The 51,766-nt window shown below is 36.7% G+C and overlaps 3 protein-coding genes and 2 long non-coding RNA genes across 7 annotated transcripts; 3 read left to right on the forward strand and 2 right to left on the reverse strand.

Annotated features, from left to right (window-relative positions):
* Positions 1–2,880: 2,880 nt before the first annotated feature.
* Rab18 (RAS oncogene family member Rab18) lies at positions 2,881–6,949 on the forward strand. Its single transcript, XM_014242036.3, has 4 exons — positions 2,881–3,064; positions 3,165–3,336; positions 4,824–5,084; positions 6,714–6,949. Exons 1-4 carry the CDS (start codon positions 3,006–3,008, stop codon positions 6,807–6,809), a joined length of 588 nt encoding a protein of 195 aa, XP_014097511.1. The 5' UTR covers positions 2,881–3,005; the 3' UTR covers positions 6,810–6,949.
* On the reverse strand, positions 5,245–10,587 carry LOC138857594 (uncharacterized). 2 transcript variants are annotated; one of them, XR_011396734.1, is made up of 3 exons: positions 10,289–10,587; positions 7,603–8,068; positions 5,245–7,531 (listed from the first exon to the last, which is right to left on the reverse strand). It is a non-coding gene; the product is annotated as an uncharacterized lncRNA (long non-coding RNA). The 2 variants fall into 2 exon arrangements; XR_011396733.1 differs by lacking the exon at positions 10,289–10,587 and having other exon boundaries at positions 7,603–8,419.
* Positions 10,588–26,809: 16,222 nt separating this feature from the next.
* Positions 26,810–27,454, forward strand: LOC138857503 (uncharacterized). The gene has a single exon (XM_070110277.1). It carries the CDS (start codon positions 26,810–26,812, stop codon positions 27,452–27,454), a length of 645 nt encoding a protein of 214 aa, XP_069966378.1.
* A 5,211-nt stretch (positions 27,455–32,665) lies between these two features.
* LOC138857441 (uncharacterized) lies at positions 32,666–36,139 on the forward strand. Its single transcript, XR_011396517.1, has 2 exons — positions 32,666–35,512; positions 35,568–36,139. It is a non-coding gene; the product is annotated as an uncharacterized lncRNA (long non-coding RNA).
* A 2,265-nt stretch (positions 36,140–38,404) lies between these two features.
* Positions 38,405–42,674, reverse strand: LOC106623518 (RNA-binding protein 25). 2 transcript variants are annotated; one of them, XM_014243063.3, is made up of 10 exons: positions 42,387–42,674; positions 42,197–42,326; positions 42,035–42,143; positions 41,129–41,977; positions 40,702–40,882; positions 40,520–40,629; positions 39,774–40,453; positions 39,298–39,704; positions 39,156–39,240; positions 38,405–39,037 (listed from the first exon to the last, which is right to left on the reverse strand). In XM_014243063.3, exons 1-10 carry the CDS (start codon positions 42,447–42,449, stop codon positions 38,979–38,981), a joined length of 2,673 nt encoding a protein of 890 aa, XP_014098538.1. In that variant the 5' UTR covers positions 42,450–42,674; the 3' UTR covers positions 38,405–38,978. The 2 variants fall into 2 exon arrangements, with proteins under 2 accessions (XP_014098538.1, XP_014098539.1); XM_014243064.3 differs by lacking the exon at positions 38,405–39,037 and having other exon boundaries at positions 39,059–39,240.
* Between the last annotated feature and the right edge of the window lie 9,092 nt (positions 42,675–51,766).

Genomic DNA, 51,766 nt, shown 5'->3' on the forward strand with positions numbered 1-51,766 from the left:
ATAAATTATTGGCACACCCTAATAATATTCACCACTCCTGAGAACCCCATACAGAATGTCACCACACACGAGGACGCCTCACACCACCAACCAACAAAAATTCGCTATATATCATTCGTTTCGTCTACAGGCCTGAGCGCCAAGTCAACATTTGATACGAAAGCTCCTGTGTGCAACTTTTCGATCGACCGCCGTCATCGTAAACCTGCGAAGTGAACATCGTTTTTTCGACTCTTTCTCTGCGGAATCTTTAATTTAATTTGTTAAAGTTCAATTTACTTGTGTTAAAAGATCTTAATAAATTTGAAATTTGTAAACTTTTTTCATCACATTTTCTTTGCTTTATTCGGAAATAAGTGTTAAAGGCTTTGTGCAAATTAGTGTCAATTTAATCAGAAATATATCAAAATATGTTTAAATTATTGCTAATAACTCACAATAAAGTAAAAATGAATTAACATAAAATAATTTAAAAAATTAATAAATAATAGTTCAATAAAAGCGAATATATTTCAAATGGCATATCAATATTCCCAGTTTCGCATACATATTATATTCTCTTCAATATTCGCCGGTTGGTTATGATAAGAGAGCGTATGTGTACAGATTAACCGCTGTTATAAAAGCGGGAAATGGTATTTGTTTCTCCTGCGTGTGAGGTGATCTCCTTGATAAAATTTTACAACTGCACCTTCTCGTTCATTTACGTTCTCTGATTTCACCACAAACAAATTATAAGGGGATTTCACCAGAGTTTTACCCCTGCGGACCAAAATGAGCAAAATTGAGCATTTTGATTATTTAATTAGAAGAATTATGCTAAATTCAATGTTAAGAAATGTACGTTCACAGGTTCGTTTATTTACAATGCGCAAGCGACTTTGCATATAATTTAAAGATATTCTGCATATATTTGGTATCAAAGCATAAAAGTATGTATACATTTACAAATCTACCTTTTCATGATGAATTTCATAAAATCTAATGAAATATATGTATAATAAAGTAAGGTTTGTACTATAAGCTAAATAATTAATACATGTTTTATAAAAAATATATTTACTATATATTATATTTATTTGCTTTAGTAATTTAAAGTTTTGATAACATCTGAAACATATGTATATAATTATGTGTGCATGTAAGCAAATATGAAATAACGCATAATGTTTGTGAATTTGTCTACTTGTAACATATGTATGTAAATATGTACACTCATTGTTTTATCTCCGTTGTCACGGACTACCAGTGGCAGATACAGAATTTCTTCCTGGAGGGAATAATTTTCTTCCAACATATATTTAATATTGATATTACTTCGTATATTCTTCTGAATTTTAATAAAAATTATTTGCCACGTTCTGGTTTTGTGATAGTAGCGGACTCTGTGAATCGATCTATTTACTATATAAATTTGTCGTCAATATTTTATTATTACCGAACTATAATTTATTCCCCCCATGGATCCGACACTGCGGACAACCATGGCGAAGCTTATGTTTTTGTTTTTTATATCAAAGAGTCAATGTGTCGAGAAATTGACGACTGTTTGAGCGACGAAGAAGCGTCACAACATTGTGTTGTTGGTAGAAAATCCGAGCTGTGCCGAAAAAAAATAACGATTGTCACCGCTTCACTTGCCGCCCTAACAGCTTTGCATACAAATCATCGTAAATATGTATCTCATACATAAGCATGCTTACAAATCGACGCAGAATTGTAATATATTTTAAATCGACAATAGCTTTGTTGCCAGTTTTGTAAATTTTTTCTGTGTTTTGTGGGTTTGCGGGGTTGCAACTATTGCTTTCTAGAGGGAACATCAGAAATTTAGCTTTTGTCATCGTCGCGAAAAGACGCTTGTAGGCAAACGCATGCTCGAGGAGATGTGAGGGTGTCTGTTTTTATGAATGAAGCGAGGACGTTTGTTGATAATACGCGTGCGGTCATGAATGGAAATGTTGTTGTTGTAAAATTTACTATAAATTTAGGCTTCGGCTATTTGGCTGACATATTGACTTGTGACTATTGTTGTTTTTGTATAACAATGTTTGTAGTTTTTTAGTAGGGTGACATATTTACATGTGTACATTGGTTTGGTTGTGTAGGTTGGTTTGTGTATGCATTATTTGTTCGGCAATGTCATATTTATATATATGGGTGTACATATAAATCAATGCGCGCACATATAGAGTATTTATAAGTAATAAAATGATTTGAATTTCTGAATCCGTACACTCAAATGCAAGTATTATTATAATACAAAATATTTATTAGAAAAGTATATTATGTAAAAATTAAATAAAATGCTTAAATTCCCAAATTGACTATATATAATATTATGCAAATTACATAATTTAATTAGAATCTTATCAGTTTTGCATGCATTCATAAAAAATCGGATAATGAAACTCATATCAATAAATATGATTGCATATAAACGTATAAAAATATGACCCAGAACGCTAACATCCGGCTGTAATATCAATGCAAACCTCTGTGCATGACTTTCATACAATTCTCAGCTCCATCAGACGCCACTGTTTTTTCATTCATTTCTCCTTCCGAACTAGGTGTGGTGAAGTCCACTCATCGAATCTTGTTAAATTTTGACAATTCCAAGCTGGTCCGCAATTGAACCTCTGTAATATACGTTTCCTGCTGCGAGCCTGCTGCCTTGAAATCGTTTTGTTCTCTAAATAGCTGTGTCCATCAGAACGTGTATTTTAATAATTGACAGATGCTGCATATCGCTTGTCGTCGTCTGTGTGTTCAGCGCTTAAATCAATTTTGACAAGTAGTCTGTTTGAAAGAAAGTTCTTGACGTGTAACTGCATCGTAAAATTATCGAGACAACATATATTGCTAGTGAAGATACCTCCTTACACAGTGCCAGAATTATCGACATAAAGCTTAATAAAAATAAACTACATATATGTGCATAAATATTTCCAATTCTATATTGCATATTTTAGAAAATCGTAGCGACGTTAACGTATAATAAAATGAACGACAGAACTATTAAATTGTTGATAATTGGCGAAAGTGGAGTTGGAAAGTCTAGGTAACCAATATTCAATAAACAATTAGGACAAGTGTCATCTTTTATATTGTATTTACGAGTATTTGTGTGCTAAAAACCAAATGAGAAATTATAATTGCAGCCTCATTCGTCGGTTTACTGAAGATAAATTTGATGACAATCACGATGTAACTATTGGAATGGATTTCAAGAGTAAAGTTGTAAATATTGATGGCCTCGAATATAAATTAGCGCTTTGGGATACTGCAGGTGCTGAAAGATTTCGAAGTCTTACTCCCAGCTTTTATAGAAAGGTATACAAAAATCGTGGGTAAATTTTAGAATAGCATCCCTCAAATTCGGGGTTAAAATGGGTATGTGCGGATAGACGAAGTTCTCCAATAAAGAATATACATATATACATTTAGTTGCCGCGTAGTTAAAGTGCGTATTTTTTCGATTCATAATGAATTTTACACTTATATATGTATGTAACTTTTATATCGATGTATGTTTTATATTAAATGGTGCAAAAATAACTTTAATTAAATATTTAACTTTTGTTCAATTCTTTTTATTCACACAATAGCAAAAGGGGTCTTTCTAACAAATAATCACTGTTGCCTACATGTTTTACAAAGGAATAAATAATACCCAAATGGCAGGAAATAAGTAACATTATTAGTTTTTCGCCTAGAATTTCTAGGTTGGCTTTAGTATACCATCCCAAGATTTCAGTGTTAAAAAGGGTATTGTTGGATAGAGGAGATTCCCCAAATTAAGAATATATACAATTATTCTACATATTTAATTTATAACCCTTCGTTCGCGCAAAAAAATAACACTGGCCGATCCAACACTGGGATGGGCCTCTTTAATTTGGCGTCCTACTTCTTTCTGCATTGGCGGCCTATAGGGAACCTATAGTTTTCGAGATATTTGCATTTTCAGTTGAAAATTTGACAAATTTTATCTTGCAATTTCTCGATTTATAGTAGATTTTTCTTTTGAATTATGCACTTATTATTCACTAACACTTCACTACATTTTTTTTTACATATTTAATATATATCAATTATTTTAATATAATATTTAAATAAGCATTTTATTTATTTTTACACAATTTTCGTTGTATGCATAATAACTAATGGGTTCCAGGTTGACAAGTAATAAGTGTTGTCATATCCATGTTGACCATATGGATTGGCCAAGGTTAGTTTTTTTATTCGCGGCCGAAGGCCGCCAATGCAGAAAGAAGTAGGACGCCAAATTAAAGAGGCCCATCCCAGTGTTGGATCGGCCAGTGTTATTTTTTTGCGCGAACGAAGGGTTATAAATTAAATATGTAGAAACAATGTAGTCAAGCGTTAGTGAATAATATAAAAAAAAAATTAAATGTAAATCGAGAAATTGAAAGATCAAATTTTTGAACTTAAAATGGAAATATATCGAAAACTATAAGTATTCTTAATCTGAAAAATCTACTATATCCAACCATACCCGTTTTAACAACGAAATCTAGGGATGCTATACTAAAGTTTCCCCGAATTTCCTTTGGCCGCTCTTCAAAAGAAATAACCCTGGTCTATCCAACACCAGGGTGTTCATAATTCATTCGCGTCGAACTTCTTTTTGCACTGGCGGCCTTCGGTCGCGCTTTAAAAAAATAACGGTTGTTCCAAAATCGGGGTGTTTATAATTCATTCGCGTCGGGAGATGCTATTCTAAATTCCAGCCAAAATCCTTGATAGTTTAGTATATCAAAATATAAACTCGATAAATGTTTATTTTGTACATATAGGCGTTGGGAGCTGTATTAGTTTATGACATCACTAACCGCGAATCATTAACCAAATTAGAAGCGTGGCTTGCAGAGCTTGAAAATTATAGTGACAATCCAAATATTGCTACTATAGTAGTAGGAAATAAAGTCGATAAGGAACGAGTTATTAGCCGTGAAGAAGGTTTGAAATTCGCTCGAAAACATAGAGCTCTATTTCTGGAGGCCTCAGCAAAGGGAGATAAATTTGTTGCAGACGTTTTCAAAGAAATAGTTGAAATGGTAAATACCGAAATAAGATACGTTTTTTAATTTTAATGTTTGATTGTGATTTCGAAACCCCAGAGTTCGGGGTTAGGTTGAGTATGTGTTCTGATGAATGATTTCCTAGGTATTAATATATAGCTTTTTGCCACGTGAGGCTAAGTTTTTATTTAGTTAGAGAATAATATTTTTTAATGTATTCATTGTTAATTTTGTAATTCAACACATAAACTTTTATTAACTTTAGAATATTTACAGAATAGTAAATGGGTTGTATGCTGACAAATAAGAAGTGATACCAAATTTACATTCGTTGTAAACAAACGGAAACTTACACCGCTTTTAAATATCCATAATAGTGCGAGTATAGGACAAAAGACCAAAATGTAGATTATAAGTGGATATCAGCTACCTACCGCAAGCACTTACGTCCTCTATCACCACTTTGTGTATATTATCGTTAGGTAGAAATGTTGTTGTGGTAGCGACAGAATTCTGCCGAGTTGACAGTCCTTGGCCGGATAAAAATCCGGGTCCGTTCCGGTAACGTAGACCCAACTGTCGTAGAGACCGTCAGGAGCTGATTTTGAGCAGTGCTTACATTATTTAGCGAATTCTTGAGTGTGAATACATTGTATGTCTTTAAGGAAAATGTGCATACTGTATACTTTAAATTTATTAAATTTGATTATCGAAAAAATCAGGGTTGTCGTGGAAACCTAGTAATGAATCAGTACCAATATTCGACTCAGCTGTGTCACTAATTATTTATGAGACCAAAATTTGTTTTAACTATTAACTAAAAAGTAAAGATTTATATTTGGTTCAGCTAGTTTGGTAGGCTGAGCCACGCTTAAGACATTTTGCTGGCGTGTGCCGCCACCAGACTATGACCAGTAAGTATTCGAATCATGTTACTACATGTTCCCTTCTATGGAGAGTCAGTTGGAACTAGTATATTTCTGACCTACCGCTTTGCACATGACATTTGCATTTTGCGCTCATGTAGATCGTTCCATTGCATTTTGATCTTCTTTGTCATGCCCCAGTCCCTTGTCATCGCATAGACAATGCACGGGTTTATCAATGTCGATCACGTTTTCGGGTGACAGCCGTACACCCTTAGAAATCTCTTCCACTATCTCATTACCTTTGATCCTTTGGTGACCTGGCACCCAGTAGCTAGCTCAGCGGCTTTCCCAATAGCAAAGACCTGCTTGAAATATACTGCAGTCTTCCTGCAGCTTAAAAGGCTGCCTTGTGCCTAACTCTTGACACTTGAACTTGATGGAGGAAGAAATTAGCAAAAAAGTAAAACAAAGAAGGTTTTATGATATCCATAACGGTAAATTTAGCTTTTATGTACATATTTACATGATGGAACGTGATTTAACATCAGAACTGAATCTCCTGGTTTGTTTAACCGTTAACACCGTTTAATTATTTCGAAGTCATATTTACGACGTTCAGGGAACAAAAATTATTCCACTATGTTATCTAACGAAAATAATAAAGACAAATCTAAGGTATAAAAAGATCCTATAAAAACGTCGAAAATTATATATTTGTTTCTATTAATATTCTTATAATCTATGATCAATTGCATCTAATTGAGATATTTTATCCTAAACATTTTAAATGTTTTAGATTGTGACATCGGATTACTATAGTTTTTCTCAAAATGGTGGAATGATTGATCTAAATGCAGAGGAAGAGACGGGTGCATCAAACTGCAGATGTTGATAAATGTTTACAATAAATACTGTATGTAATTTTGTTTTAACAATATATATGTAAGTCAAGTTATCATCTATTTATAAAAAATTTGTATTTCGTTAGCTTATTAATTAAAAATAAAAAGTATATAACAAAAATATACAAAAGCTTTTGTCTTAACACTGGAATTTTGACAACCTTTTTATTCATACTGTAATGTTCTGTTTTTCTTATTGTATTTTAACTGCATAAAATATTTCCTAAATACCTACATTGTTTTCAAAATTTGATGAACTTGTATAGCCTCGATTACCTTGTGAATGTAGCACCTTTGAATTTCTTATCGAACACACTCTTCTCCCACCTTTGCTTCTTTAAACGAATTAGTGAAAAGTATGTTAAAATAAAACTACAAATATGAGGTGATCCGTATCATGTTATGATTGAGAATTGCTTATTGATAGTTTGTTTTACAACGGTAGTTGTAATGTAATTTTAAAAAACATTTTAATGAACTTAGAGAGGAGTACCAGTTTATCCTCCTGTGGATATTTTGCTAAATAATGCCAAGACGAGTCCCTTATCAGGTATAACTCCGGATCCGTTACAGTTACGCTATCTGACTCATTGGAATACTTCGATCGTTAAATTACGGAGCTGTTAAGTACTTAAATAGTAATTATAGGTATACTAGAAGCCCGACAGACGTTGTCCAGTATGATGATTAAATGTAAACTTTTTGAAATTAGCTGTAACAATTAGACCGTTTTGATGAAAATTTATATTACAAACTTATTACAATATCTAACTTCATTCATACATTGGTTGGCAACTAAGTAATTGCGGATTTCAGTCAGATGGCTTCAGTTGAATTTTTAGGGTTGCTGGCGTAGTTTTTTTGATCGGATACGTAGTTTTCGTTTGGCGTTCGTAGAAAAATGGAAGATCAAAAGGAACATTTTCGTCATATTTTATTTTCGCAAAGGGAAAAACGCATCGCAAGCTCACAAAAAGTTATGTGCTGTTTATGGCGACGAAGCCATAAAAGAACGGCAGTGTCAAAATTAGTTTGCCAAATTTCGTTCTGGTGATTCTTCACTCAAAGATGAAAAACGCTCTGGTCGTCCAGTTGAAGTTGATGACGACATAAAGCAATAATCGATTCGGATCGTCACAGTAAAACACGTCAGATTGCAGGGAAACTTCAGGTGTCACATACATGCATTGAAAATCACTTAAAACAACTTGGCTATGTTCAAAAACTCGATACATGGGTTTCTCACGAACTGAAAGAAACGCATTTAACGCAACGCATTAACAGCTGCGATTTGCTAAAGAAACGTAATGAAAGTTATCCATTTTTAAAACAAATGATAACTGGCGATGAAAAATGGGTTGTTTACAACAATATCGAGCGGAAAAGATCGTGGAGCAGGCCAGGTGAACCAGGTCAAACAACATCAAAGGCTGGTATTCATCAAAAGAAGGTTTTGTTATCAGGTTGGTGGAATTATAAAGGAATTGTCTACTTTGAACTCTCACCACCAAACCGAACGATCAATTCTGTTGTCTAGATTGAACAACTAACGAAATTAAACAATGCAGTTAAAGAAAAGCGGCCCAAATTGATAAATCGAAAGGAGTTCAGTGACATACACACAAGAAATATATATATAAAGATTGTGAAGGTAAGAAAATTTGTTAAATAGCAATATTACCGCCATATTTCAATTACACATAAAATTAACAAAAAATTATGTTCAAGTACTGCATTACCTTCAATATTCTCTTTTGGAGGTCGAGTTTACTTTGCAGCACTCCTATTACACAATATGATTCTTACTTTACACGGTAGTGTGTGTTTTTAGCGGTGAGCGGTGGCGTTCGACTCTAAGCGGCGTTAGGCTTCGAGTCTCCTCTGAACTGTTGCATCGATTTCGTTGTCACGCTGATGTTTGGGTGGTTTGCTTTGTCGTGAAATGGTTGGATTATTTTAATTCTGTGTAGTTTTTTGTATACTACTATTCAAATATAACAACAAAAAATTTAGTACACAGTGTAATAATATTCGACTATGGAAAGTTACATTGTAAAAAAATACGGAATATAAGAACGAAAGTATTTGCAAACTCGATTTTAATGGAGTTGTAGGTCCCATTCAAGCCGACAACACGAAAGTCTAATCGCATTTATATTCGACTAAAGTACGACCTCATCATTCTTTTAGAAAAAACAACGAGAAACTGTTTATTTTGAACAACAACAACAAAAGCTTTCTATTTGAATAAAAAAAATATAAGGAGCCAAACATGTTGCTACGAAGTATAATAGTTTTGTTCACCTAACGGTTGTTTGTATCACCTAAAACTAATCGAGTTAGATATAGGGTTATATATAAACTGCGCTTCGTCAGGTTAACAAAGTTCAGGATTAAATAGTTTCGGTTAATTTCTATCAAAACTAAAGAAACTATAATTCTAAAATTATTAGCGATTATTAACGAATACATTTTCTACCAAATAGTACAACAATTAGTTTTTTTTATCTGTTTTTGTAAACAATTTTTTTAAGAAATCAACCGAAAAATAACAATTTAAATTAGGTTAGCACATGTCCCTTTTTTCAGTATTTTTTAACATTTTCAGACAAGAAAATATTTTTAAACGTACATATGTATGAACTAATTAATTTAAACATTTGTGTATTATTTTAATCCCTCTTTGTTGAGAATGATCTTAAAGATTCGATTGGGTAGCGATTTTTACTATTTGACAATATAATTTAAGAAAATTAATGACCAAGCACTTTTAATACCTTTACCTAATTTCTATTTAGTGGAATATTGTCGGCCAGGCTCGACGAACTTTCCGAACCAACTATCCCCACACCTTTTCTATTATATGGATGTCTGAGGAGTAAGGCGACCACTGCATTTAATCGTCATTTTTTCTTTCAATTCCAGACTTTGACCTAACAAATTTTTAAAATGGGGAAAAACAATTTCTAGTAAGTTTTTTACGCGTTTGCGTATTAGAAGACTCCCCCACACACCGTTAAACCGCTTATACGACTATGTAGTCCTTCCAACTAATGTTCCTCTTTCCTAAGATCATCAGACTCTTCCAAATTAAATTTCTTTTCATCTAAAAAGACAACATAGCGCTAATCAGATTTTCAGGCCTTGTGCTCCGGTAGAAAATGCAATCGTGTTTCTCTTCGAGCATAGTTAGGTTGTGGTATTTTCTTTAGTTTAAATATTTTCAAATATAAACCATTTCTCATCACCCTTTTAACAGTAGACAAGCTCATTTTAACACCAGCATTTGCCGAATCTTGGCGGTCGATGTATGAGAGTTGGATGCTTTTCTCTAAATTGCTATCTTTCAACATCGAAAATCACTTGATTGTAACTTTATTATTTCGACCGTACTCCGACGCAAGAAATTGTGTATAACTTTTTGATTTCTGCCGAATTTTTTGATATTTAAATTAATAAAAGCTCTAACCTTTGATTATTGCTTTTCAGCCGAAAGCGATTCTCCTTTACCCATATTAAAGACAATATAGCACTTGAGCTATACAAAAAAGTTAGTGTCAATACGTGTTCAAACGTGTTCTAAAGATAAATGCAAAACAAATTGCGTCATCAGGTTAGCACATCCTGTGATGTCAGTCTTTTTAGTTAAGCTTAATTGGTTTTTGTTTTACTTCTCACATACATTCTTATTTAAATTCAAGAATAATTTTGTTCATCTATGTATATCAACAAAAGTTGAGACCAAAAATACAGCTGGATAATAATATTTTTAATGTATTTTATTTTAAAATAACATAATGAGATCATCCATGCTTTAAAACAAACCTAAATTAATAACAAGTAAGGACGGGCGAACAAATCTCATACGTCTTCTATTCTGAAGACGACTTAGTAATACAGATTTTCTTCTTAATCTAGGAATAATTAATAAATAATAAATGGCTTAATATATAAAATACTTATATATAATAATTATATAATTCCGTTCGTCCGGGTGTGAACAGTTGGATCCTAGGTGCTGCTCTCTTTCACTATAATTGAGTCCTTGCTATGACTCCTTACCTGTTCGGTGTATAGGTACTATGGTATACTGGTGCACATATATTATATATAAATGTGTTTGATCGCCACTGTATATAATAATAGTTTATACACTAGATTAGATTAGAATATGAGGTTTTGCACTGCGACCTAGGGTCTATTGTGCCCTCTCCTCCATCACATGCATTCCCAGAGTCCCAGTACCCTGAAAAACTCCAAATACTTGCTGGGTGCTATTGAGGCAATGTGATCCCTGTTCACATAAATGAAACTGAGGGCCTTGAGCCTGCATCACTATTTGCGGTGCAATCTAGAATCAGGTGTTGTGATGTTCCCGGCCCCATGTCGCAGAACCGGCAGTTGCCACAAGAAGCTGTGCCCATGTTTGACAGATGTTTCTTGAGCCTGCAGTGCCCAGTGTAGAGCGCGACAAGGAGCCGGAGTCTGTCTCTGGGGAGGTTTATCATTGCTCTGAACCTGGCTAGATTGAACCCTCCCAGTAGCAGATCAGGTGTACACGGTTGCAAGCTGCTAGGCGGTTCAGCCTTCCTATGCACTCCTCCACTAGTAGCGATTGAATCTCATAGGCCCATATCGCTTTTAGCGCCGCTTGGCTATCGCTGAGTATTGTGATACTCTATAACGGTAGTTGCGTTGGAGATTAATTACTGCACACTGACTTATGGCAAATACTTCTGCCTGAAAAATGCTTGGAAAACAGCCCATGGGAATGGAAAGCTTGGTATGCGGTCCCGCAATGCCAGCTCCAATTCCTTCCGGTGTTTTCGAGCCGTTAGTGTACCACTGAATAGTGCTGCCTCTCAGCAGTTGGTCGAGTGTGGAATCGCTCCAGTCCGCCTTACTGCCAGGAGTAACTTTAAACTTTTTCGTAATGTTTACTCTTTTCGTTACGCCGTCTCTTGGAAGAAGGGCCAGTGGCGTATTATCCTCTAAGGCCCTCATTTGTTGAGACGAGATTAACTTCTCTTTTCCATACCCTTCTGCTGTCATAAGCAGCATGCATTGCGAGTTCTGGATCTCAGCCGTTAGTTGGTACAGAGCAGTGTTAGTAGACCTACCTGCTCTGTACGCATGCTGATTTGCATGCAGAGGTGCGACTTTTAGCGCTTTCGATCTTGTGTGGTTGTCTATAATCTTTTCCATACCTTTTAGCATGAACGAGGTGAGACTAATAGGCCTGAAGGAGGTATGAAGATTACCTTTGCTATTCTCCACGGTGATGGGATGTACGACAACGCAAGGCTATCTCTCATCAGCCCAACAAGGTACGGCAATAGAGCTTGCCCTCCTTGCTGCAGAAGTGCTGGGAAGATGCCGTCAGCCCCTGGTATTACTTATATTTCGAGTGCCCACTTGATTGAGTCTGCATTGAATAGACTCTTTGCAGCTGACCAATCTGAGCGATCTGGCTTATGTGCGACCACTGGTGGAATTCGGTCGTCCCGAATAGTCTCTCGGAAGTACTCAAGCAAGAACGCCAATGGCCTTTCATCTGCGGTGGTCGTATAGGTCCCATCAGGTCTTTTTATGGCTAATGCTGTGTCAGGCTTACCTCTGGCCAGAGCCTTGTGCAGTCTGGCTGCCTCGGTTTTTGCAGACCTAATTTCCTTATTGTAAGTTGTTAGGTGCCGCCTATATTCCTCCCAGTTGCCGGTTCTTTTGGCTTTGTTAAAAAGCCTGCGAACCGATTTTCTGAGCATCGAGAGTTTACTCTTGCCTTTTGGTGGTTGTCTTTAGATGGCAACCGCAATGGTACGCGTCTATTATGAACTGGTTAGTCGCAGCCAGCCTGCTCTCTAGTTCTAGCGGCGTAGCATCGCTTCCTTCCCGCCTCACTCTACTGATGTTTGACTCTACGGTCTCTCTGAACACATCCCAGTTTGTATTTCTGGGAATACGGACTGGCAGAAGGTCCCTGACCTCCACTTTCAGTGCGAACCGGCTCTTTCGATACCCTCCACTGTGAGATCAGACCAGACATTAGTTCATTGCACAAAGTTATGTCAAGGACCTCCCTTCTGGTACTGGTAATGAAGGTGGGTTCATAACCCACATTCTCAATGCTTAATTATTACTTATAATGAATTCAAGGAGAGCCTCAATGCTTCCTCCGGGGATTTGTCATCTTGCAAGTGCCTGAGGTACATTTTAAGGTGGCACCGCTCATGCCTCTCCTGCGTGGATCGTCTGGGCCACCCGGGCATCCCGCTGCTGGTGCTGGGGCATTCTCCCCCCCCCGCTTCCTCTTCCTCTTGCGCACCCCATCAGACCCATCCCGTTTGGGTTCGTCCGTCTCCGAGCAGCTGTGCCTGCTTGAAGAGGTTGCTGTGGGGTCCACAACCGCCTTACCTGCACTCGTCGCAGTAGACGCCTTTCAAGCGCCGCTGTAAGAGGGCACGTCGTCATCATTACGCGCGTGCTCCTCGAACAGTGCGCGCTCTTCTGGCGAAAGAGCGTCCAGGAAGCTGAACTTGCGCCTAGCTCCTGGACCACTGGTTTGTTGTTGGTTGTGCTCATTCTGTTTCGTACGACCCTTGACAGGGTGAGCTTCCGGGTCAATTCTGTTTAAGGGAGAACGTGAAGATCCGCCGCGCCAGAGCCCCTTGACGCGGTAAGGCCACAGTTACTTCCCAAGGCGGCCCAGTGTTGGGAAGGCTTCGTTATAATACAGCCGAATTTATCTCCTGGCTGCAAATCGTCTTATGGGCACGGGAAACGCATGACACCCTGGATTAGGAGGTGGCAACTTTTGGTCATCGTACGCTTGCAGCCCCTGGCAACCTATATGAGGGGTGTTGTACGGAACCCCTCACACCTGTTGAGAGCGACGATTAAGCCCCCGCACCACGTCAAGTTGCCTGCCATTCGCAGGAGTTATACACTATATAACTAATACACTGAAATTAGTTTAAAGAAAGAATTTTGCTGGTCAAGAAATCTAGTGTAACTGAAACTACGAACGCAGTGTACAGATATTTATTATACTCTTGCAACATGTTGCTACAGAGTATAATAGTTTTGTTATGGTATATTTTTGTACACACAGCTTACGTGCTTTTGTATACTTATATATTACTTAGATATTCACTAACCTAATAATACATAATATTTAGTTATATATATATTTTAGAAATTAGTAGTTTATTTCATTGTATTAAAGTTAAGTGCTCAGAAAATCCCTCTGTAAATTGCTTTTGTCTAACGCTTTTTAAAACGGGGGGATCTATAGTATCTATTTTGAAAGCTCTGCCCATGAAGGCTAAAGTAACAATAACCTCCCTTCATAACATATAATTAAGTTTGGTATACACATACAGAGCAGGTTTGTAGATTTTCTTCTTTCTGTCTTAATATCTAAACCTTTCATAAGCTGCCAACGGCAGATGGGTAAAAATGTAATTTTCTTGAATTTATAGTTCACCTAATGACCTTCATATTAAAATGTGTCGCAAAACTGAAATAATAGACAGTAGCATGTAAACCGATGGTCGCAGTTTATCTATAACCACATAAAAAGGGTATTCAGCCCTTTTGATACTACACTACTAATATTTATTTCATGCGATTTTTTCTAGACATATTTTTGCTCTATACAAAGTCCAGCACTCTAAGAAACTTTTTTACATTGTTGTCTGGTACATTTTGTAATAAGTTCAACATGATGGCTGAGAAAATATACCTATCTACTCATTATCACCAAATATTAGAAGAAATATATGTATATAGAAATCTATATTTATGTCGATTAGTTTTAGGTGATGCAAACAACCGTCTGGTGAACAAAACTATACTCTGTTGCTACATGTAGCGAAAGTATAAAAATGTTGTGAAAGAATTCAACATTCATTTTTTGATTATTATTTGGTATCTTATTAACTTATGTTATTGATCATAGATTTATTTAGTGTCAAAACTATTTTTTTCTCCGAAATGTTAACTTTAATAAAAAGAAGCTATTTAACTCAAACATGATATATGTGATACAAACTGAACCAAAGGAGTTACATTTAATAAGTGGTGTATATGAAATAGCTGTTGTACCAGAGGTACGGAAATCAGTATATTAGGGTTATAAGGTTTAAACAAAGGTCTAGACCAATTTCATTCATATGCAGCGATATACCACATTATTTTTAAGAAAAACTGTTCATTTAATTTCTTTTAATTATCAATTTAACGAAAAAAGTTATACCATAAGTAGTACATGTGAGCTGGGGAAATTCGTGGCCCGATTTCACACATTTTCGACATTAAACTATTGTATATCTAATATTTTACGTTTATATAAAGCCAAACTGAAGTTTTAATTTTTTACATAAAATATGTTGGAGCTAGGGTCAATACATCCCCGAAAATGGATAATAGGGCGGAACCGAGAATTTTATACATCTTGACTTATATTAAAGGCCATAAACTTAGTCTCAGTTTCATTGCTTGAAGTGAGATATACATAAGTATGAATGTGATATTAACTCTACCAAAGTGGCTTAAATTATATTATAAGCTTATGTGGTAAACGTCTACTAGAGAATCGGAATTCATTATATAAAAGTGTGAGGTTTAGACCAAGGTATATACTAATTCCATTCTAATTCAGAGTCAAACCACATATTATATCGTTAAAATATCACATTTTGACAACCGGGACGGTTTAAAGTCATTTGGAAAGTCGGAAATTATATATATATTGGGGATAGAGTAAGATATTAATTTTGACATTGCTCAGCTATATTCGAGAACATATTTTAAAGCAATTTTATATATAAAAAAAATATTAATACTCACTGACCGACATATTCGGCATAAAACTGGTTAGAATAACGAAAAGAATTATAAGTAGTATATGGAAGTTGAGGGTAGTATAACCCGATTTTATCAATTTTTGCCAATACCACATACTACTAACATGCCACAGCCTAATAAAATGCTCCCACTGTTTCATTATGGTGTCTAACATGCCATTACCAATCAAATGGAGTAAAGTCAGACGAATGTTCGAATATCCTGATATTAGTTCATGGGGGCTAGGTAAAATTTTCACCCGATTTGATCCATTTTAGGTACAAAGATACCTTGTTATGAGTAAAACATGCTATCTCGTTTTCATTGAGATAACTCACATATTGGCTGATATATGCAAGTTGAATAAAGATATCTCAATTTTTAATAAAGTTACAGCTTGCACGGACGCTCGGACGGACAACTTTCGTTGTAGATTTACGTGAGTACCTGCCGGCGACGGCCTTACCTCACGGTGTTCAAAAACACAACGTATCAATACAATGCGTTGATCAGCGCCCCAAACAATACGAGCTTTTTGCAAGTATTTATTTGGATACCAGTGGCAGTGTGTCTGGGTCCACACTACCATCTTGGTGTGATTCGAGGCCGACCTAAAACCTCTTCCGTTTTCGGGTACGGCACCCAGTTACTTGTGTAACTTCTTTTTTCGAACTGAAAATTCAGTTCTTCCAGCATTTAGGTTTAAACCACAGCCACTACGATACTCCCCAAAGGGCCGAACCCAATGAGCAGATTGAACAGAAGTCCAAGGGCTTTCTGCTCCCCGTGGTACCGGAAAGTCTCCGGTCAGACTGCGTAGCCTAAACTACTGCCAGTTTAGCTCCCCATTACTCAAATTACTGGTGACATTTGTCGCTTGAACTTCAAATGTCTTTTTATTCGCTTTTTTCATTCAATAATAATATATCATATGTTCATATTTTTTGTGTTTAAATAAACAAATTTAAAAATACATTTAATATCATAACAATATATGTAATTAATTATTTAGTAATTAATTCCTAAATGGAAGATCATTAATGTCATTTAATAATATGACTGCCATAGGGTTGTCATGATAACTGATCCTGCGTAAATATGCTGTACTGAATCTTTGTATCTCGGTTTTAACAAAAGGCATGTTAAGATCGGAATGGATGGCCTTATTTGTTATGAACCAAGGAGTGTTTGTAATTACTCTTAAAGTTTTTGATTGATATCTTTGACAAATTTCAATATTTGAATTACTAGCAGTGCCCCAAATCTGCACACCGTTGGTCCATATAGGTTGAAGTATGACTTTATACAGTTGCAATTTATTTTTAAGATCTAACGGCGATTAATGTCAAAGTAGTAAAGTTGTTTAGTTTTTATTGTTAATTGTTTATTTTTGGCTTGTATGTGCTGTCTCCATGTTAACCGTTTATCCAAGTGCATGCCGAGGTATTTCACGCTTGCACACATGAATGGTATTGCCATTTAAAAGCAAAAGAGAGCTGTCGCTTCGCCTTAATCCAAATAAAACATGTATAGATTTACTTATCTGTATCTTATTCAATACTTCTTGTAACAAAGTTAGTTGCTTCAGCTGGAGATTGGCTTGAGGAGAATAAAGTAGTGTCATCAGCATAAGTAGCAATTAAATCATTTTCAGTTTCAAGTACGTCAGATTTAAAAATGGTGTAAAGTATAGGACCAAGTACGCTGTCCTATGGTACTCCAGCATTCATGTTACTTATTCCAGACGTTTCGTCATTTATCTTTACATAAAATGACCTGTCAGTCAAATAGGACTTAAAAACTGGACAAAATTGAGAAAATATTTTTTTTAAATTTAAATAATAGACTATGGCTCCATACTTTATCGAAGGCTTGCTGTATGTCCAAAAGTGGAGCTGAACAGTATTTCTTACGTTCTAAGGAGTCAGTAATCATAGTTGCCAACTTTTGAAAAAGGGCATTTTCAAAAATCAAAATTTTGCAGTCAAATCGTGAACCATAATGTATAATATCTTCTTCAAATTATCCAAATGTACACCTAACGGTGATTTTTCCATTATTGTTGAAAAAGAAAAACAATTTTGAAAATTGTTGAGTTGTGAGTGTTTTGTAGTTAGTGTGCGTATAACATATCTTATGGTTTAATAACACAAGACTTTTTCACTCATAATTATTGAATAGCCTTGACACATTTATTATAACTATAAAACTAAAAATCACAATTCGGATCAATTTATGTTGTCTTTACATTTTGTTAAGGTACTTCTTATTGATATAACATATTACAAAATTTATTCATTCATAACAAATTGGTCTCTATACATTTAAAATATAAAGTTGTATTATTTTCAAATTTTGAAAAAAAAATTTACTCGAAAGTCATATTTCGAATTTTGATAAATGTGTCTGCTATCAATGAGAAAAATTACATCATTTGGTATATTATAATTATCGTAAAACCAGTTATCTTTTATTAAACGGTTTTATATATGTAGCAATGCATTAACTGAAAGAGGGAGTATGGTAATAGATAAAACCTCGTGCCAAAATTTGCCAATTTTTCAAAAGGATTCAGACAAACTGAGTCTTTATACATCGAAACTTGAATCCAGAGTTCTGAAGTAGATTCAGTATTCTTACCTTGAGCTAAATGAATATTTCTCCACCCACGATCAATACTCGATCATGCAACGATTTTGAATATTTCGAATTAATTTACCTTATTAACTATCTACGACTTCAGAACAGCACTAGGCGCTAAACCTCTTTTTTGGCGTTTTAATTAAAAAAAAACACGAAGTTTGAACCTATGTCAGTAATGTAATTAACTACACGGTGACATTGTTCAGGTGTCCGTGATATCGGCTCCAAATTGATGTTCTGGTGTCACCTTATTGTCATTTAGTATTGGCAATACTCAACGCAAAAATAGAACAGAGACAACAAACTGATTGTGATTTCGTCCTCGACCTTACCTGGTTTGGATACCGTCACAATTTCAGCACACTTCCACTGAGTAGGGAATTTGATAAGCCTTAATATGGAATTATAGATAAGTGTAAGAAACATAATTCCTTTTAAGCACTTAGCTACTTTTGCATTAACTTCCGTATTTCCGCCGGCGTAATATGTTTCATTGGTAAAAAAAGTTGACATGGTGTGTCAAGAAATTCTAATCATTATTGCTGTCACTGCTACCAAAAGCAGTGAACGTTTCTTCGAGGTATTTACCGTTTGCTTTACTTTTGCCTGTTCTACACCAAAAGTCATTACTGTCTTTAATGGGTACATTTCTTTTTTTTAGATCGTTTTAGATATTTTGTAGCATTCCAAATTTTATGGTTTTTATTATTTCTATAACTTGAACTCTCAATAATTCAGAAATCGATTTATTTTTGAAATCTTTCAATTTTTCTTTTAGCTCTTTGGTGACGTTATTTAGATTAATTTTGTCAATTGGATTTCTACTGATTTGCCACTTTTTTCGTATACACCTGGCTATATGACCACTCAATCCCCCCTCACCGTAAGACACTGTCACACTACACCAATTCACATCCACACCACCACACCTACTTACCATACATTCCACACCTACATACCATACATTCCACATCACTACACCATGCACCAACACGCACACAAACACAACTTAACACCGATCACACCACCATGAAGACATCAGCAGATATATAAGGGACTAAAAGAAGGATCCCACCCCGCTTTTTAGCATTTCGATTCGCTAGCGATCAGTTCTCCGAGGACCCGTATCAATCGACTCCGTTTTTCCTCAATAATTGTGCCAACGGTGAGTGAAGTTAAAATTAACAAAATAAGTATTTAAATATGGTCCTTCGAGCCCTAGTGGACGGCACTATGGGGTACAAAACATAAAAAAAGAAAAAAAAAAAGAAAAAATTTTCAACAACGTGGAAAAAAAAATTAACAAACAGTGAAAAAAAAGAACCGGTACATTTAAACAAAAAACAAGTGCAGTGACAAAGTGAACAAAAAAAAAAAAAAATATATATATATATATATATATTGTATGTACATATAATTGTGTATTGTATGAACAGAACGCAAAGTGCAGTGGGACAGTGAAAACAAAAAACATCCAAAGTGCGGTGAAGTGTATTAAACACATTATATAAAAAGTAATTTATACATACATATATGCACAGTGTTTTCCGAAAAAAAAAAGATAAAAAGATAAAAATAAATATATATATATATATATATATATATATCAAAACTAAAAAACCCCCTTATGTGCATTTTAACAACATAAAATAAACAGTGTCTAAAAAGTGGTGTGACAAAATCATAAAAAACAGAGAGATAAAAGTTTAAAATACATATTAATTTACATACAAATAACAACAATAAACACAAAACGGGCGCGAAAATAATCCCAAAGTCATTGCGGGCGCGATCCTAAAACCAAATTTAATCTTACAAGTTTATACAAACAACACATACGGGCGCGAATTAACAAAAAGAAATACACAAGGGCAACACCTAGCATACAAAATCAGAAACAACAGAGGACAAAGGAATCGGAAAGAAACACAGAAGAACACATAGACGTACATACACGTAACTAATTACATACTCGCAAGTACATATATTCCCCAAAAGCTCTTGGAGGAAATCAAAGTGAGTCCATTCGATTCCTTTTCTTATATTTACGCACATACATATATATATTTATTGCGAATTGCAGTTTACATTTGTACAAAAACTGTAATAAAATACCAAAAAAAAACCGTTCAATATCTTGGTAACGGTTAGCAATTTGGTATAACTTACTGGTTTTAATTGCGGGTTCAAATAACGAAAACCCGTTTATTGTAATATATATGTACATTCATACACATACATATATACGACAGACATATATATGTATATAATATATAATAATTGACTACCTGCTTACCTTCGTGTATTCAAACACAATATACAAAAAACAAAAAAACAAAATTTAAGTATTTCAATACTTACAAATTTTTCCGGCAATACCCCTTACGTCTAATTAAGCAGTAAGCAGGATTGCGAAATATATGTGAGCAAAGGAAAAGTCAAACTTAAAGCATAAAAGGCAAAATAAATATACATACATATATACAATAAACGAAGTTAAACGAAAAAAAAAAACAAAAAAAAAATATATATATATAATATATATACGTACAAAAAGGAGTACTTACATTTACTTCTAACGTATATATAACAATTATATATATAAAATTATATACAGTGCATAATTACGTATACATACATATGTATTCTAAATAATAAATATTAAACATTAATATCGTATACAATATATCGTATTTTACATACATATGTATATATCTTATACGGCATTTATTCATACAATAAAAACCTTATATACGTACATACAGTGCTTATTGAAAATTGCGACATTACCTTCTATTGCCAATTTTCTCTCGCGCTCTTTTACGATTATACATAATTCGCTTTACTTAGTATACAATACGCTTATACTTATATACCCTATATATGTACATAGGGTAAATACGGTTCGGTAAATAAATCGCGAATTATTTAATAAAAATCATACTATATTATGTAAATAATACAAAATTTTAAACAATATACATACATATTGGTTCAACCTAAATTTATATTTATATTTAAAGTCCACTTTGGCATATACCCCGCAATACCCCTTGCAGCAAGCAAGCAGGATTGCGTACAAACAAACCGGTGTCTATATCAACTAAATCCGGGTATTTCAGTTATTTATTTCAAATTAAGAACGCTATTTAACAAAAAAAAAATTTTTTACGGTTATACATATATACCAAAATTAATTTTACTTTTGTTCAAAGTGGAAAACTCTATTCACTAAAAAGAGCTTTCGTTCACACATTTCTATATACGAAGAAATTTCCTGAATTATCCATCAGTCGACACTGAGGAATTTTTAAAATATTTCATACAATTTTTAAATGAGCTCAGACTCAAAAGAATCAAAAACATCTCAATTGCTAAAAGTACCTAAAATGATTTCTGAAGAAAAGAGTCCATGTACACCTGCAACGTACACGCTCAAAGCAAGGTGCTACAAAACAAAAACGGGTGAAAGATATTTCATACACGAAATTTATCTCTGAGAGTGACAGTCTAATACGATACTGCACTCGATTTTCATCTTCGCCGATTCAGGACAATTCTGAATCGGTATTAGAAATCAAAAAAGAAAATCTTGATAATTTCTGGACACGTCTCCAAGCTGCATATGACGCAATAGTAGAATCTGACGACTCAGATCTACCTGAAAATTTTAAATCCTCGGCTTAAGCCAAGTACGAAAACTGCTTAGACCAGTTTGAAGAAACAAAACCAATGATTTCGGATCAATTAAAATTAATTAAAGCCATTGCACCTGCTCCACATCCGAGAGTAGAGCTGCCACAAATTCAATGTAAAGAGTCAATATCAGGCATCCATCTCAAGGTGCCCACGTGTGACACAGAAATATTTCATGGTGGTTATGAACAATGGCCGTCCTTCCGGGACATGTTTACAGCCGTTTACATAAACCACCCAAAATTAACAAATGCACAAAAATTGTATCACCTCCGATACAAAACAAAAGGTCAAACAGGCGTCATAGTCAAACAGTTCGCACTAAATGACGATAATTTTAATCTGGCTTGGGAAGCTCTAAAAGCGAGATACGAAAATGAAAGAATATTGGTCGATAAGCAAGTAACGATACTAATGAACTTGCCTAAAATTCAGAAAGAAACAAGTAATGAATTTATTAGACTACAATCCACTGTTTCTAATTGTTTGTCGGTTTAATCGACAAAAAATATTCCCACAGACAGCTGGGGCCCTATTCTGGTAAATATATGCACCGCGGCAATACCAGAAAAATCGTTACTTCTGTGGGAGCAATCGCTCTCATCTCGGAAAAAATGCCCAAATAAAAGAATTTCTAACTACCCAATATGAAATAGCAGAAAGGATAGACAAAAAAACTAGTTAGAACTAAAAACGTTCAAAACGACCTCAATCTTGCGAAAAATTCAAAAAATTAAATATTGTCGATAGGAACAATTTTGTGAGAACAAAAAGACTTTGTACAAATTGCCTATCACATGCACATACACTTAAAGAGTGCGAAAGCAAATTTAATTGCGTTTATTGTCATAAACGACATCATTCAATGCTGCATTACAGCACATTTTCCAGCTCACCCCCAAACAGCGCAAATATGAAAAAAGCCACGGGTTTAGTTGCAACAGCAAATCCCGAAGTGCGAAATCCCGAAAATTGCCAAGAAGCACCATGCTGCTCAAAGGCATTAAAAACCCAAACGCTACACAGCGAAATTCAAAGTAGAGTACTACTACCCACAGCAGTCGTCTCCATTGAACACCGAGGAGAGTTGTTTAAACTTAGAGCCTTAATAGACCAAGGATCACAACGATCTTTCATAGCGTCTAGGGCTCAAAATAGGCTACAACTGCCAACAAAACTAGCCAATTTTGAAATTACGGGAATGGGCGGAAGAGTAGTCCAAAACTCAAATAAAATCTGCCCCATTACCCTAATTTCCCCACAAGCGGATAAGCACATACAAGCAGAAGCTATAGTCTTACCGCAACTTACAAATATGCTTCCAAGCTATCACATAAATAGCAAGCATTGGCAAAAGGTTTCACACCTAAAGCTAGCAGATCCCAACTGCAACACTCCCGCTCAAATAGACCTTCTATTAGGCAGCGATCTCATACCACAGATAATACTCGAAGGTATTGAGAAAATTTCAAATACACTATTAGCACAAAATACTATTTTCGGTTGGATCCTAAGTGGACTAGTTACGGAACCAGTTGCAACCATGACTACTCAGGTTAAGGAAATCTCAAACGAATACCTCAATTCACAATTAAAGAAATTTTGGGAGTTAGAAGAGCTCCCCCCTATATTAATTACAACCCCAGAAGATCAGTATTGTGAAGACTTTTACAAAGCCACAACTACTAGATCAGATAATGGTCGGTACGTCGTACGACTACCACTAAAACAACAATTTCCCAACACCATCGCCTTAGGTCACTCTCGCACCTCTGCAATACAGCAGTTTCAAAGTATGGAAAAAAACCTGCTTAAAAAAGGCGAACTCAAACCAGTATATGATGGTGTGATGGAAGAATATCTCCATTTAGACCACATGGAGGAAATAAGCCCATGCGAAAAAATCATCAACGGCAAATACTACTCATTTTACTTGCCGCACCATGCAGTAGTAAAGTCTGACAAAAAAACAACTAAAGTAAGAGTTGTTTTTAATGCATCAAGATCTACTAGCTCGGGGAATTCCCTAAATGATATTCTATTTACGGGACCCACGCTCCAACCAGATTTAATGCTACTCATTTTAAATTGGCGTATATTCAAATACGTACTTAACGGAGACGTCGAAAAAATGTATAGGCAAATAGTCGTACATAAAGACGATCAAGATGTTCAGTGAATTATTTTCCGAAAATCTCCCAATAGTCCACTACGCGACTATAAACTTAAAACAGTTACCTTTGGCGTCAACTGTGCTCCATATTTAGCCATTCGAACACTCCTCGAACTGGCAGAAAACAAAAAGTCGGAATTTCCTCTGGCAACCAAAGTGTTAAAAACACAAACATATGTAGACGATATCTTGTCTGGAAGTCACAGTCTTCCACAAGTATACGAGTCACTCTCACAAGTGGTAAAAGCCATCAAAACCGCAGGGTTTCCGTTGAAAAAGATAACGGCGAACCACCCTAATATTTTAAAATATATACCACATGAAAATTTGTTAGATACTAATTTCCTTAAATTCGGAAAGGAAAGTACAACAAAAACTCTGGGGATCCAAGGGAATGCGATATCTGACCAGTTTTCATACACTACAGAGTCAATATCTGCATTATCCGCCATAACAAAGCGACAAATTCTATCCTCTGTGGCGAAACTTTTCGACCCCACAGGATGGCTTTCACCAGTTATGATACAAGCCAAAATTCTAATACAAGAATTATGGCTAGATGGAACCGACTGGGACGAACAAGTAAAACCACTTCGTTTAGAAAAGTGGTCCCAGTTTGCGAACAATCTAAACGATATCTCACAGATACAAACTCCACGATGGGTAAATTATGCCCCACAGCACAAAGTCGAACTACACGGCTTCTGTGACGCTTTTGAAAAGGCATATTGCGCAACTCTATATGTTCGCACACAAAATGACACTGCGACCACATGCCACATACTAGTAGCAAAAGCAAAAGTGGCTCCTTTAAAAACAATAAGTCTGCCACGACTTGAATTATGTGGAGCGCTACTACTAGCCAAACTCGTGTCCATCGTACAAACGCATTTCCGAAGGTCCGATTCCGAAATTGTACTAGCCTGGTTAGAAAAACTACTACATGCATGAAAGACGTATATTTCCAACCGAACGACTCAAATACTTGACCTAGTAGGATCAGCCACTTGGCGACATGTAGCCAGTGCTGACAATCCTGCTGATCTAGGTACAAGAGGATGCAAACTATTTTTAAATAAAAATCCATTTGCACTTACCTGCATATAGTTCCAATTTTTGCTGAAAAATTTGTTATATTTCCCCTGAACAGCAATCCAAACAAAACGTGTTCTTGATTTGTTCTACCGTTTTGTTTTGATCGCTCAGCTGTTCTCCTGTTTGTTTCTCCTCTTTCGTATTCCCTTTGAATTTGGCATTGCCAACCACAAAACTATACGCAAGGTTTTTAGTGGCACTGACTGAACGTACATACTGCCAAGAGTTTCCAACTATTTTTCTCAGTGAAGTATGGCCTCTGAGAACAGTAGTGGGAACACTCCAGAGAATCCATTCAGAAGGAATTCAAAAATTATGAGAACTCCTCCTAATGGAAAGAATGAGTTATCAACCGCTGCTGGATCAACAAAAGAATGCGAAAATGCCATCCATACAATTAGAGGTGGCACACTCTCTGAGGAACTACCAAGTAGTGGAGCTACCCGAATTTTTAACCAGTTGGGTAATAAAATAAAAGAACTGGAGAGCATGATGGCGGGCCAAAGGCATATAAACCAGGCAATGCGCGACCTAGTTAGCAGCATAGTAACACTACATGCGAAGGCTGAGAAAGGTTTGAACCTACCCAAAAGAATTATGGTAGGGAAAGCATCTCAGGTATCCCCTATGGGTAAAGATGTAAATACCCAGAAAATAATGCGTGAGGCTTTAGGCTTTTTACCACCCACAAAAAAGCCGAAAAATACAACCAAAGCGGCGCAGCCCACTAGCAACGAGGCTGCGGAATTAATTCCTAGAGAAACCACGATTATACCTGGCGGAGGCGAAACATGGGTGGACGTCGTTAAGAAGAGAAGACCGATCGAAAAGTAAATCAGATCGAGGCCAGACGCCATCATACTTACCAAAAAGGATGGTGTATCATACGCTGAAATTTTCCGCAAAATAAAAAGTGACAGCGGATTAGAAGAATTGGGTTCAAGTGTCACATACATTAGGAAAACCTTGAAAGGAGACCTGCTTTTAGAATTAAAGAGTAAAGCAGAAAAGAGAGCAGACTCATTCCAAAGCGCTTTAGAGGGAGTGGTCGGGGAAATGGCCGTGATACAGCCCAAAACTCACAACGTCACGATTATGTGCAAGGATTTGGATGAGGTAACTACACCCGAAGAGATATGCGAGGCACTACAAAAGGAGTGCGGAATACAAAAAAAATTAAATTAATATTAAAAGTATGCGAAAGACCCGAAGCGGAACCCAAATAGCTATTGTATGTCTGCGCGCGCAGGATGCCAAGACTGCGCTTAAAGTAGGCAAAATTAAAGTAGGGTGGTCCGTCTGCCGCCTCCGGGAATACTCCCCTATTCCCCGTTGCTATAGGTGCTTTCACCTAGGGCACATGGCACGCAAATGCTGCAACCCAATAGACAGATCGTCCCTATGCACACGTTGTGGAGCCGGTGGACATGTAGCGAAGTCATGCACCAATGATCCTAGTTGCATGTTTTGCAAAGGAGCACACACAGTTTTGAGTACGACTTGCCCTAAGTACCTGGAAATGTTAAAGGCGTTAGGGAAATGAGGATACTACAGCTGAATTTAAACCATTGCGCTGCAGCACAAGATCTGCTCGAACAGACAGTATTTGAAAATAACATTGATGTCGCCTTACTTAGCGAGCAATACTCCCAGCGTTCGGAAAGCACATGGGCCACAGACATATCCGGCAAGGCTGCAATATGGTCTTGTAAAGGTCAACCTTTTATATCTTGTTCCAAAGATCATAACTGTTACACATGGGCAAATATACGTGGCATATACTTTGTTAGCTGCTATGCTCCTCCCAGCGTCTTAATCAAAGGCTTCGAAGACTTCCTCCTGGAGCTTGCTCTAGAAACCAGAGGCAAATCGCCAGTCATAATCGCAGGCGACTTCAATGCGTGGTCAACTGCTTGGGGTAGCAGGCACACAAACTATCGTGGTCGTTTGCTACTGGAATTCCTAAGTCAAACGAACCTTACAATAATGAACAGCGGAACGCAAAATACCTTTCAAAAAGGAAACAAAGGCTCCATAATCGATCTCATGTTTGCAAACGATGCTCTAAGCAGGCACATTAAGTGGACGGTGTCGGATATATTCACAAATAGTGACCACATGGCTATTATTGCTAATGTTTCGTTTTCCGGAGAGACGGAACCCCGCAGCAAGGGCACCTGCTAAAAACGAAGCTGGAAACAAAAGGAGTTTGATGCCGACCTTTTTGAGATAGTCTGGAGCTCTGCAAATACACCAGGCGAGGACGCCACCGACTTGGTGTCTGCAGTGCGGAAAGAACTGGTCACAGCATGCGACTCAACTATGCGCAGAACAGTACACCACAACAAACGAAAGCCCGTCTATTGGTGGAATGAAGAAATAGCAACGCTCAGAAAGCTCTGTAATGCAGCTAGACGCCGTCTGCAGCGTAACCAAGGCGGGGGAAATTCAAACACTCTCAGGGAAATTTTTAAAAGACAAAAGAAGCTTTTAAAGTCGGCCATTGCCCGCTTTGAAAAGATCTGTGAGGAAGCAAATGTCGACCCCTGGGGTACGGCGTACAAAATAAGCATGTCAAAATTCAAGAATAAGACACAACAACCCAAAATCGCATATTTTATGAAGAATATCGTGGAGACATTATTCCCTAAACATCATCCGATTACCTATTGTAAACCACAAACCGAAGTTGTAGAGCCACCGCTACTAGTTAGTGAAGAAGAAGTATTGGCCATAGCGGGAAAAATTAAAATCAGCAAGGCGCCTGGTATAGACGGCATACCAAATAGAGCCTTAAAGGAAGCCATAACTTTAAAACCAAATGTGTTCGTAAAAATGTACAATGCATGCTTAAAAGACGAAATATTCCCCGACCCATGGAAAGTTCAGCGATTGGTTCTACTACCTAAACCAAATCAGCCTCCGGAGGAAGCCTCATCATATCGACCTCTGTGCATGCTTGACACGATTGGCAAAGTGTACGAAAGCATAGTAAGAAACCGCTTGGAGTTAGCAATCCAGAAAGCCGGCGGATTATCAGAAAGACAATACGGCTTTATAAAAAAGAGGTCCACTATTGACGCACTAAACAATGTCGTTGGCACCGCGAAATGCGCAGTAAGTGGAAAAAGATGGAAAAGCGGGACTAAAAAATACTGCGCCCTGATCACCCTGGATGTGAAGAATGCCTTCAACTCAGCAAAATGGGCAAACATAATCTAAGCTCTGCATGAGATACGCGCTCCTCAATATCTGGTAAACATTATTAGAAGTTATTTTGAAAACAGTCCAAAGTCCACTTGATGGAGCCTGCAGTGAAGAGCTGTTTTGCGATTATCCAATCTAAGAGAGATAGCTTTCGTTCGACCATAGGTCGGATCTGGTCTTCTCGAATTGTCTCCGGGAAATGCGCAAGCAGCCCTATAGGTCCCATCTGATCTTTTAATTGCTAATACTGTGTCCGTCTTGCCGCTAACCAGAGCCTTATGCAGCCTTACTGCGACTGTCGTTGAGTAGACGCTTTCCCAGAACTTTATGAAGCTCTTCTGCTTTGTTGTCGTAATCTCTTTATTGTAGGCAGTTAGGCTACACCCGTAGTCCTCCCAGTTCCCGATACGCTTAGCCTTGTTAAATAGTTTGCGTGCCGTTTTCCTTAGTTAGAGAGCTTACTAGACCACCAGGAGCAGCTGCGGCTCTTGGTGGTCGTCATTAAGGGACAGCTGCTGCGATATGCCTCTATAATGGATTGGTTAAGCGCAGACAATCTGCTCTCCAATCCAGAAGCCGTTGCACTAGTATCTAGCTTCATACTAATATTAGTTTCGAGCGAGGCTCTAAAAGTGGCTCAGTACGAATTCTTAGGGATACGCTTGGGAGGGAGTTGTTTGACCTCTATCCCCAGTGCGAATCTTATGATACGGTGATCCGACGTGGAGGTTTCCGATTACACCCTCCATTGTGAGATCAGCGCTGCCATAGACTCGTTACTGAGAGTGATGTCCAGCACCTCCCTTCTAACACTAGTAACAAAGGTGGGCTTGCACCCCACTTTCGCACCTGGGGAGGAATATCGTCCCCCCTTTTTGCGCAGAGGATGGCGCCATTCCAGCCTGCCAGCTTGGAAGCGCTCTCAATCAGCCAGCCAGCAGATCTTTCATTCTTGCAGTAAACCTGCAGCATGCCTCCTTTAAAATATACCACATTAAAGGAGGCTTTGCATCCAGACCCTCTGAACACCTCTTCCATGAGTAGGTCTTGGAGCACGGTGAGCTCCTCCGACCCCAGCGTCTCAGCCGGGTAGTTCAGAGGCAGCACAGCCATGCGAATGCCTTTGAGAGCGTCCGCATATCTGCGCTGTCCCTCCACTGCCCGTGGGGGTTCGGCGCGAAGTGGTAGCCATCGGACATCTGTGCAAGGTTGCCCCTCTGCCGTTTGAAGTTAGGCGGCTCCTGCGGCGTCAGCTGCCCGCCTTTCCGCTTCGCGGCTTGGGTGGTCGGGGGCGCTGCCGTTTCGCAACCCCGCCCTGCGGTCTGAGTTGCGTTTACTGGCGTTGGCCTCGAGTACCGCCACTTTGTTTACTATTAGCGGCGGTCTTATCACCCATCCGCTTTTCTGAAGCAGGGGGTCTCTGTCGCCTCTCACCCTATTTCGTGCTAATTTTTCGGCCTCCTCCGGAGTTCATCCCTCCTAAAGGTGCCTCAGGTACCATTTCAGGCTGGCACCGCTCATGCCCAGGACACCCAGTTGGTGGGGTTGTCTGCCTCCCCTCTTCCCTCTCCGTTTGCGAGCACCTCCGATGGACGCCCGTCGAGACTCCTCTGAATCCGAGCAGTTGTTCCTGCTAGAGAGAGTCTTTGTGGGGTTCGCTTTGTTGGTAAATTACAAGGCATTAATGTGTAAATAATTATTGTTCGTTTTTATTTTTGTCCCGGCAGCTTGTATTGATGGCGTTTGGAATGGTTCAAGGGCGTCATATTTAATACAAGTACTTACTATTTGACGAGATATCTTCATGAAATTTAGAACAAATTATTGTCTAAAGCAATAATGGAATCCCCAAAGAAATTGTTCAGATCGGATCACTATAACATATAGCTGTCATACAAACTGAACGATCGGAATCAAGTGCTTGCATAGAAAACTTTTTCATTTGACGAGATATCTTCACGAAATTTTGAACGGATCATTATCTAAGGCAATAATGAAATCTCCGAAGAAATTTTTCTGATCGGGTCAGTATAGCATATAGCTGCCATACAAATCGAACAATCGAAATCAAGGCCTTGCATGGAAAACTTTTTTATTGGACGAGATGTCTTCACGAAATTTGGAACGGATCATTATCTAAGACAATAATAGAGTCTCCGAAGAAATTGTTCAGGTCGATACTAATCACTATAGCATATTGCTATCATACAAGCTGAATGATCGGAATCAAGTTCTTCTAGGAACCTTTTGTAATTGTGAAGGGTATTTTAGCTTCGGGAAAACCGAAGTTAACGTTTTTTCTTGAGTTATTTAATTTAGTTATTCCATTACATTAGCTAGGGAAGTTTTGTTGGTCTATATGTGTTTTCTCTCTTCCATTCTTTGCAAAAACCGGTTGGTATTCGCTATATGGTTTTGTAAGCAATGTACACATGTGGGTAAATTGTCTCTAGATTCAGTTCATTGAGCAGTTGGATACATTAAATTACATTTTACGCGTTTACATATACAAATGGTTTTTTGCAATAAGTTTTGGTGTGCCCAAATTTCTGATATCGATAGGAGTAAACAATGTCATTACTTTGGCGATACGTTTATTACTTTACAAGTATGTCCTAATAAAGTGATATTATCAACTATTTCTTCTAATGCTGTGGAGAAGTGAATAACTTTTATGACGCTATATACGGTCGCTCCTGTTTAAGTAAATAAGTGTGAAAACACACCTTATCACTGTTTAAATGTTTTAGTTTTTTGTATGAGTCAATATTTATTTATTTATTTAATACACGTGCGCCAATCGGCATTATACAATAGTAATAATTATATAAAATGGTAATAAAGGGGAAAAGAAAAATATTGATTAAAATTAATTTAAGTTAATATTAAGTGCAAGAACACAAAATGGGTGGGGTTTAGTTTAGCATCCCACGATTTCAGGGTTAAGAGGGGTATGGTTGGATAGAGGAGATTCTCCAGATCACGAATATATATAGTTATTGCCGCCGGCAATAATTGATTAATATCCATTCACAACTTTGAAGAAGAATATTAAGTCGGCTACTTGACGACGAGCTTGCAACGACTCAATCTTAAAATGATTGGAGATGTCACTACTTGAACCATATCCTCCAGGGAGTCCGTAACGGTATCCCAGGGTCTTGCAGAGCTTCAATTGCACTTTCTCAATACTTTTTATCGAGGTATCAGTGAACGGTGACCAGATAGCCGAACCATACTCCGAGTTTGGTTTTAAAAAGTCCTTGCTGGTTCTTGTTAGAGAGCCAAGAACTTTGAAAGCCTGAAGGGTAATATTGTCGATATGTTTGTTGAACATCAAATTGTTGTCTATAATTATACCCAGGTCCTTAAAGTTATCAGCTTCTTTTATTATCTCGTTGTTCAGATTGTAGTTGACTGGTGTACGAAATTGTGATCTGGAGAAAGAAACCGCACAGTATTTTTTGATGTTTAAATCAAGTTTATTCACTTGGCACCAAGTCGATAATCTATCAATGTCCCTCTGAAGTGCTTGAGTGTCTTTGCTCGTCGGTTATCGTTCTGAAGATCTTAAGGTCGTCTGCATAAAAAAGAGCTGGACCTAAATGTGAACCCTGAGGCACTCCAGATGTGACATCATACTTAAATGAAATATGCCTATCAACCTTGACTTGTAATTTTCTTCCCGTCAAGTGTGAGTGTATGCAGCATAAAGCGTCACCAGAACCGTTGTTTAGAGCTTGGAGTGTGTAATTTACATAAATAAACAAGTTCGATATGGTGGACCTCCCACCTACAAAGCCATGCTGCTTACTGGTGATGATATTGCAGATAAAAGCAGTAAGTTGTGGTAGGACTATTATTTATCATAACTCGACTTTGTCCATCATTTAGCGATTTATGTCTGAAATCTTTTTTAGCAATTACACTTGAAATATAGTTTATCATTTCGCTTATGTTATAAACCCAGGAATGAATAACGGCGGTGGCTTTGGAGCATTCAGCACTTCTGTTTCATTCACTGACACATACTCACCAGCGTCCAGCAAGGTATCGTCATCATCACTTATGTTGTCGAATCTATTTGGGTGTATGAGAATTTGTTTTTTTTTCATGAAGTTTAGCGGACTCCATGTTTGCACGTTTTCCACTTTTTACTGAAATGTTTTGCCACTTTTCTCCCGATGAACATCAACACAGTCAATTATATGTCTAAAAATTTTTAATTTTTATTTTCGAAATGCAGCTCAATTGGGTCGTTCTATGGCTAAGGGAGTAGGGGAGTTGAAATCAATGCAGCGGATACTGAAAAATTATCTTGGACTTACAGCCTACAAGAAACAGCGAGTACATGGCCTAACTATGGCTCAAAAAGCAGAGAGCTACTACGTTGGCACGACGGGGACGAAATTTTATTTTCGAATGAAAAAATATTTTTTTTGCCAGATAGTCACAATCAACAAAATAATCGTGTATATGCAATAAGTCTGGCAGATGCCAAAATGTTTTCAAAGTATTGGTCTAGCGGGCAACTTTGAACGTTTTACAACAAATTATGAACGTGAGTTCAGGGACCTAAAAAAATCAGTTGTGAGTGAAATCAAGGACTTAAGAAAAGAGGTAAGCAAATTGTCAGAACAAAACGTCTCGCTATCAAATCAATGTTCTGCCCTGGATGACAAACTTACATCAGTTGAAGACAAGCTAAACGTAGATATGAGGCTGCCTACCAGCCAGGAAGAGTTTTTCACTGAACTGTCGGAACGAAAACGCCGTGAAACCAACGTGATTGCCCTAAATATTTCTGAGTCTGATAAAGCTGCTGGAAATGACCGTTTAGAGGATGACAGAACAAAGTTAGTTACAGCTTTGCCTCCCAGTCTCAAGGCCACTGAACTCAAGTTACGTAGACTGGGTCGTCCTACACCTGGACGTACACGTCCACTTCACATTGCCACCCGCTCAGCAGCCGATGCACTTTCCATTATCAAATACAGACCAACAGACGAAAACTCAGGTTTTATTTTCAAGACTGATCTAACTCCCTCTCAACAACTTTATCTGAAAAATTTGCGTCAAGAGCTTGATTCAATCGTGAAGAGTGGTGATGACAGTAACACAATTAAATATATCCATGGTGTCCTAAGAATCGTTAAAAGAAATTTTCGTCCGCTCAACGAGCAAGAAGAAAGTATCTTACGTCCACCTGTGCTACCAGAACGTCAGAGGTCTGCGTACAAAACTCTCAACATTTCAAACAGCATTCGCGGCTAACCAGTACGACGTTGTATGTATTTCGGAATCCTGGCTTCACTCATCCATATGTGATGGTGAAGTCATTGATTCAACATATAGTATTTTCCGTAAAGACCGTGTTTCTATCATCAACGAGCAGGTGCGTGGTGGTGGTGTCTTCATCGCCTGTAAACGTAGTCTCCATACAGAACAAATTGCAATAACAAACAATGATTTAGAGCAAATATTCATCCGTGTTCATTTATAATGGACAAATACCAAAACTCTAACGTCATGATTGTCGGCGACTTCAATATTCCCAGCAGCTTGCCTCGTGTCGAATGTGAAAAGCAACTTTATGATGGCTTTGCCTCATTAAACTGCACTCAACAAAATTACATTCAAAATGCCTGGAGCTCAACACTTGACCTTTGTTTCAGTGACATTGACTCTTCTCCGGACCACGCAATTGCTCTTGTCCCGGAAGATAAGTACCATCCTGCTATCGACGTCTTGCTAAATTTTCGGCCGGGGTTGACGCTAGATAATTCCTTATCACACGTATTTAAAAAGGCTAACTACGCAGCCCTTAATACCTCTCTCCTAAGAACGAACTGGATTGACCTCTACAAACTCGAGACTATTGACAGTAAGTTGGACTTTCTCTATGGAAAAATCTTTGAAGGTGTAAACCAGTTTGTTCCAGTACACGTACACAAGCCAAGTAACTATCCATCTTGGTTCTCACATGATCTCATTTACAAAGTCAAACAGAAGAAATCTGCACACCTGATATATAAAATTCGGAAAACTAAGCCAAATTATTTACGATTCAGCAGGTTAAGATTGGAATGCAAAAAGTTAAGTATCGAATGCTACAAAAGTTATGTCGACAAGGTAGAGGACAAACTGCAATCGGAGATCAAAGCATTCTGGAATTTTATCAAGGACAAAAACCGTTGCACCGGTGACATACCATCTTCCGTAGCCTGGAATGACCGCTCAGCAGATACGGGACCAGGTATCACCTCTTTGCGTCCTTCTTCCACAGCATCTACGCGCCATCGAATAGCAACGACCCAGGTATTGCAACCTTCAATCCTGGTACACAGCGCACACACTTGGATGCCCTGACAGTGACCTACGATGCATTACTCAAAGAACTCCTTGCTCTCGACCCCAGCAAAGGTGCAGGCCCCGATGGTTTACCTAACATATTCATCAAAAACTGTGCAGTAGGCCTATGTGAGCCTTTGACACATATATTTGGCGAATCTCTTCACCATGGTACCTTCCCGACCTACTGGAAACTGTCATACATCTCACCGATTCATAAAGAGGGGCCCAAGACCTTGGATACCAACTACCGTCCTATCTGCACACAGTCTGCACTTGCAAAACTATTTGAGAGGTTAGTGTTTCCACAGATACGTCAGGCATTTGAAAACATCATAACAACCAAACAACATGGCTTTACTAGTGGCAGATCCACCACTACCAATTTGTTCATATACGTCGACAAACTGCTGAACTCCATGAATTCCGGCAACTGTACACACAGCATTTACACAGACTTCAGCAAGGCTTTCGACCGTGTTGACTACGAAATACTTTTAGATAAGCTAAGTAAATATGGTGTGGCTGGACGTGCATTAGCTTGGATACGTACATACCTCACAGGCAGACGCTTGCAAGTCAGAGTAGATGGCCACTTATCCAGTGAATATGAAGTAATCTCTGGTGTGCCACAAGGATCTCACCTTGGTCCTGTACTGTTTAACATCTTCGTCAACGGCATTGGTAATAACTTTGCTTCTGATTTCCTTCTGTATGCTGATGACCTCAAAATATTTAGACCGATTACTTGTGAGACAGACATCATAATCTTGCAACAAGACATAAATATCCTCAGTGGCTGGTGTCGAGTGAACAAGCTGGATCTCAACGTAAACAAATGTGCGGCCGTATCTTTCGCTCGCTCACACTCACCGATCCGCACGAGCTACAAACTTGATGGGCTTGAGATAGCGGAGGTCGAGAACATAAAAGACTTAGGTATCATTGTTGATAATAAGCTCACCTTCTCACACCACGCAGACAAAATTACATCAAAGGCGTTCAAAGCCCTTGGATTTATACTGAGGAGTGGTAAAGATTTCAAAAACCCTTGGATACTCATTAGACTATTCAAGTCACTTGTACTATCAATTTTGGAATATGGTTCGGTAATCTGGTCTCCCTACACTAACACGACAATATATTATTTTCCAGATATTACACTAATATACCCTAGCCACTTTTGTATAATACTTTATTTCTTTATTATATCTATGTATATTGCCGATTCGCGTTTAAATAAATAAATATCAATAAAGGAAAAGTTGCTGCTCCTTTTCATCGATAAAGGAGTCAGAATTGACACAAATTTTTATATATAGAAGTTGTATGGTACCGAATATTTTTGCTTTCGACAAGATTCTGCTCCGTCACACCAAACAAAACGCACTCAAGACTGGTGTAATCAAAATTTACCCGATTTTATATCAAATAAAGAATGGCCTGCTGCGTCGCCAGATCTTAATCCTCTTTACTTCTGCGTATGGGGATATATGCTCAGTAAAATCGGTGTTAGGAAGAGGAAAGATTTGAACTAACTCCACAATATTTGAAGTATTCTTTATCTAATAAAAAAAAACATGAAGTTCTATTAATTTCTTTCTTTTTTATTAAACTTTGTTGTGGTGATACTTATTTTGGGTCTGTGTATATATACATATAACAGTACATTTGCCTGTCAACATTTACACAATATATTAGCTTACAATTATTGAATAATCCTGAAAAACAAAATACGTACAAAACCAAACAATAACAGAACAGCACGACACGGCATTCACACATTTTTACATATGCCAAAAGCACACAGCATTATCAAAGTAATACTGAACTTATTCAAATTTATTTTCATCCTCTCCTATGAGCAGGTGAGTAAAATCAAATTGTTAGTTTAACCTCGAGAGATTCATAAATTGCCGTCACATATAAGTGTAGAAATACTTTTTTTTTTTGTTTGTGTAGGAATGACTTAGTAATTTTTTATATGAGTATGAGTACGTATTTGCACCAATCACTGGTATATACTCCGAAATCACTTAAGCCAAATCAACCAAACTTGTTCAGAACAAAGCTTTTCATTACCTCTACTGAAAGTGTAAGGGTGAAAACGGTTTATTTCCCCGCCCACTTCCCATATAATGGTTACGTTGAAAACTACTAAAGGTGATATAACTCAATAACTAAATCCGACAGACAACTAATTTTACATCCGGGATAGTACAAGAGCTTTATAAGAGCCGATGTCAAAATTGGACTATAGGCGCGGCCCCCCCCCCCCCCCCACCTTTAAATGAAATCACATACATATGTATCTCCCGACTTACTCAACCAAATTCGGTGGGTAACATTATCCTGACATTCCAGTGCAAGAATAGGCGCAATCGAACAAAAACCACGCCTACTTCTTATATAACACCACTTTAAATTCCATCTGATTCTTTCCCTTTCCAGTATACAAATAAACAAATAGTGCCTTTACCTTTGTACCTGTCACCTTGCGGCTAAAAATTGTCAAAATCGGGCCAAAACAAAGCCCACAGACATAAATAATAACCGAAAATATCGGCAAAAGTCTGAGATATATTATTGAAGCTTAGAAAGAATCTGTTTGTCAAAAAAGGGTTAACTTTATTCTCCATATATACATATATTGACCGAGTTATGTAAGTTATCTTAATAAAATTGAGTGAGCGTGTTTTTCTAACAATGGTGCATCTTTATGCATAAAATGAATAAAATCGGGTCAAAAATTGCTCTAGTCTCCATATAACTAATATCAAGACTTTCAAACATACTGTTTATTTCACTCCATGTATGTATATTGGTCATGGAATGTGAAGTACCGTAATGAAACTCTAAAAGCATCTATTTCTGTTAACAATATGTGGTATTGCCAAAAATAGATAAAATTCGTGTCAATACCATTATCTCTTATATACCTTATATAAGATTTTCAAACTTCCAGGTGGCTTTATATTTTAGTAAAATTAACTGAATGTATAATATTGGATATACATATATAGTTTACTACCGAAAATGTATGAATTTAGTATACGAATTACCCCAATTGACATATACTACATATAATGATGTTTGTTGTTCTAACAACTCATATGCAGGTCAATTTCTGCGTTATTTATTTATAAATTTGCTTGAAAATATGTTCTCGAGTATACTTGAGCAATGCTCAATTTGAACTCAAAATTTTTGGATTTTCATTCCCGATTTTGCGATTAGAAAATATACTTTTATTTTTGCGATTAAACATTTAATTTTCATTTTTTAATCCCGATGTTGGGATTAAAAATTAGATTTTTAATTTTGCAAATTGTATTTTTTAATTTGAATGAAGTACGCATACGCGAAAAAAACTTCAATTTTAAAACACTTTCCTTTTTATTTTTGAATCCGGTAATTGGAATTAAAATTTTTTTTTTAATTTTAAGATGGTCAAAATTTTAAATTTTTAATCCGGTATGTAGAATTAAAAATTTTTTATATTTTTTTTCCATCCGATATGTAGGGTTAAAATTTTTTAAGCCTGTATTTGGGATATATTAATGAAACAACATTGAATTTGAATTAAATTGGTGTAGACGTTTGTCCAACCCTTAAATTTCTGATATTAGGACTTCCGATCCTTTGGCAGACGTTTTCTACATCAACGCAATATATTAAATTTAGCCTCTTCGATTGAGATGATTTTAATATAATTGGATCCGGGTCGGTTCCGGTTATGTAGACCCGACTGCCGTGGGAACGGTGTATGAAGATAGATGTGTACAATGTAACAGGTAACTAATACATCTTCGTATCTTTTGGTACTGAATGACTTCGCTAAGTAATTAATAATATCTACTATGTACATATGGAGTATATACTAAATATTGAGCAATGTTATATGTTTACAATTTTCTATATGTTGTTCTCTGAGCATTGTTGATAGATTCCCACAAGTTCTACACGATAATACTGACACGGACTTCACTGGCAACTTAAGTCAGGTAAAGCTAAGATAACTTCTGGGTTAACATCTCTGGTGTAAGTTGTAAAGATCGAAATGAATTTGGTAGTTTGAGTATAAATATTACCGATATGTACCATCACTAGGTATTTCAGTAACCTCCTTTCGTTGTTGGGAGTGCAAAAGTTATGGTTCATTTGTATCAGGAAGTAATAAAGGAATCTGGTAATTAAAATTCCGTTTAACTAAAAAAAATCCAATAAAGCTATGAGTATTATATCTAATAACCAATACGTTTAATATCTGGTTTATTTTAATTTTATTTATATAAATATGCAACTTAATATTACACAAGTTATTTACCTATCCCAATTTTTTTTGCATCTACTTCATAAATTAGCAATCTCCACATTTTAACAACGAATACTTCTGCTTCTTCGTCTAGGACCTAAATACATATATATGTATGCATTAAAATATTTAAGATTCCATAAATATTACTTACCATTTGAACATCATCCAAAATGCTTTGGGGGGAACTTCCAGCAAGCACCTTAGAGCATATAAAATCCACAAGAGTCGGTTCGGGCTCCCCAATATATTCAATAATCTTTTTATTTATCCATGGTCGAATTTTTCGTTCCATAAGGTTGTTGTCGATTTCGTTACGATCGAGTTTATAATTAAACAAATCCTCCTTTTGTGTAGGAATCCTGTCAATAATGCTCTTTATGTGACGCCGTTTTTCATCATGTATCCTAGTATTATTTTCCTCCTTTTTGTTATTCACTGTTTCTTGACTGGCAGTATCATTCTTACCATGTTTTTTCGAATTAGATTTTCCAACATTTGAATTTTGACGGTCTGTCTGTGATGTACTTCCTCCACTTCTTGATTGATTGTCATCATAATCTATGTTAAAATAATACATTTTAATCTTTATTTGAATGCAAGAAATTGTCAAATGGCAAAATATGTTACCTAATGGAACCAATTTTCGTCTCTTTGAGTTATTTTCATCGTCTATATCCTCGTCAGCGTTAAAAACTCCTGTCGCCTCAATTTTTTTTTTTTTTGAGTTCGCACCTAAGTTAAGACTAATAACGGTTGCTTGTGTGGGCGGCGTAGTAGCATCTGTGTTCTGAGGTCTGGAATTGCTTACACTCTGTAAAGTACTAGATGGTGTAGAGCTGGTTGCCTGAGTATTCACGACAGGTACAAAATCCCGTGACTCAGAACCATGGCGACTGTAGTTGGTTTCTATATTCGACGTAGAATCTGCCCGAGACTCCGCATCATCGTTTGAAATTGACTCTACTGAATATGATTTTGCTAGAGCATTTAATTCTCCATCATCATTTGAATTAACATCAAGTAAGAGGCGTTTACTCTCAATTGATTGCAGTTTTTCTCTAATTCGCTCCTTCTCACGCTCTTTCCGTTGTATATTTTCCAAATTTACATCGATCAATATTTGAGGTTTATACAATTTTTCGTGCTCTTTCTTTGCCCTCTCATATTCTTGTGAAGGATTTTCATATTCTCCACTGAATATTTTATTTCGCAATTCTTCCAATTCTTCCTGTTCTTTATTGCGATCCTTCGCATCAAGATCTGCTTCTCGAACGCGATCTCCTAACCTTCTCTGGAGTTCTCGACCTCTGCAAAAGCACAGTAGATAGAAATTTTAGAAAATTTCTATAAAGTTAATATTTTTTACGTCTTACTTATAATATTTATGATCATCTCTTTCGTCATCATAGTCTTCCACAAATTCTTTAAGTCTTTTGGCTTCCTTCTCACGCTCTTCTAGTTTTATTTTATCCTTGATCCGAATCTTTAAATAACATATGGTAAGTAAATTTTTTTGGAAAATTTACACTTCATGCTCTTCGACATATTTGCAAACCTTTTCGTACTCTTTTGCCTTTCGTTTTTCTCTTAACTCCCAGTTTTTTAGTCTTTCTTGATAAGCTTCTTCCTTTTCTCTAGCTTTTTTTTCAGCTTTCTTACGTTCTCGTAGTTCTTCCTCAACTTCTTTCTCTCTGTGTAGATCTTTAATATTTTTTACAATTTTTTCTTCTCGTTCCCTATGGCGATAATTAAAATAAATGATTTTTCTATAATATAAAGTTGTTAAATATATAAATTACGCAAATTTAATGAAATTTACTTGAAAGGGAAAGCAGAAAATGTAATTATAGCAATGGGAATATTTTTATGTCTAATAAATTAATAATTATAATAGTGTCTTTCACACCATTTGTCGACCATGTCATTGTATTGAATGATATATATATTGTACATAGCGTTTGTTGACCCCTCTATATTTTTACCTTTCTCGTTCTCGTTCACGTTCTCTTTCTCGTTCCCTTTCACGCTCCTTTTCCCTTTCTCTTTCACGTTCACGTTCCCTTTCGCGTTCTTTTTCACGCTCCCGTTCACGTTCCCGCTCCCTTTCTCGCTCTCTTTCGCGTTCCCTGTATTCTCGGTCACGTTCTCTTTCTCGCGAACGAGATTTACTTCTTCTTCTTTTGCTTTCTCGTTCCTTTTCCTTTCTGTTGGGCGACATGCTGCTGGAGTGACGGTCCTTTCGACTTGTCACTCTTTCGACTTTATCAATTGGGACCTTTTTTTCCCCAGCATCCCAATCTTCTTCACTTATATCGTCTTTTATTACTTCAGAAGGTTTTCGTTCCTTTTCTCTTTCTTTTTCATATTCTCTATCCTTATCTTTCTCCTTTTCTCTCATTTTTTCCTTTTCCTTTTCTTTTCTGTGTTCATCGGCTTCTGCTCTTTTTCTGAATTTTCCGATTTCGCTACTGATCAAATTTCTCTTTTCCTCTTCTAGATTAGTTTCGTTAAGAACCTTGGTTATTTTATCTTCCGCCCGAGCCATTTTAGATTTATTTATTCTTCCTCCGAATACGTCACCACGAGAATTCGAATCAAATTCATCGAATTCATGTTTATGATCATCAAGAATTTTTCTCATTTGACTAAGAACATAATCATCTTCCGATTTCTCATCTACGGCAGAAACATTGATTCCATTTTTCAGTTCTTCTTCCTTGTAATTGTCTAAAAGAAGTTTATTTTTCGCATCAACTTTAGCCACAAGTTTCTTTCCATCTAATTCAAGTTCACTTAAAAGGCGCACAGCTCGCATACCCGCGTTAGGTCCGCTAATTATTTAAAAAATTTCGATTATAATCAGGATTTTATTACAATATAAGCCTTACTCATATTCACAAAAACCAAAAGTGGAAACTCGTTTCCAATTCACCACTACGCCACAAGCTGCCAATATTCTTTTGATTAACGCTTCAGGCACTCGTTCACTTATATTTCCTATAGTAAGAGTATTTCAATATAAATAACATATTGTTTTTTTCTATACGTACCCACGAACACCGTAATAATTGGTCCACGAAACTGGGGAACCGGATCAGGTATACGTTGGTAAACTGTGGGCTGGGAGCTGATAGTAGCAGAGCTTCTATAATTCCTTGCTGATGGTATAGGAGGCATCATCTACTCATCATATATTACAATTTTATATACAAAAACTTGAAACTTTGATATACAACTTACATGAGGAGGTGGTATAGTCGGATTCATATAAGGTGGTATAGGTGCGCGAGATGGATACGACATAATGTTTGGAATAATTTGTTAAACTTATTACTTCAATATTGTAGATGGAATTTTATAAACACCGTTGGTTCCTATGTAATTCAATTCAAAATCCGTTCAGTACAGTGTTGTTAAAAAATTTCTGAATTCAATTGTATTTTCACGCAAACATTTTTACAAAATTGAAAGATTTTGCCACACACTGCTTGCCTTCCTATTTCTATCAAATGATGGCGGACAAACTAAAAGATGCCACTTTATTAAAATAAAGGTAAGTAATAAAAAATTCTGGTACATAGCAGGTGCTGCCAGATTCATGGCTAAAATACTGCCAAAATAACAAAACAGTATACCATGATTCAATCATATAAGCTCATGTTTCTTTAGAGCGTTCTTCTTCAAAATGTCTTTAATCCTTAATGTCAAATAAATTTGTTTATGTTTCTCTTATTTTAATTCATAAAGTCATATACACTTTTCTATGTTTCTATCATGAATTTCTGGTTTTATTAATTTTTCACTTAAAAGACGTATTCTTAATGACAGGAATGTTTAAAAAATAAATTTTTAAATCATAAAGATTGTTTCTTCAGTGTTACCTATTAGAAAGAAGAATAATACGAAAATATTTATCATAATATGTTTAATAACGAAAAAAGAATGAAACGGAAAACAAGCAGAAATTAGCAAGAAAATATTAAAGCCTTACTGCAAACAGAGAACGTATTTGAAAAAGTTCACTTTCCGCTCACAGATTTGTAATCTACGCGTAAAAATAAGAGGATTTAAAAAAAAATTCAGTTTTGAGGCCTCCTTAGTTGGGGGACCTAAACTATACATTTACCGAAAATCCGAGCTGTGGCGAAAAATAAACGAACGCTCGCCGATTGTCACCGCTTCCCTTGCCGCTCTAACAGCTTTGCCCACAAATCATCGTAAATATGTATGTTTATATATGAGCATGCATACATATTGACGCAGATTTTTGCGAGTCACGGAAAGATATTTTAGAATTGTAAAAAATAATAATATTTTAGAATTGTAAAATATTTTAAATCGACAAAAGCTTTGTTGCCACTTTTTTCTGTTTTTTTTGGGCTTGTCACTTTTCCCTTCTAAAGGGAACATAAAAAGTTGTTCAATTTATGATTTCTAGCTTTTGCCATCGAGGCGAAAATACGCTTTTAGGCAAACGCATGATCGGGGAGATGTGTAAGGCGTTTGTTTTTATGAATGAAACGACTTAGCTTATTGCATGTGCGCAAGCGTTCATGAATGAAAATGTTGTTGTTGCCATACTGACTTTTGACGCTGCTCATGCTATTTGAGAGAATTGTGGTTTTTGTATAACAATGTTTGTATTTTCTATTGGCTCACATACATACATTTATACGCATATATATGTATATATAATATGTAGATTTGCGTATGCATTACTTATTTCGCAATGTCATACGCATATTTGTACATACATACTTACATATAGAGCAGTGCGCGCACATGTATTTATTGACAAGTTATAATATATTATTATATTATATAATATAATATATATAACATATTGATGTACATATGTACAATTTTTCATCATAAAAATTGTTTATATGGCAAAAAATAATCATGCATATGTAAAGTGGCATTTGTATTTTTTGTTCAAAGTATTTAATTTTTCTCTTTATGTTGGTAGATACGTATTTTGTCAGAGAACGTTGTTATAAATTCTCATTTCTGTTAAATAACAGCAAATACTACAGAAAATAATGAACTCCTTGATCCCAATTTTTCAGCTCTGTTAGCCGTCCAATCGAGCATCATACAAAATTCAATTTGTACCTTCTCGTTCTTCTAAGTTGATTGATTATATTAGTATATTGAGTATATAAGTATATATGTACTTGTATATACAAATTTACTTATTTCATGATGAATTTCTTAAAATCTATTGAAATATGTATAATAAAGTGAAGTTTGTACTATTAGCTAAATAATTAGTATATGTTTTATAAATAATATATTTTCTATATTTGATATTTATTTGCTTTGGTAGTTTAAAGTTTTGATATCATCTGAAACATATTGTATATAATTATGTGTGTATGCAAATAAATATCAAAGAACGCATAATATTTGTGAATTTGTCTACATGTAATATGTACACTTATTGTTTTATGCGAAATCTCCGTTGTCACTAACTACCAGTGGCAGAATTTTTCCTGGAGGGAAAAATTTCCTTTCAACATATTTTTCATATTGATATTATATCGTACAATCTTCTGAATTTGAATTAGAATTATTTGCTCTCTGGTTTTATGATAGTAGCGGACTCTTTGAATTTATCTATTTACTATATAAATTTGGCGTCAATATTTTATAATTACCGAACTATCATTTATACCCCCCATGGATCCGCCACTGCGGACAACCATGGCGAAGCTCATGTTTTTGTTTTTATGTCAAAGAGTCAATATGTCGATAAATTGACGACTGTTTGCGCGAGGACAAAGCGTCACAACATTATATTGTTGGTAGAAAATTCGAGTTGGGCCGAATAAATATAACGAACGCCTACAAATCATCGTAAATATGTATGTTTATATATGAGAATGCATACATATCGACACAGATTTTTGGGAGCAACGGAAAAATATTTCAGAATTGTGAAATATTTTAAATCGACAAAAGCTTTGTTGCCAGAATATTAATAATGAAACATTTAAACAAAACCGCTTCTAAAACTTTGCGGCCTTAATAAGTTTTCTTTACAGCCTTTGGTTCTTTACTATGCTTGTTTCCGTGCTATCTATCCTCAGCTCGTTAATTGGAGTAAATTCTGGTATATCAAAATTTTCGCACGAATAACTCCAAGTTTCTACAAAACATAAAATATCTGAAGATAATGTGAGCATGAAGACTCTGAACGTTATAGAATAAAATTTATGTCCTGATGTTCGGGAAATCATAAAATTGAAACTTGTTGCCAAAGCTTTATTTGTGTTCCTTCAGTTCCCTAAATATAGGATCCGATTCAGAAAATTTGTTAGGAGGAATAAAATGATGAATAGACCTTCTGCAGTAGTAGCTCGACTGCAAGCGACATATATTGAAGCTCTAGGCATTCTGGGCCGAGTATGAACTATAACTTTTTTATATGTGGCATCCTGACTTTTATGAATAGTTATTCCCTCAGCCGGAACAAATTGAAACTGATTTCTTTCAATTGAAATTTGTTCAGTTCTTTTATATTGAAAATATTTTAGAACTTTTTCAGTCGGTGTCTAAGAACTTTCTGAGGATGAGGCTTTTTTGATCGTGCTATCAAACCAACAGAAGGTTCCAAAAATTTAATACTCAGAATTGTTGGAAAAGAACAATGGAAATCAATTTTCATAAGTTGTCCAGCTGCCCCATTAACCAAGCCATCACACGTGTTTATATTCACTGTAATCATATATTTGGCGGAGGTTTTTAGTGTCAATTCATAGGGCAGTCTCTGCGTTTCAGAAGTTATGAAAATTTTAACTGTTTCCAAAATATTCTTATGTTCACTTTAGGATAGCTTCAGTTGGAATTCGACTGAGCTTAAGGGCACTGACATTATTTGTCTCTTCATTGGACCAAAATAAATGTATGGCATCATCGGAAACTTCCTCGAAATTATCTCGAAACAAAGAGTTTCTAACTGATCGGATCTTTGAACATAACGGTCTAAAATACCAGCTACGAATATTTCAGTCGAACCTGAAGGAAGGTTCTGAAGTTCCGCTCTAGGTTTCACCGTTCGAACACGTTCCTCAGGTCGAGAGGTATTTAGAAATATTTCTGCATTACTTGCTTCCGAAAGATGGAGCCCAATGCAGCAATATACTGCTTCTTGTGTAGATATTTCTGTGCCTGATATGAATTTGTGACCTATTTGTTTAAGTTTTTGCTTAACAGTATAATTTCCAGCATTTACCTCTGATATAGCTTCATTTAAGAGCCTAGAAATTCCCCTGTTAGACTTTTTAATATAATTCATTATATATGAACAGCAAGCATATGCATCCAGTATATATTGGATATCCATATTTTCTCTATGGAGTTCCAAAATAAGAGGATTATAAGTGTTAATAAAACGATCCTGTAATTTTCTTTTTAGAAAAATTTTGGGTTTTAATAAACTAGATCTAACAAATAGTTATCAAAAGACATATTTATTCTACTATCAGACAGGAAATGTTCAAAATCTCTTAAATTAAAAATGTCTTCTGTAGTCATATTTGAATTTATTTTTGTTTTGAATTTTGAAAAAGTTTTCCTTATGTCTTTCTGAATTTTGACCTGTTTCTGTAAGAGGTAACAGTATTTGCGTTGAAGGCATTGATGGATATGGTATACCAAAACGACAAACCTGTTGTCCTCTTATTTCACCAAAAATGCAGGCATTGTCTTTAAAAAGCTTGATAATTTGTCGATAGCGGTAGTCAAAATTTCTACGAATTAAGCTAATTCTATCTTGGGCTGTTTAACTGTTGGCTTCCTCTTCCGAAATATTTTTAGAATCAACAGTTTTATAGAGGATGACCAAAAGCTTGGGTTAGCAGCCCAAATTGGCGAATCATAGCGATTGCGTTTTCCTTCTGAGCTTCTCAGTGTGCAGGAGAGGGTCTAACGCCTTTCAAATCCTTGTAACCATCATCGTGTTGAATCAAGTTTTGAACAAAGTTTTCGTTTAATAGATTTTGGGCCGTATCTTGGTTGCGACCTGAAAACTTTCTAAGGCAAATGGATGTACTATTCTTAATTTGTAGCAGTTCTAATTTTTTGTAATCATAGAACCACTTTGGAATGGTACACGCTCTTCTGTCAAAACGGCGAATTTCAGAACGTATTATTTTGCTATATGTTTCAGAGCATGTACATTTTGGCCCAACGTATATTGTTCTAAATGACAACTCTTCTGAATTATTATCTTCAATTATGTCAACTGGTCTTTGCCCTTTACCTGGCGCTATGGCTAAACGGTTATAGTCCAAGTTTTCTAGAGGAATATTGTCCAAAAGAGTTTCTTGACCGCCTGGATTTAGCTCTGTAGGTAAAAGACCCGTGGGAATATTATTACCTGAGGGATTATCATTAGAAGTTGGTGCCGCATGAAAAGATTGAACCAAACGGAAATAATCTGCAGATGCAACAAACGGAACTTCATCTTGGTCATTAAATTCTGAAATCCAGTTCTCTAAGAATTGCAAAGCTTCCATAATCTTTGGGGGGCGTATGGTATCGATCATGTAATCATGATTGTATTCCAAACGCCTTCTTAAGTGAATTTGTATCACATGATGATGTCACAATATTGTTAACAGAAATTGGTATATTAACAACAGCACCTCCGAGAGAACTCTGACCTTGATATCCTAATCGACGAATTGTCATAAAAGGCCATCTAAGCATTATGAGACGTTCTTCAATTGTGGTTAAATCTTTCAAACAATCCGGTATTTCAGGAAAGTCTAGACCGTTAGCTAAACATATTTTTGGAACGTTCTTTTTAACAATCGCATTTTTGCAAGTAGCACAAAAATTGTAATATCCATCTTCCGAAAGAAATTTTTGCATTCGAAAAAAAGGGGGATGCAGCATTCGGGTGAACTTGCCCAATAGTTACGAAATTTAATTTACGAACTTGGTGTGAAAACCATAATCCGCCGAACCAAATACATATTTCAGTAGGGCACATATTTATATTTTGGAAATAAATGTTTTTGAAATCTGTTAAATTGTTACTATAACATTATTTTCTCTCGTTAAGCGGATTCGTTGGGACTGCCTTTCGTTTTCAATTTGCCTATTGACCGGGTTATCACTACGAAGACGAGGTTGACTTTGTCTAAGACGTCTCTGATTCAAAATTTTTTCCTTCATACCCCTCCTACTAAGCTGTCGACATTGTGTTTCTCTATCACGCTCCTCTCTCTCTATTTCAGGATTTCTTCTTGCATGTTCTCTTTGCATTTGATTACGAATGTGCTCTCGATTCCTATACTCAGGGTTATCTCATTTTCATTGAGATAATTCACATATTGGCCGATATATGCGGTATAAAGTCACCCGGAAGTTTAAATATCTTTATATTAGGTATATAAGGGATATAGGAAGTATTCAACCGAATCAAACAATTTTTTGACACAAACATGCTATTATCGAAAGTTTCATTTATTTACTATATTTTATTATATGAATTTCGATTATATATCTTACACATTGACCAATATTTTCGGTAAAAAGTCAACTTTAGGCACTGGAGTCCACAAATTCAGTACCTAGGGGCTTGAACAGTTTTGGTTCAATTTAGACAATTTTTGGTCACAAGATGGCATACTTTAAAAGCATTATTCACGCAAAGTTTCACCCCGATACAATCGGTGGTGTTATATGGGAATTAGGCGTGGTTGTAATCTGATTTTACCCATTTTCGCACTATAACTTAGAAATACGAAAATAATGTTATGTTTGGTTAAAATCAGTTAAGCAGATCCTAAGATCAGGGGTTTCACCTAAAAGTAGGCGGGACCACGCCCACTGTCTGAACGCGGTTCCTATAAAGTCATCTCATACCAATTCAGAGCTAAAACTTAATGGCTCTGGCGTGTTTGGTGCTTGATTTGTCGGGCTTTTAGTAGTTTTTAACAGTAGCGTTATATGGGAAGAGGACGGGGTTGTCTCCTCGTTTCATTTTCACACTGTAAGTATAGGTGCTAAAAACATTTGCTCTCAGTGAATTTTGTTATTATAGCTTTAGTGGCTTAGGAGATATGCTCATTAAACCTATTAGTTGGCGGGATCCCGCCCACTTTTTAAAAAATTTTAAACTGCGGATGCTCCTTCCCAAATTTTATCCTGTGTACCATATAACAGTCTTGTATCTTAATGTGGAGCTTAGTTATGACAATAACTACTACTACAACTTAGTGGTCCAATTGCGCCTTTCTGCAATACCAACCGTTTTACGGTACCAAGAAACATGTGTACCAATTTTTATAAAGATATCACAATTTCTACTCAAGTTACACAGATAGTCACCCGGATTTCAACTCGTCTCTTTATCCTGATCATTTATATATGTATATATAATTCGATTAGTTTGAGGTGATACAAATAACCGTTAGGTGAACAAAACTATCATACTCTGTAGCAACATGTTGCGAGAGTATAAAAAAGAATGGAGTTAAAGTTTTTCAAGTTAATAAACGACTGAACTGTTATATCTATATATTAAAGCGGACCATAGGTACTAGCGGATGGTCACTTTCTAATTGCTGATGTGCCACTGACACAGTTTAATTGTATAGTTTTTGTTTACTTAACCCTTATGTTAGTGACCGCGGTGTATTTGTGTGAATAGCTTAAAAAAAATTCAATATTTCATTTTAAGCTCTCAAATCCTCGTTTTTTAACATAAAAGAAAGCTGTTTGTGAGTTCATTTATTTTATTTGTATTCTACGTTGTTATTTTTTCTTTAAATTGTCACTGACTATTAATATTTGAAGAAACAATTTTTTTAGAAAAATAAACAAAATTATAATAATACTCAGATCGTGGTACCAGGTTGCTAAAAGACGTCGGTAAAGTTGGTTACTAACATAAGGGTTAATGTTACTAACATAATGGGTGCTTTGGGACATTGATGGTGTTAACTCCCTCACCTCTAAAAAGCGTCCGGACTTCGAGTATGCAGTGGTAAGGTGAATTATTTGACTTAACAATTTTATTGAAATTTTGTCTTTTTAGATTGCATTTTTCATTTTCATTTTTAAGTTAAGTCACCTCTAAATAGAAGTGTCCGTCTTCGAGTATACAGTAGTAAGATGATTTATTTGATTTAACAATTTTATTGAAATTTCCTCGTTTTAGTTAGCATTTTTCACTTTATTAAGTTAATATATATAATTCATTTATGCATAAAAAGCGCTAATTATTCGTTTCACTCACCTTTTTCACTTTAAAATAAAAACACGGCGTATACAAAAGGGTAACACGGGCGGAATGTCTCGTACGTCTCTTCGGTTTGATCGCTAACGAAAAAAGGAGCCGTTTTGTCCTCTGTTAGCCCCTTTTGAAGGTTGAGTTGTGTAGAGTTGTGTGATGTGATGTGTATGTGTGGGTGTCTGTGGGGTGTGATGTCTGCGTGGTGTGATGGTGTGTGTTAGTGGGTGGAGTCTTCTTGTGGATCGTGTTGGTGTGGTGTGTTGGCGCTCAGTGGCGCGTATGGAGGGGGGAGGCGTAACTCATTTAGCCATCCCGGCCCCCCTAGGCGAATTTTAGCCTAGCAATCGCTGTAGTTGCTGCAGCGTAGCAACAACACTGCTGAGGCCAGTGGAGCGGCGGTATGTTGGCCTGGGCTGCCGACGCCGCGTTGATGCCTCCTGTCGCCTTGGTCTGGAGGGAGGTGGAGCCGCCTGTCTTCGGGGGCGATCCTGATGGCTGCTCTGCTGCGATCTACGGCTTGGGGCGAGTTGTCGCCCGACGGTCCGCTTTGGGGTGCGGTGCAGCATGGTGTGATGCTGTCTATTGCACAGTTGGCACAGCGTAAACGACGTACACTCCTGTGTCGTGTGGAGCGTAGCCAAACAGTTTAGGCAGTGCCCGTGCGCTTGGGCAACCTGCTGACGTTGTGGTGGCTGCATGCTTCGGAAAATGCTGCAGTGTTGCAGCCGGTGTGTGCGTCGACACAGTGGGCATCGGCTGCGTTGCGGCACCGTTGCCGGTGCTGATGAAGGTGGTAGTGGTCGCGCGCCATTACGGGGAGCGGTTGCAGGGACGATTGCCGCTGCGGTTCGTGGTGGTGGAGCTGCCCCAGGGCGCGGCACATTCATGGCGGACCTCACAGCTGGCGTCGGTGTTGCTGCCATATCTACTTCCATATTGATCTGTATGAAGAAGTTGGAATGATTATACATTTGTGGCATGTAAATGTATGGCGAATGTGCCACGGTATGTGGCAGGAATGGATCGTCAATTTGATCGATCATTGCGGTTAGAATGGTTGGTTTATAACGGTTTTGTCGTTTGCGGGTTTATTGGTTAGTTATACGACTAATTCATTTGCGTCGCGGTAATATCAGCGGATTGTTTGTTATTTGCGGTTTTGTCATTAGATACGGTTGGCAGAAAACATAATTTCACGAGCGGTCTTGTCAGCGTTCCGCTTTGAGTACGGAGATCAACTACTCGTATATGACCGTCGAAACCGTAATATAGTTTTTCTATGCGGCCAAGCCGCCATTCTGTGGGGGGTAGACAATCATCGTGTATGATAACACAGTCTCCAAGCTGTGGTGCCTTTTCTGGAGTTTTC

Source organism: Bactrocera oleae, chromosome 5 (genome assembly GCF_042242935.1).
Source record: "Bactrocera oleae isolate idBacOlea1 chromosome 5, idBacOlea1, whole genome shotgun sequence".
In the NCBI taxonomy this organism is placed as follows: Eukaryota; Metazoa; Arthropoda; class Insecta; order Diptera; family Tephritidae; genus Bactrocera; species Bactrocera oleae.

Coding starts and splice junctions, on each gene's coding strand:
- Rab18 (XM_014242036.3), top strand. CDS start 3,006: ATGAACGACAGAACTATTAAATTGTTGATAATTGGCGAAAGTGGAGTT. Junction 3,065..3,164: donor AGTGGAGTTGGAAAGTCTAG/GTAACCAATATT, acceptor TTATAATTGCAG/CCTCATTCGTCGGTTTACTG. Junction 3,337..4,823: donor CTCCCAGCTTTTATAGAAAG/GTATACAAAAAT, acceptor TTGTACATATAG/GCGTTGGGAGCTGTATTAGT.
- LOC138857503 (XM_070110277.1), top strand. CDS start 26,810: ATGAGGATACTACAGCTGAATTTAAACCATTGCGCTGCAGCACAAGAT.
- LOC106623518 (XM_014243063.3), bottom strand. CDS start 42,449: ATGTCGTATCCATCTCGCGCACCTATACCACCTTATATGAATCCGACT. Junction 42,327..42,386: donor CGACTATACCACCTCCTCAT/GTAAGTTGTATA, acceptor TATGATGAGTAG/ATGATGCCTCCTATACCATC. Junction 40,883..41,128: donor CGTGAACGAGAACGAGAAAG/GTAAAAATATAG, acceptor TTATCGCCATAG/GGAACGAGAAGAAAAAATTG.